At 43.0% G+C, this 72089-nt stretch overlaps 1 protein-coding gene across 4 annotated transcripts; it reads left to right on the top strand.

Annotated features, from left to right (window-relative positions):
- Window positions 1-19393: 19393 nt before the first annotated feature.
- tada2a (transcriptional adaptor 2A) lies at window positions 19394-60507 on the top strand. 4 transcript variants are annotated; one of them, XR_005944297.1, is made up of 16 exons: window positions 19395-19624; window positions 22983-23089; window positions 25027-25086; window positions 25725-25816; window positions 34663-34820; window positions 35600-35688; window positions 37105-37177; window positions 37746-37809; window positions 40212-40255; window positions 43904-44014; window positions 44382-44453; window positions 53036-53168; window positions 54017-54165; window positions 56492-56535; window positions 59538-59611; window positions 60038-60059. XR_005944297.1 is itself a non-coding variant. In XM_041198417.1 (15 exons), the coding sequence occupies exons 1-15, from the start codon at window positions 19600-19602 to the stop codon at window positions 60221-60223; spliced, it is 1341 nt and encodes a 446-aa protein (XP_041054351.1). In that variant the 5' UTR covers window positions 19394-19599; the 3' UTR covers window positions 60224-60507. The 4 variants fall into 4 exon arrangements, 3 of the variants coding, with proteins under 3 accessions (XP_041054351.1, XP_041054353.1, XP_041054352.1); XM_041198417.1 differs by lacking the exon at window positions 54017-54165 and having other exon boundaries at window positions 19394-19624; window positions 59529-59611; window positions 60038-60507; XM_041198418.1 differs by lacking the exon at window positions 54017-54165 and having other exon boundaries at window positions 19396-19624; window positions 60038-60507.
- The last annotated feature ends 11582 nt before the right edge of the window (window positions 60508-72089 follow it).

Genomic DNA, 72089 nt, shown 5'->3' with positions numbered 1-72089 from the left:
AAAAAGGGCCACTTCCAATTGTTGCAAACAACATAATGTAACATGGTACTTTTTAAGCTTAACATATTGCAGTTTGTTACTGATAGCGCCATCAAAATAGCAACTGTTACATTGTGATCACTCTTGACATTTACATCAATGCCCTGCACAAAATTCTTTCATAGTTTGGAAAAGTACTTTCAGAAGAACCTCAATTGCTAAACGGCCCCAGATGACAGATGTGCACTGCTACATTATAAAATTACAAAATTTTCTTCATTGCATTGTGTTAATTAGTATTACAAAGAACTTGCTTCATTTGAAAGATTCCGAGTAATGGCTGCAACTATCAAATGTAGTGTGAAGTAGATGGATAGCAAAGATCTCCCTATTTTACTTCCAATCCCTAATCTCAGAAAGGCTTCCCCCAAGATGCCAGTGTCAAATTTTTTCACTTACCTTATCACCCATCCTTATGACCTCTTTGGTTGAGATTACTGATGTGAGGTGGTATTATGTTGTGGTCCTCTCCCACTGAGAACTTGATTGGCCTAGGCCAAAATTGCATTTCATTGGATCCTTCTAGCTGGCAAAAGTATTCACCCTATCAATCTGACCTGAATTTATACACAGGGGCAGAGTTTTGCCCTTGGCGGGCGTGGTCAGAAATCTGACTGCGTCTTCACGCTGGCTGACCAATTAAGGCCCAGTGAAACGCGTCCCGTCACTGGCCAGGAAGGGCTGTGCGGGAGTGGGGACATGTCAGCCGCCAGGTCCAATGGTGGCCCGGTGGCCTGTTTAAAAACGGCCCCAGAAATGCTGCCAGGGAGGGAAGTCTGTCTACCGCTGCAAGGAATGGAGCCCAGTGTGTCAACAAATGCCAGACTGGAGGGCAGGTCGGGAGGGGCACTCGGCTCCCTGTTTTTCTGATGAGTGCCTCACTGCCCTCCTAGAGGAGGTGGCTGCCAGAAGGGACATCCTTTTCCCCAGAGATGGGAGGAGGAGGCCACCGCACCTCACCAAGAGCGTATAGGAGGAGGTGGCAGCCCAGGTGAGCAGCCACAATGTGGTTCAGCGCACCTGGGTGCAGTGCCAGAAGTGCTTCAATGACCTGCTGCGCTCAGGAAGGGTGAGTACCATGTTGGCATGGGTCAGTGTGTTCAATTGTTCTGGGCTGGCCATCCCCCACCGTGGAGCTCAGGGGTGTTAAAGAGTGAGTACCAACCGTCAATCTCTCCGGAGCTGGCCAAGGGGATGAGCCCTGGCTGCTTTGACTCAGTGCCTTGCCTTGGCCACAACCCAGATGTGCCCCACAAGATGCTCCTCAGCTGGGTTTGGCCAGGCTGCAATGGCGCTGCAGGTACAGAGTGGACGAATCAGTGCTCCTCTGCCCTTTCAGGAGAAGATATCCTATAACAATATTGAGAGGTCGTGGACTGGCGGAGGATCCCCACACCTACGCATCGTCTCCCGCTATGAGCAGGAGGCCTTGGAGCACAAGAGGCATCATGTATCTCGATCAAGTGGGTGAGGCTGGGTTGTCATACGAAGGTAAGAGTGCAGTGCACTGAGGTGAGAATTTCGGCTTGTACAACCATACTAGTGCAATCTCTTCATTGATGTGAGCCTCGAACCTGGAGTCCCCATTTATCATTAAATGGTGAGGGCACCATGATGCAGATCTCCATGATCTCGCCAGAGCGGCTGGCATGCACAGTAACAGTGTGATGACTTTAACTAATGACGTGTCCTCCTTCTCCCTTTTAGGTTCACCAGGAGGCGTTTCCTCTCCGGACCCTGAAGGGCCACTTCCGACACCGAAGGAGCGCCATGCCCCCCAAGCACCTTCATCACACCCGCTCTCTGAAGCAGGCACCGGCGCAGATACCAACACCTCGGTGGGCATTAGTCCGGCGGAAAGTATCTTGGTGCACATTGGTGAGGGCACTTCACACTCGTTTGAGGTGCAGGCGGAGGCAGAGAGTGCCATGGGCGCCAGCAGTCGGAGGACTGCTGGGGACCAGGGCGATGCTCAGTTGACGGCTAATGATGGGACACTGGAGTTGTCCATTAGGCAGCAGATGCTGGACATTCAGCGGGGTTTGCAAGAGGGTATGCGTGCCATGTTCTCCATTGTGGAGGTGCCCCTGCAGAGCATGAGCACTGCATTGACCCTTATGGCTGAGCGCAATGCCTCCTCTATGGAGAGAGTGGCAACTCACATGGAGAGGCTGCTCCAGGAACAGAATCAGGGTTTCCTGGTGTTGCGCTCAGACCTGCAAGTCCTCACACAGGCACTGACCTCAGCTGATCGGTGTCCATGTGTGAGATGGATGGGGCACCTTGTATTCCAGCTAGCTGCCCATCCATCAGTGGTAAGCAGGGAGGTCCAGAGTGACCTCACATTGGCACACAAGCTGCTTGTCGTCTCTGCGGGCTCCTCTCAGGGCGCTCTGGATGTCGGCAGCAGCTCCTCCCCCCCTCTGCCAGGGACCGTGGCATCTGATGAGGCTGCGGTGACTGGGGAGATGCCAGCCGTGGCACTGTCAGCTCCCTCCCAGGCGGAGCCAGCACAGGCTCAACTGGCCAGAGGACGACCGCCAAGGGGGACTGGTCATGGGTGATCTTTCGTTCTCCCATTTTGTTTTTTTTTAAATGGTGTGACTACCAACACCGGTTTTTTTCTGTTCAAGACTACGTGACTTCCAACATAAAATTAAATTTGCTTTGTGCTATTGCCCTGAGTATGCTTCATTTATTTTGTAGGTGCAGGGTAGGCCAGTATGTAACGCCGGACGTGGGTGGCTCGAACCTTTATTGCACCGTCACTGAGTGTACCTTGGGGGCCAAGGAAAGGGTAATTTCTGCGATCCATGATGGAGGAAGCAGCCCTGGCATAAGCTGGTAGTTCTTATTCAGCAGCCTAACTGAAGGAGCGTTGGATCAAGGTGTCCCTGCCCTGTGAAGGTTACCGAGGTCTGACTGCATGCCTTCAGCTTTCTCCTCACCGTGCTCCTTTTCTGACTCACTACTGGATTCATCCTCTGTGACCTGTGAGGTTGCATCAACATCCTCTTCCTCCAGTGGGTCCCTCCCTTGCCAGTGCCGGATTGTGGAGAGCGCAGCACGCAATCATTATCAGTGACATTCGCTCTGGGGGGGTATTGCAGTGCACCCACTGAATGGTCCAGGCATTGGAAGTGCATCTTGAGAAGACCTATGGTTCTCTCTACCACTGCCTTTGTGGAGCCATGGCTCCTGTTGTATCCCTACTCTGCCGGTGTTCTTGGGTGGCGGAGAGGTGTCATTAGCCATCTTTTCAAGAGATAGCCCTTGTCACCCAGAAGCCATCCATCCAGTCGGGTTGGAGCACTGAAGAGCCTCGGCACCTGGGAGTGTGAGGATGTAAGCGTCATGGGAGCTGCCAGGGTACCTTGCACAGACATGCAGAATCTGCATCCTGTGGTCACACACTATCTGCACGTTCATAGAATAGAATCCCTTCCTGTTGACGAAGGCACTGGGCTCACCCACTGGCACCTTGATGGCCACGTGTGCAATCGATTTCACCCTGGATGCGGGGGAAGCCAGCAATTGTTGCAAAGCCTCTGGCTCACTCAGCCTGACTGGCCTCATCCATACGGAAATGGAGGAAACTTAATACCCACCTGAACAGAGCTTTTGTCACCAGCTTGATGCAACTGTGGACAGCTGATTGGGAGACTCCACACAAATCCACCACTGACCCCTGGAAAGAGCTGGAGGCATAGAAGTTGAGGGCCACTGTGACATTCAGAGCCACTGGCATGGGGTGTCCACCCACAGAGTCGGAGCTGATCTCAGGCCCGACCATCTGGCAATGGAGGTCACGGTCTCCTTTGAGAGGTGGAGCCTTCTTCAGCATTGTGCCTCGGACATATTGAGGTAGCTCCATTGCCACCTGTAACCTTGGCAGCAGGATAGTGGCGGATACTGCAGCCCTTTCTGCCTTGGACTTCCTGCTGGCCCTGTGCCCCTTGTGCCTTCGCCTCTCCTCCCACAGATCCCTCCCCTGGAAGCTCCCCTGGAGCTGGTCTCCGCTCCCTTCAGCCCCTCTCTTCCTCAGAGCAGGAGCTGCCTCCAGCAGAGACCATAATCCCAGGGTAAGGGAAGGCTGTCTGATAATTGGAAGGGTCCACAAGGTCCGAATCCTCAAGGGTCCTGGAGGACACCAATGAAACCAGAAATGAAGCTTGGAAATGGTAAGAATGAAGCACCAATTAGAGAATAAGCTGCCAAGTCTCAATAAGCCACCAGCAGCAAGTTACCTCCACAACTCCTCACTACTCACATTGACAATGCTGCTGACCCTTCTTATCCCACCTGTGGATGAAGTTTTGCAAATTGTGGCCTACCCATGTGACGAGTGAAAACTCACGCAGGCATCGTTAAATCACCATCAATTGCGTTAATTAATGGCGTGCGTGACTCCAACTCCTGCATGTGACCACCGCGCGTGAGTGTGCAAAGACAGCGGGACGCTCGCCTGACGTCATTTTACACTCGAGTGGGTCGGGCACGTGCCCGTCCGCTCAGCGAAAAATTCTGCCCCAGGTGTCAGGAATAAAAAGTCAATAGACCATCAAATCCAATTGCTGCAACTTTTGTGCTGAACAGTAAGAAAGAGCCAAGAGTGATTTGTATAAACTCATATTTTCATTTTCTGATCCTCTCTTTAGGGATAGGACATGAGTGTAGCCTAGTATAAATAATGTATGTATTAATGCACATTGTTAACCCCCCTGAAGTATTAAAATTAGCTGCACTCCCCACTGTGCCTCTCATTGCTATTTTTGCTGTCGTAGGATTGATATACTGCAGTGAATGTCAACTCTCATGATTGTTTCATGAGATCAGAAATTCCAGTCACAAAAAACAATGGCAAGAACTCTTGCTGATAGTAGTCTTTCATTCCAGGAGTAGCACTGTGGTTAGAGTGGAAGGAGTACTGTTGCAGTGACGGGGAGGAGTATAAACTGAGGTCTGTTGGGGGGTGAATGGTCCCAGCATGAACTGAGGAAAGTGAGGAGTGAAAGTTTGCCATGCGAACTTTGAGGGCCATTGAAAGATGCCAACATAGCTGAAGAAAAATGAAAAGTGTCATCACAAACTGAAGGGGAAGCATGTCAAACTGAGATGACAGGGAGGAGAATTCCTAGTCCAAACTGAACAAGGAGAGTGCCAAATTGGACTGGGGGCGAGCTTAGGGAGATAGCTCCTCTAATTTAGAGGAAGTTAGAAAGAGGCATACATATCTCGGCTGACTCATACATACTTGATGAATGAATCAAGAGCAGCATTACCAAGTGCCAGGGAGCAGGTTAAATATATGTCCTGTCATTGGTGCGTTATGCATGGATAACAATGTATAATATAGGAAGGCTTAAAATGAGAAATGAAGCAATAATTCAATGCTCTAGATACTGGATTGTCTGAGCAGCCAACTAGTAAGCTTCTAGAAATGCCTTAACCATCCAAAACCCACACCTACGTGGGATTATATAATTCTTGTAGAACCTCTTAAATTCCATGTGTTGATATTGGGAACTGCAAACAATTAGTTATACTGTATTATTATGGGTTTCAATGATTTTGTTCCAAAGATATAGAATTTTTAATAAAGTTCTTCAATGCTGGAATACAAAGAATTAAGATGATGATAATAAGAAGAAATTAATAGACTGTAGTTGTGAAAAAGGAGTGATGACTACAACTTATTTTTGTCTTGTAGCTTATAATGCCTTCTTGACGAGGATACAGACTATTCCTGTAATTTATGTTTCTACATCATCACAGGCAGGTAAGTGTAGAAAGTTTCAGCAATAGCTATAGTGATTCTATTTATTGCTGAGACTTTGGTCACACTGATCAAATATTCATTCTGGAGTTTGTCAAACAAGAGAGTAGATTTTAACTTGTGCTTGTGCCATGTGTAGTGTACAACTGCAGTTTTATTTTTGGTTTGGTTGAGATGCACTGTAGAGCAGTACCAAGACCATCTGCAAATAGTGTGAAGGTACGATTAGCGCTCATCTACTCCACAATTCCCGCTGTGTTATACCCCATTTACTTTACAGGATTACATTCAACAATGGCCCACTTGTACTGACCATTCCCATCATTGTTCGTGTAGAACTTGCCCTGACATCGGAGAAAGACCCTGATACTAAATGCACCAAATGATTTCACTGTAATGGATGTTATCTATGCAAACAATTTTTGTGTCATACTTGTTTTAAAAAAATAGATTGAAGCATTGAAATCAACTGTGTTTTAAAGAAGGGGCAATATTTTACCATGCAATACAATTCATTAAACCAGATTATTCTCTTATATGTACCATAATATTGTTCTGATTGAGGTTTTATTGCTGAATTGTCATCAATAGCTGCAATCTGTAAACTGCGCATATGCCTACATGAAATGGATAGGACAGGAAAAATTGATTTGTTCCACTTTGAGTATTCATTTCTGCCTTGCTATGTTGATACTTCAGAATCATATTGTTCACTAAGCTCACTAACAGCAGGTCTGACCAGGTATTCAATACTCAATCTTTGATTATCTTTCCACCTCCTCTAGATACAGCTTTTGTTTCTTTATTTGTCCCATTAGCATTCCCTTTGGCCTTGCACCACCAACTCTTTTGTCACTTAGGGCAGAATTTTCCCCATGGGCTTCAAGACCCCACTGTCAGCCTCGGATGGGGATCAGAAATCTGCACTGTATGAAGAACAGCCACTCATCAGTGATTTTCCATGAATTAGCTAATTTGGAGTTAGAGGGCAGGATTGTTGTCCAATTAAGAAATACAAACGAGCTGTTGAAGCCAGAGGGTCAACAGAAAGCCATCCAGCAATGAAGAAAAGCTGGCCTTTCAAGGTAAGAGAGAGGGAGAGGGTGCCCTTAGCAGGTGCTTTCTCCAGCTGCTTTTTTTTTAAAAAGCCAGGCTATCATTGAGGATGGAAATCCCTTCCACAGTGAGGCTGCAGCTGAAGCCAGGCAGACAAGAAGGGCCTGTAAGTCTGGCCCCCATACTGCCACCAGGAGTGCACCTCCAGGCAGCTGGGCGGTTTACCGATACCAGCAGGGCCCTGGAGGCTGACTGGAAAATTCCAGTCAGCCTCCGGCAATAGAACATAATCTTGCCCGCCCTATCCTCCCCATTACGCCTCTGGAAAGTGGCCCAACGGCAGGATGGGACCGAGGAACCAGCACACCATTCTGCATATGTCCACCTCCATGCCTGCCCACACTGGGACCTAAACATTCAGTCCTCAAATTTTCCTTTCTTCCATCTTATTACAGATTTTTTTTAATCCTCCTCTCTTTCACTTTCTTAAAACCAATTACAGTTCAACATTTCCCAGTTCTGATCAAAGATCACTGGCTTGAAGTGTTGGCTGGGATTTTGTCAGTGCACTGGAAACAGGTTGGGAGGTAGTTGGGATGGAAAAATGGCACTGAATGACAGTGGGTGGGAAGCCTATTCACGCTACTAGGGGATATTCCCAGAGGCGACCGGGATGGCAGAAGGAGGCCATGCTTGAAAACAGCGGAGAGGTAATAAAGCCTATTAAACAGGCAATTAACGGAGAGTTTAGCATTGTTTTTCAATTTTGTGAAAGGTGCCAAAAAAAACGGAACTTAAGAGCCTCACAGGTTAAATGGAAGCAGGTCAGTCTTGGCTGCAGTCAGCAATCATTGAGAGAAGTAGTATGGCCTGCTAGGGAGGATGATACTGAATAGACAGCAGCAGCAGTAGTAATCTAGAGGCAAGTTGAACTTGGCTAACCCAGAGGGCATTGTGGATGAGTGTCCTCTCTGACTTGATACTTGTATGTATGGAACAAGGGGACAGATTACTTGAAAAGTGTGCAACAATTTGTTGTGGACCTCATTCAGACAGCCTATGAGACCTCCAGTAAGGAGGAGCATCAGAGAGGGAGAGAGCCGCAGCTACTGGGAGCAGGGATGCAGCACCCAGAAACACCAGGATCATGATGGGGGTGCATGGACAAGGAGGGTATAGACGGGCAGGCAGCCAGCCTCTCATGCTCAAAAGATGTTACCCACTAGAGAAGGTCTATCATCAGAGGCTCTACTTCCTGTAAACTTTGGAGTAGCAGTGTCACTGAGGATTTCACTGAGCTATGATGGAGCACCTGAGCCCAATGGGAAGTGGTTATAACACATTTCCATGGCCCTGAATTTCTATGTCTCAGGATCACTCCACATATCTTCTAGGAACGTCTGTTGGATCTCCCAGTCCACAGCTCATTGCTACATCAAGATTACTGAGAGGGCTATAGGATTTGAGGCCATCAATGGACTCCACCAGATGCAGCATATCATTGACTGAATGCATGTTGGCCATCAAGGCTCCCACAGATCAGGCAATGGTTCTCATCAACAGGAAGGGCTTCCGTTCACTCAATGTACAACTGATCTACAACCAGAGAAGATGAATGTGTACCCGAGAGGTTGTCACAGCATTTACATACTAAGGCAGTCGCACATAATGGACCTTTTTGGGCCTCTTAGCACCTTCAAGGATGAATTCTGTGCCTGATGCAGTCAAGAACACAACTGATTGTTCATATCATTTTCTGTTTGTGATACATTGCAATGTGCAAATTTGGTGTCATATTTGGTTATAATAACTTAAATATTTTATTGGCTGTGAAGAAATTTAGCATGTGTTGAAGATGAGGCAAGGTACAAATTGCTGCACACTTCTCAAGGACTCTGCACCCTTACTCTACACATACAAGTTACAAGTCAGAGAGGACATTCATCCAGAATGCCTGCTGTGCATTAAACAAAATTCATGTTCTCTCTCCGCTGTCCATTAACTATCCATTAATGGAACTATCTTCCATTAGCATCTTTTTGAGTTGGAATTTGGTCCCTGTATTTAAGAAAGGATATACTGGCATTGGAGGTGGTTCAAAAGAGATTCACTAGGCTGATTCCTGGGTTGAAGGGGTTGACTTATCAAGAATGTCTAAACAGGTTAGGCCTTTATTCATTAGAGTTTAGAAGAATGAGGAGTGATCTTATTGAAATGTACAAGATTCTGAGGGGGTTTGACAGGGTAGATGTTGAGATGTTTCCACTAGTGGGGCAATCTCAAACTACGGAACATAGTTACAGAATAAGGGGACACTCATTTAAAACTGAAATGCAAAGGAATTTCTTCTCCCAGAGGGCAGTGAATGTCTGGATTTCTCTACCTCAGAGAGCTGTGGAGGCTAGATCACTGAAAGTATTTAAATATGAAGTAGATAGATTTTTGAAATATCGGGGATATGAGGGCAATGAGGAGTTGGCACGAAAGAGGAGTTGAGGCCTGGGGCAGATCAGCCATGATCTTACTGAATAGTGGGGCAGGCTTGAGGGGCCACATGGCCTACTCCTGCTCCTATTTCTTATGTTCCCAGAGCTGCATTAAATACAGATGTGGAGTCAGTGCTTTCTATCACTCCACTGGTTATGTTGCTAATTTTTTTTTGTTGCTAAAATTAACAAACAATGTAAAGTATCAGCCATTGTGATCTTTATAAAAATATATGCAGATGAATTAGATGCTGAAATGTAAAATGGCGAAGTGGAAAAAAGGCAGCAATATCACTTTAACTCTGTAACATTGATATCTTCACCTAAATTACAATAAGTCTAGTAATAAAAGAATGAAAAATGGATGGTTTTGTTCAAATATTTTAGAGCGATCAATTGATAGCTGAGTGATTTCAATGTGACAATTAAAGGGATCAGATAATGTCGCGAACAATAAACATGTACCATTTCATTTTTATGTAGGGGTTACATTTAGTTTTGGACAGATTTGTTTTCTGTCAGAAGTGGGATCAAATGAGAATTCAATCAAACAAGGCACTCCTATGTTCTTTATACATCATCTTCACAAGGTGATTAACAGCTTGGGATATCCTTACAGCAGATTTATTGAGAAGTATGTCAGCTAATTGCCAAGAAATTCTATATCCTGTATAAAAAAATAAAAAACTTACATTTTGATAGTGTCTTATCACATTATTGGGATGTCCCAATGTTTCACTGCCAGTAATTTACTTTGAAGTATAGTCTCTGTTATGTGGACAAATGCAACAGACAATTTTTGCACAAGATCAATACAAAATAGATGTATGTCCAGTTCCTGTAGAGGTTTAGTTGAAGGAGAAATGTTGGTGAGGTCACCAGGAGAACTCTGCTATTCATGGGATCTGATTAGATGGAATGGACCTTGGCTTAATGTTTTTTGTTGGAAAAAAAAAGCATTGAAATATCAACTTAAAGAACTTGAACCTATAATCTTCTGAGACAGAAAAGAGACTGTTTCTAACTAAGTTTAACTGACCCTTAATATAAAAAGTAGATATACATCTAGTTGATTTCCATAGAATTGTACACAGAGAGCCAAAACCAAATGTCGTCTTCAGGTGAAGTGGGTTTAAAGTGCTTGCTGCGTTCGACTTCCTCAGACCAAAAACAGCCAAACCTTTAAAGTAGCACTGAAGGCTGCATATGGAGTTTGGAGGAGCACATTGAAACTATGGACCACTGCTTGCCTTTCTCCCAATCACATTCACTGCCCCTCTCTTTGATTCACCATGGTATTAACAGCATCCCACCGGTTAACTTTTATCCTCTTGATGCACTGCCTCCTGAGGCGTGACTGGCTTCCTGAAGACCTGAGAGGAATGCTTTAGCATGTTCCTCGTGCATATCAGTTTTGGTGTGGTAGTCTTTACTGCCGCTGGACTTGGGAAATCAATTTCTACCTCAGTGTAATTACAGCATCATGTGTTCACATAAGCAGTTTACAATATAGAAATGAGCACAGAAGTTTATAATAGAAAAGTTAACAGGATTGAAAGTAGATATAAGGTTTTTAATATTTTTAAATGGATATGGAAATAGATTAGGTAAAGAAAGAAGTTCAGTAGACAGGAAGAATATAAAGATAAATGCAAAACATGAATGAGCTGATCAAAATGAAATTTGAATAGTATTGTAACCTTGATAACTCAGTTATAAATTAAAATCTATCCTGTCCAAAGAAAATAAGACGCAGTTGTATAGAATATACACTAAAACAGGAAGCTGATTCTTAATTAATCTTTTCTCTTTGTTCTATAGGTTACAGCTCAACACCTCAGTGTAGTAATCCCCGAAGGCGATATCTACAGTCCTGGCTGTGGAGTGTACGTTAGCAAACACTCATGGGAAGGCAGTGCAGTCAGTATTTAGCAGTAAGAATTGCTTATGAAAATGTGCCTGCATTTTTGTTAGTTGTGTTTAAGATTCTAGCAAAATGGAACAACAAATTCAATCTTGTCCTCATTAAATAGTTCATTTTTTAGTAGCAGACATTTGAATTATGACACTTGACTGCAGTTAAGATAGTTATGTTAAAGATTTTAACTTCAGGGTATGTTGGGACATACCATCAGTTTTTTTCTTGTAACCCATGGGAATTATCCTAGCAATATGGTCTTCATCACCAGTTACAATTTGAATTATAATCTGCCTTGTGAAGGAAAATGTACTTTGTCAATATTTAGTGGCATAAATTAGCATGATTCCTGTGGATTTTAAGACAGTAATTGGCGTGTGCTGTGGAGAATGTAATTCACATTTAAAATAAATCAGCAAAACAAAAAATACACAGCACTGGCCTTTTTTTTTTAAGTCAAACTTTTAGGTGGTCACACTACATGAGTGGCTAATGAACAATCAGCTTGCCCTGCAGAGAAACAGAATAATATCCACATACTGCAAGTTGTGGTTCACTGCTGTATTTTGTAATTTGAAAGTATACATTTCGGCAAAAAAAATTGGTTTAGTTTGGTTCTCTTTGTACTTTGGGTCTTTTTTTAGGTTAGTGAATGGAAATTGCATGATACAGTTTTCTGTCATGCTAAACTTTTTTCATATATTAACATTATAAAATTTGGCCCCGTAGAACAGAGAGCATTGAATTCTGATTGTTCTCAAACTCATGCATTTTTTTATTTCTGTACATAGGTTAACATTGCATTTATATGTTTTAAGTGTAATAAAAGTTAGAAGGAAGCTTGATATGTGTGTCTTCACATTAAAATTTGTATTATGGTACTTAAATTTTTGATTTCTGAATTCAGTGCATCTGATTTCTATCATGCAAAAGCTATAAATAGTTAATTTTCATTTCAAATGCTAATTGTTCTAACCAACAATACATGAGATCATAGGCCAAATAACACTTATTTCCATATCCTTCACATATCCCTAAGAATAGACCCAGCTCATCCAAAGGGAAATTTGCAAAGGTGATACTCCTTTAAAATATTTTGACATTGGAAAGATTGCTCATGTGATCTCCCCTCATTTTCTTGTATATCTATTTAAAAGGCTACTTCTCCTGGGTATTGTCATTTGTTTACCCTACTGGCTCAGCCGCAGCAGTCAGAAATGTGAAAGCCTTGATTTTGTTTTCATATCGAAACACTATGTTAGCCCGCAGGAGAATTAAACACCTGCATTGTTTATACTGATTTGTATATGGTTGTGTTGAATATGTTTCAACAACAAAAAACTCAAAAGTTACAGTAGCTATAGAATTTTCTTTCCTCTTTTCTACCAATTTTCTCTCCTTTTCACAAATCATTCATTTCTGGTTGGATAGAATTCTGTAAGCCACCATTCAATAGCTCATCCAACAGGCTGCTTAGGTGCAGCAATGGCTCAGTCAGTAGCACTGATCTTCTCTCTATGTCAGAGGTTGTGGGTTCAGACTTTAGCACAATAGTCTAGGCTGACATTCAAGTGCAAAATGGAGAGAGTGCTGCTAGGTTGATTGAGCTGTGTTTTGGATGAGTTATTAAAATTCTTTTGATTGGTCTTTCCAAGATGTTCGTTGTTGGCATTGCTGTCTAGTAGGATGAGTTTCAGCCATGATGGGTGGAATCATCCTAGAATTGCACCAGGTGCGGTAGCAGGCGTGTAAAATGACGTTTTATCTACCAGCCACAGTGGCGGCTTTTCGCGATATTTAGTCGCCTTCTCACCTCATTACTAATGGAGACACGGGAAACGCACCATTTTCGCTGGCGGGCTTGCTCAAATTTGCCCACCACACCATCCCCTCACCGCTTCCTCACACCAGTCGCTATATTTGAACTGCAACTGCACACAGCTCTCAATGCTTGCAGCCCAGGACTGCTGCACAGAAAATATGGCCCCAAAAGGCAAGAAGACTGCAGCCCCCTGATTTTCTGACACATCCCTGAAACTCCTTTCAGATGCCATGTTGGGCCACCACGATATCATCTTGTAATTCGAAAGTATACATGCTCTGGCTGCAGGAGGCCCATCAGCGTCACCACTCCAGCTTGGGAGGTGGTGGCAGCGGTGGTCAGAGGTTTGCCTTGCAGTGCAGAAAGAGGATGAATGACCTCATCCATGCCACTAGGGTAAGGCAATCATCTCATTACTCTAAACTCACAAGCCCCTTAGACATTCACTGGCATCTCACTCACTGCCAGCTCAAGGGACATCACCACTCACTCTCTCTCACACACCCTCACATCTCCATCTGGCCTCATCTCCTCTGGAGACTGCCTCCTCAGCCCTCACCATCTTGGGGACACTTGCACAGATCAACATACCCCCACACACACTGGGATACTCTCCCTCCCCAGTACTGCCCTAGCTCTGCAGCCTCTTCCCTTGCCTGAGGCCACTTCTTCCCTTTCCCCAAGCAAGCCCTAGCCCTGCAACCGTTGAAACACCAGCCCCACTTGATGTCTGGTCTGGTAAGTAGAGACCTGCACGTGAGCCCCCCTAAAAGTGATGTGCCGCCTGCGAAGCCTGGTGCTGATGACGGAGAGTGCTGCCTGAAGCAAGATAGGCAAACAAACCTCAAAAGTCCCGAACAATGTGCAGCTCGCCAGGTGCACATCGCTTACGTTCGCTTGTGAAAGCACGCCGACGTGCCCAGATGATCCAGTGTGGGGATGATACTGATAAGCGGGGCTTAAAATTAGATGCTAAAATATTGAAATTAGGTTCCCGACATCCGGCGGGAAATGCGGCCTGTCATTGACAGTTGGAGTGGATGATCACAAACTGGTTTCACACTGTTGTGAAACCGATTTTTAGTCTTCTCACCATGTTGCTCCCACTGCCCGCCATGACGCCCAACGCCAACAAGGCTGGAAAATTCCGGCAAATGTCTCAGATGCAAAGCAAGAAAATTTAGATCCTACTAGCCCTCCACAGCTGTCTAGTGGTTAGTGCAGTGCCCCAGATTTCACTCTTATGGACTTCAAATGCACTATTCTCTCATGTGGTGGCTTCTGAAAATCAGTCCAATGGTTTGCCCACAATCCTCATTCTTCATGGCTGGATGGTCCAAGGCATATAAAGGAATATTTCCTGAGTCACTACTAACTTCAGCAGGTCAATGGCATGTTGCTGCTGAGTTATGGATTAGACTGACAACAAAGCTTACATTGTCTGTCACAGTCCTCTCCAGTTTATAGTTCTGTACAGAGATATCCAGGTGTTTGTCACAGCTACCATTTTCGGGAGTGTTGCACAGGTCTGCTTCAGTCAACTTGGCGACTGCTTTGTATAGATTTGTTAGATTAAATCAGAACAAGCCGGCATCTAAAAATAGAGAGGAAAAAAATAAAATGACCAAAGCATAACACACAAACCCTCAAACAGCTCAAAACTACGATACTATTTAAAATTTAATGTTAATTTACAATAGTATGATAAAAAAAAATGTGGCACTGCCAGGGCTGTTCCTAGGGGGGGATGTGGGGCCTGAGGCAAATCATGCTGTAGGCCCCCCATAACATTTTTAGACAAGTTTCCTCTGATGGCTGGGCCCCTGAGCGTGTGTGTAAAAAGGAGCACCAGCAGCGTCCAAGCTACTGAGCACTTGGTTACAAGCACGTACTGCATTATTGACTGTAATAACTGTTGCACGTAAAACAACACCTTGCTTCCAAGACTGAACATCATTTTTTGCTCTCCTTTTAAGGAGAAATCCATGATCTCTATAGGATCCTAACACACCCCAACTGGAGAAAACTTTTAAGGCTGGAATTTTCCAGCCCCTCACCGGCGAGATCTTCCGGTCCCACCAACGTGAATGGAGATTTCAATGGCTCACCGGGCCAGCCATGGGGGAACTCACCGCGGTGGGGGGGGGCTGGAAAATTCCAGTCTAAATGTCGGAGTGAGGACATTTACTGTGTTCAACATTTTTTACATTACAAGCATGATGCAATAAATAGTTCAATTTTTTTTTAAAAATGACTGTCTGTCCACCTTCCAACATTAGGCAAATGTTAGTTGCAAGTGCATACTGGAAGAAAAATAAAATAAGGAGCAGAGGGTTTCAATTGCCCGGGACTGAAAATAAACACAGCAAGTGAGTGACTTACCCCGCAGGGCGGACGCTATTCGCTTGCTATATACTGGCCTTAAAGACATTAACTAGTTCGGAATAGTTCACCTTGCCGCTCTGCAGTGAATGAGAGTTGGAATAAAAGCTGCTCCGCCGCTGCCGTCAAGGTCAGCACTGCCATCTCCAAATTTGACGGACAGTTCTGAGCATGCACCGCCCTTCCGGTCGCCCGGCCCACTGCCTTAGCAGGGATTTATCCTAGTCCATGTGGCTTTAATCTGTTTTTTCTTCTACCCTTTAATGTGTTTTGGAGAGGGGATACCTGCTTCGTTTATTCGCTTATATCCACCAGTAAACACTCGTTTTGAGCGTTTTAAGAGTGCAAGAGACAGCGAACCAGCTGGTATGTACCACAGGCTGTATTACATCTGACACCGTGATGTCGAAGCCGTGATGTCAAAGTACGGAGCCCAGGGCAGTCACCCCAATACATAGTACCCTAGGGATGGCTCTGGGTATTGCAGGCTTGAAATTATTGGGGTAATTTCTGACTTTATCGTCCTCTGAGACCCTCACTGGAAACATGTTGTCAAGAAATCTGACATATGCTGCTCACAATTTATGGATCATTTAGATTGAAGATCTGAAAACCATATGCAGTGTGCAGCCAAATTTCTGATGGTGTACTCCTGGACAAAGTTGAACACTGGAATACAAAGTTGGAAAATTGTCTCAAGTTCAAAAGGAATCATGGTGAATCACTCACCAAATGTGATAGCCAGCAGATGGCAGCCAAGTCCCAGGTAAAGACAATAAACAGCAAAGAGCCTGACCTTTTGTATATTTCCAACGTTTCTGTTTCATTTTGGCTCATGCATGTTTGATGTTTTTAATCATCATTGTAATTAATATAGGTGTTGATATTCCATACGCTTGTTGAGGGGCTTAGAGATTTCACTCTAGGTGGCTCATTTTTAGCATGACTTACTAAAGAATGAAAACAAGCAGATCTCAGGAATGACCTCAGGTTCTATCTTTGGCTTCCTCTAATTCATCTCCCACGTTTCCCCTCAATGATATTATCTGCAGATTTTTTTTGTTTGTTTGGCATAGAGTTACAATCAGAAGGGGATTAACATTCAGGGTAATTCAGGCATTTGGAATGGGGTACTAGGTGGCATTTTCTGTGCAAAATTGGAAAGGGACGTGTTTGCCTCTTTGCCCTCTCTCCACCCACCAAATTCCTCGCCATGGCTGTACTTATATTGTGATATTGTAATTTCCATACACCAAATGACCAAACAAAAGTATGTTTAGCACATAATATAAATATTTAAGAAGAAATCGCATTATGCATTATTCCAGTACCGTATGTGTATCCTGGCTCATTGCTAGCGCCCCTGCCTCTTACTCCAAATTGAGAGAGTTGAGCACAATCTAGGCTGACACTTCAGTGCTGTCCTGTTGGAAGTATTGACTCCGAGTTTGAGGACAGGGGTGAAGCTTGCTATTGAGCGTGATGTAAGTCTCACTGAGTCATCTTGTATGGTCTCTGGTGGGAATTCCAGCTCCACCATCATCCAATGGTACCACAGCTGATGGCAGTTCTTTACTGGGAATTCACAACAGTGAGGTCATCAGGCTGTTCAAATAGCCAATCAGATTAAAGAACTTTCACAGACACCCCCCCCCCCCTCCACAAATAAAAAGCACTATAACTTTAAAGAAAAATTTTTACATAGAGCAAATTAAAGATTGGAGTGAAGGTAGAAGGTAAAATATTCTGAAAGAATATTTTTAAAATAAATTAAGCTTTAAAAAAAATCAACTATTTAATAATTTAACAGTACTGCACAAACATCAAATTATTTTTTGTGGAAATTCTGTTCATCTGATTTTATTAATCATAAAACAAAAACAGAATTACCTGGAAAAACTCAGCAGGTCTGGCAGCATCGGCGAAAAAGAAAAGAGTTGACGTTTCGAGTCCTCATGACCCTTCCACAACTGATTTTTCTTTACAAAGAGAGGGGTGAAATATAAGCTGGTTTAAGGTGTGGGGGGGGGGGGGGGGGGGGGGGGGGGGGGGGGGGGGGGGGGGGGGGGGGGGGGGGGGGGGGGGGGGTAGAAGTGGGGGTGGAGGGTGGTGTGGTTGTAGGGACAAGCAAGCAGTGATAGGAGCAGATAATCAAAGGATGTCACAGACAAAAGAATACAGAGGTGTTGAAGGTGTGATATTATCAAAACGAATGTGCTAATTAAGAATGGATGGTAGGGCACTCAAGGTACAGCTCTAGTGGGGGTGGGGTGGAAAGATTAGCAGGGCATAAAAGATTTAAGAATAATGGAAATAGGTGGGAAAAGAAAAATCAATATAAATTATTGAAAAAAACAAAAGGAAGGGGGAAGAAACAAAAAGGGGGTGGGGATGTAGGAGGGAGTTCAAGATCTAAAGTTGTTGAATTCAATATTCAGTCCGGAAGGCTGTAAAGTGCCTAGTCGGAAGATGAGGTGCTGTTCCTCCAGTTTGCGTTGGGCTTCACTGGAACAATGCAGCAAGCCAAGGACAGACATGAGGGCAAGAGAGCAGGGTGGAGTGTTAAAATGGCAAGCGACAGGGAGGTTTGGGTCATTCTTGCGGACAGACCGCAGGTGTTCTGCAAAGCGGTCGCCCAGTTTACGTTTGGTGTCTCCAACGTAGAGGAGACCGCATTGGGAGCAACGAATGCAGTAGACTAAGTTGGGGGAAATGCAAGTGAAATGCTGCTTCACTTGAAAGGAGTGTTTGGGCCCTTGGACGGTGAGGAGAGAGTAAGTGAAGGGGCAGGTGTTACATCTTTTGCGTGGGCATGGGGTGGTGCCATAGGTGGGGGTTGAGTAGGGGGTGATGGAGGAGTGGACCAGGGTGTCCCGGAGGGAACGATCCCTACGGAATGCTGACAGGGGGGGTGAAGGGAAGATGTGTTTGGTGGTGGCATCATGCTGGAATTGGCGGAAATGGCGGAGGGTGATCCTTTGAATGCGGAGGCTGGTGGGGTGATAAGTGAGGACAAGGGGGACCCTATCATGTTTCTGGGAGGGAGAAGGCGTGAGGGCGGATGCACGGGAGATGGGCCGGACACGGTTGAGGGCCCTGTCAACGACCATGGGTGGAAAACCTCGGTTAAGGAAGAAGAAGGACGTGTCAGAGGAACAGTTTTTGAAGGTAGCATCCTCGGAACAGCTGCAACGGAGGTGAAGGAATGTTATGTTTAAAGTTATGTTTGTTGGGTTTGGAGGTGTATACTTGTGATGTGTAACTCTGTAAATAAATATAAAAGTGTTTAAAGATTGGGTCCGTATCCGCACCAACTGGCTTTCTGTAGGTGGAAAGTTATTCTTGCCCATCATTTATACCTCCACCAACATGAAAAACAGATCCATCAAGTCATTTATTTCACTTTCAATTGTGGGTCCTTGCTGTTCGAACTGGCGCTTGAAGAGTACTTAATTGGCTGAGAGAAGTACTTCAGGAAATCCTGAGGCCATAAAAGATGCCATAAAAATGTAAAATCTATCCAGAATCCACTGATAGTGCCAGTTGCCATTTACTTTGCAGTTCACACGCATTTAAGTATAAATCAGTACTGCTTGCAGTGAAAGGAGCTCAAATCACCAGTAAACATGAATTAATCTTTAACTTTCGATTATATGTACATCTTTAAAACTGACAGAATTAGCACTGGGACTTAATTTCAAACATTCGCATGGGTTTCAATTGTCGGAGTTGAGTGTGTGTGTGTGTGTGGGGGGGGGGGGGGGCCATTAAAGCGGGAGGGCGGGGTTACGTGTGGAGTCCTGACATTTGATTGGCTGAAGCGGCCGCCGATCATCTTGAGTGACGTTGGACGCCATCTTGCGGGCGGGCCATGAAGCGTGCGTGCGTGCGTGCGTGTAGTTGGGAGGCGGGGGGAGGGGAATAAAATGGCGGTAACCGGGCAGCGGCGGCGAGCCGGGCAATGAGGAGGAGCAGCGTCCGGCGCCGCAAATAAATCAAGAAAAGGGGGAGAGAAGCAGTGTCGGTGATTTCGGGGCCGGATCGTCACTACCGTCTGGTTTAATTTTCTGCTTCCCCCCCCCCCCCCTCTCTCTCTACTGTTGGCGCCGCTTTGTGAAGCATGGACCGGCTGGCGCCTTTTGGCAGTGAGTAGCCGCCCCCCCTCCCACGGCCTGGCCCGGCGCCTCGTCGTCCCGGGGGGGGGGGTGGTGGTGGTAACTGGAGTATCGGAGCCCTCCTTGGGCCTATCGCTGCTGCGTTTACAATGAGCCGGGAATTGAATCGGGCCCACATTTAGCTTGGCTGAGGGTCGATTCTGTTTCCTAATAAAAGTTTTCTCCTTCCCACCTCCCTCCACCCTCCGCGCTCCCTCCCTCCGCACACCCCACCCCTCCCTCTCCTCCCTCTGCGCTCCCCCACCACCCACCCCTCCCTCTCCTCCCTCTGCGCTCCCCCACCACCCACCCCTCCCTCTGCGCTCCCCCACCACCCACCCCTCCCTCTCCTCCCTCTGCGCTCCCCCACCACCCACCCCTCCCTCTCCTCCCTCTGCGCTCCCCCACCACCCACCCCTCCCTCTGCGCTCCCCCACCACCCACCCCTCCCTCTCCTCCCTCTGCGCTCCCCCACCACCCACCCCTCCCTCTCCTCCCTCTGCGCTCCCCCACCACCCACCCCTCCCTCTGCGCTCCCCCACCACCCACCCCTCCCTCTCCTCCCTCTGCGCTCCCCCACCACCCACCCCTCCCTCTCCTCCCTCTGCGCTCCCCCACCACCCACCCCTCTCTCTCCTCCCTCTGCGCTCCCCCACCACCCACCCCTCCCTCTCCTCCCTCTGCGCTCCCCCACCACCCACCCCTCCCTCTCCTCCCTCTGCGCTCCCCCACCACCCACTCCTCCCTCTGCGCTCCCCCACCACCCACCTCTCCCTCTCCTCCCTCTGCGCTCCCCCACCACCCACCCCTCCCTCTCCTCCCTCTGCGCTCCCCCACCACCCACCCCTCCCTCTCCTCCCTCTGCGCTCCCCCACCACCCACTCCTCCCTCTGCGCTCCCCCACCACCCACCCCTCCCTCTCCTCCCTCTGCGCTCCCCCACCACCCACCCCTCCCTCCCTCTGCGCTCCCCCACCACCCACCCCTCCCTCTCCTCCCTCTGCGCTCCCCCACCACCCACCCCTCCCTCTCCTCCCTCTGCGCTCCCCCCCATCACCCACCCACCCCTCTCCTCCCTCCACGCTCCCCCCAACCACCCACCCACCCCTCCCTCAGCACACCCCCCCACCATCCACCCACCCCTCTCCTCCCTCCACGCTCCCCCATCACGCACCCCTCTCCTCCCTCCGCTCGCCCCCCCCAACCACCACCTGCCCCTCTCCTCCCTCCGTTCCCCCAATCACCCACCCCCCCCCCCTCTCTCTTCCCACCACCACCCCTCTCCTCCCTCCGCACCCCCTAAAAAGGGATGGGAGAATGTAAGTAGTTAAGGAACACATTCTAATCAGATTCACAATGCTGCAAGGGGTACAAGTTACTACAGAGCAGCATCCTTCAGATGCCACAGGATGAAGTGTGGGGTTAGAGAATTTAAGCACTGTCATTTTATGTTTAGCTTTGCAAACTGATCAGATTTTTCTCCCTGTAAATTTACTTTGTTTTTACATGGAATTACTTAGAATTTACATGGAAAAAAGGCTATGCAGATATTTATGCCTGCAAGACTCCGCCTGCTCTACTACTACCCACCCTTTTTCTTTCCTTCTCTCTGTAATAAACTTTATCCCATTTTCGCAAATGTTATTATGAAATAAATTTAATGAAATACAAAAGCAGAAAAAAAACTGCAAATCCAGTGGGCCGTTCAGCGGGTGGGGGGTTGGGGGGGGGCGGGGTGGTGGTGGTTGGGGGGAATATTTATGGTTTCCAAAATGTTTGCTTTTTTTATTTCCAGCAGCTGTAGTACTTTGCCTCCATGAGATAATTGAAGGAAGGCAGGCCATTCCTTAACACCCTCCTCATCCCACCAAAAGGAAATTTGGATGTTAAAGGATGATGGTGATTTGTAGTGTCCCATCATGTAGTCAGAGCACCATTCAGTCTTTACAGCTGGGAAAACATTTATTACACTAGGAGGGGTTACTGAGGCAGTGAAAAGATAGTATAAAAAGTGAAAAGTAATTAAAAACCCCTCACTGCAAAATGGTACCATGTCCTTTTGTATTTCTTCTTCCCTGCCATATTTTTAAATGTACCTTTTATTATCCAGGCACAAAACCATATGTTTTAAACAGATAAGTGGCCTATAACTTTTTGCCTTCAAATTTTCTTCATCGCCAGCTATATGAAAATTTTTTTGAAAGTGAACATTCTGAAAGCTAATGCTTGCAAGTGTTCAAAGAACCTTTTTATTGTCCTGTAGTTTTCCTCCCAAGTTTTTAAACAGCACCCAATTTTCCATTATACCACATAGTCTCAAGTAATCAAATTAGAACAGGGAAGTTGTGCTGTGTACAAAGGCAAAATACTGCAGATGCTAGACATCTGAAATAAAAAACTAGTGCTGGAAATACTCAACAGGTCAGGCAATGTTTGTGGAAAGAAAAACAGCGTTTCATGCTGATGATGTTTCGTCAGAACTGGAAAAAGTATCAGAAGTAACAGGTTTTAAGAAAGTACAGGGGCAGGGAATGAAGGGTGAAATAAAAGGAGGTAATTCTTATAGGATGGAATAAAGGATCAATTAAATGACAAAACAGATGACGTTTTGTCACTTAATAATTTCTGCCTTCCGCCCTTTAACAGACCATCCTGTTCTTTTCCCTTCCTGCCCCCATTTCCCTGCCTCTATACTTGCCAACCTATTGCATCTGTATCTTTTTCCATTTCTGATGACAGATAATCAAACTGAAAAGTTAATTTTGTTTCTCTCTCTCTGATGGTCTGACCAGCTGAGTATTTTTAGCATTTTCTGTCCATAAACTGTGTATTTTTCCTGTAATGTCTCATTTCCAGATCAGAAACTTAAGAATGTAGGTAACAAGAATTTGTGTGTTAATAGTGTGTACATATTAATGTTAATCTGATTGTCATATTAATACTAATGTTTTATAGTTTAAAAAAAATAGTTTGGATCTTTATGTTGTAACGTAAGGCCTATGAAATCGTCTCATTCAAACTGCTGCTATTATCACTGACAGGCTTGTAACCACCGGACTCCAGCCTCGTATTATACAGCTCAGAGTGCTCTTTCCAGACACAAAACCAAATGTAGAAAGCCAAGCTTACAGTCGGGCTGCTGGGTTTTTTTTTCTAAAAGCAAAAATACTGCGGATGCTGGAGATCTGAAAGACAAACAGAAAGCGTTAGAAAAACTCAGGCCTGGCAGCATCTGTGGAGAGAACAGAGTTAACATTTCAAATCAATATGACTCTTGTGACGAGTCATATTGATGTTACAGTATTCAGAAATGACAATTGCTGAATCATCTTGATCCGATTTTATTCTAGGTGACCCCTTTGATCAACCACCATGTCGTGGATGCTCTTCTTACCTGATGGAACCCTACATAAAGTGTGCAGACTGTGGACCTCCTCCACTACTTATATGTTTACAGGTACACTGCTACAAACTTGAGTTTGTATGTAGACTGCAGGAAACGTGTTTCCCTTTCTTGCTTACATTTCACATCCTTCAGTTGCAATGTTTGATGATAAGTATTAGCAATAGACTTATGCATGAACATTGTTGTGCAAAATCATAAGTAGTTATGATGTTGAGAAATATAGAAAAATTAATTGAATGATACTAGGAAAAAAAGACATCCCACAATATGAAAAGTGTCTGGGCTGTGTTCGTGCAACTTGTCTTTTTGTCCCATTCCCCATTTTTCTCATATTGGCAATTAACTCTGTTCATGTATATTTTTGTGGTGCAGTAATAAAAGTGGTGGGGTGGGGGAGGGAGAGAGAGAGAGAGAGTGGTGGTTTGATCTTGATCACCCAATCCTTTTGAAGTAGGCCAGCGTGCCTTTGGAAGGCCTCTTTCCTCTTCTGTTCCCCTTTTCAACAGGTTCGGCCTGATTCTCAGCTGAGTGTTCAGACTAAGAAAGTCAGCATTTTCCAATCCCTAACTCAGCCGCCTTCAAGCCAAGTCAGCCAAATCTCAAGTTTGATATCCCAAATCCTCACCACCTCCCCTGTAGCTCCACACTGAGTAAAAGTAGTAATTTTGCAATAATAAATGATGGTAGAAAAGACTTAAGGAGCTAAAAACAAAAAAACTGCGGATGCTGGAAATCCAAAACAAAAACAGAATTACCTGGAAAAACTCAGCAGGTCTGGCAGCATCGGCGGAGAAGAAAAGAGTTGACGTTTCGAGTCCTCATGACCCTTCGACAGAACTGTTCTGTCGAAGGGTCATGAGGACTCGAAACGTCAAGACTTAAGGAGCGCTTCCTTCAAGTTGAACATAATCCAAAAGTGATTGTCACATAGTAAAAAAGGAAAAAAATTAAAAATCAGAAAAATCATTGTTGCTAAAGCTTATAAATAGTCATTTCTGAGCTTGTTTCTGTTTTGTGATTCTGCTGTAGTTTGATGTCTAAACTTGAAAACTAAGCTTTGCCTCCTTTTAATGTCAGATTTTATGTTTGAATTTTACTGAAGTACTTGCTGGCAATCTCAAGATTGTGTTTTTTTTTCCTTTCATGGGATGTGAGCTTTGCTGTCAAGGCCAGCATTTGTTGCCCGTCCCTAATTACCCTAATTTCAAGATGGTAAGCAACTGCCTTGAACCGCTGCAATCCATCTGGTGTGGATACAGTAAACAACCACAGTGCTGTTAGGGAGGGAGTTGCAGGATTTTGACCTACCAACAGTGAAGGAGTAGTGATGTAGTACCAGGTCAAGATGAGGTGTGTCTTTAAGGGGAACTTGGAGGTGATGGTGTTCCGGTGTGTCTGTTGGCCTTTGTTGTAGAGTTTGTGGTTTAGAAAGTGCCATTGAAGAAGCCTTGGCGAGTTGCTGCAGCACATCTTGTAAACCTTCCACACTGTTATCACTACCTTCATGTGGTGGAGAGAGTGAATGCTTAAAGTGCTGATCTAGTGGGCTGCTTTGTCCTGGGTAGTGAGCTGCACTCATCCAGGCAAGTGGAGAGTTTCTCTTCATACTTCTGACTTATGTCTTGTAGATGATGGAGAGGCTTTGGGGAGTCAGGAGGTTAGTAACTTACTGTAGAATTCCCAGCCTCTGACCAGCCCTTGTGGCCACAGTATTTATATGACTGGTCAAGTTAAGTGACATGGTGACACAGCATTACGTGTTAGAATTCACAACTGCTTTGTATTGAAAAATATTGTAAAGGATGGGGAATTAGGCATTAATTTGGAAGATTAGCTGTTTGGAGATAAGAAAAAAAGGGTCTTTTTTTAAAGAAATATTCATAAAATAAACTTTGGTATAACTGGTTGATAAAAATCACTAGAGAACAATATTTTAGGAAACTTAAGGGGAAGAAGAGTATTTTAAAATTTTGTTGTTCTGCTTGTAGTGCTTTACTAGAGGGTTTGAGTACAAGAAGCATCAAAGTGACCATAGTTATGAAATAATGGTGAGTACAGAGATTTTTAAAATTCTTCTTTATTCAGCTCCCAATACCTAAGTACAGAATTTCTTTTGTAAGTTAAGTTCTGATCACTCCTTAATATTTCTTGTAGATAAATAATTCTACTTATACAATTATGAATATGGTTTATAATTTATCTAATATTAAAGCCAAGCATAATATTGGATATGGATTAAGGGTTAGAGAGATATCATTTAGCTGTCGTACCTAACGAACAGGTAACAAATACATCATGCAGCTGCAGCAGCTGAGTTGACGAGTAGAAGAGAAGATAAGAAATAATAAGGATACACCAATCTTGGGTTTTAAGTTATAATAGGAAGTGAATACCAAGTAATCTATACGCTTCAGAATGTTTCTATATTTTCCCCATACACTCAAAATATGTTATGCCAAGTTTATTGAACAATGTACAATTTGTGGTAGAAATTTTCATTCAGAGAATGAAAATGATTATATTACCTGCCCCTTCAGTTCTCCCAGTTCGGTCAACTGTGACATGCTAGAGTTTCACAAGTTTAAAAAGAAATTCAGTTCCTCTACTTAAAAGCATTGGAATTAATTAGACAAATGGTGATGGTTGTAAATAGAATTTTCTTTTTCTTTCCATAACCTGTATGCAGACATCTGATTTTCCCATTTTGGATCCAAACTGGACAGCTCAGGAGGAAATGGCGTTGCTTGAGGCTGTGATGGACTGTGGTTTTGGAAATTGGTAATATAACCAATTTTTTGCTTGTAATGCAAATATTTATTTTCTCTTTCCAGCAAGCTTTAAAGATATATTCTCTGCTAAAATTTGTGTTCACTTCACAGTAGTCCTTATACAGAGCACATGGCCTTTTTTGTTACTGAGTTAGAAGCATTCAGCTATCTTTGCTGTTCTCTGCTGCCATTTCCTTGATAAAGTCCCAATACCAATACCTACTTGAAATAAAGACTAAGACTGTCTTCTTCCAACAGAGCTTTATTTTGGTCCACAAAATTCTACAGAGAACTTGTCTTCTCTTTATGTATTATATATTCAAAAAAATGGATTTTCTTTTCCATAACACAATCATCAATACATTTTTCCATTCAATAATTGCACATTATTTCCTCCTTCTGTACATTTTTTAAAGAAATGCCCACACAAAAATATTCCTCTTTTTGTCCCTCTTAGAGGATCTCCAATAGCATTTTGGAGTTCACTCCTCTTTTCATGAAGCAGTTGGACAATTGGTAATTGCTATCAATCCATTTGATCTTGGCAATCTCCTTATTCTCCAACGTCTGTTTTAAGCTTGCGATGTCAATTCGCAATCTCACTTCATAGCGCAGTTTGTAGAGTGAATATTTTCCCCAAAGTGTCTTATTGTCTATAAGCCATTTGATAGGTACCGTTCCTGAATATCCTTCTCCATTTAAAATTTCTGCCAGCATCTTTAATATGAAGAGGGCCATATCTACCACCTCAACAAGAGTGAGAGTCTCTGCTGCCAAATGTACTTTTTACAACTGTTTCCTTTCACTTCCCATGCCAAAGGGCAACATTTTTCTTTAGTCATCCCACCAGAAATATTATAAATCCTCCCACACTCAAATTGATCATAGATTTGCATAAGACACGCTACTAAACACAGTTTCATTTTTCTAAGAGCACTCAAAACACATTGATCCATTTTTAATTTTGCCAATGTTTTGTTTGCTGGAATGATTCCTTCAGCCTCGATCATTCATTTTAGTGCTCAATTCCAAAACTGCAAAACTGATGTCCAGCCTTGATTGTTTGCCTTGCCAATTGAGTTGCCCAATTAGACTTCTGGCTTCCTCTTTTTCCGTTTCAGAAGCCGCTGTATCTTTCTGGGAGGCCCTACCTACTAATTGCAATGGGATTGACATGCTCTAAGTAGGATTGCTGATGTAAAATGATGAGATCTGCTCTGCCTGATCTCCAATCCAATGTATTTAAACGCACCAGAAGCCTGACTTCTAATTTTAAACTCCGTCCTGAGTCCATCAATGACAACCGTTTCAAATTAGCTGCTGCTACTACCACCCCACAAAAAAATCATCTACATGCAAAGATGCCAGCAAGTTTCCCTCCAAGGTGCCAATAAAACATTACCAGGCCTGTTTCCAACTGAGGGCAGCCCAACTTTAACAAAACTGACCTCATTGAGAAATATCAAACTCTGGAGGCATAATTTAAACAGTGTACACATTTATTTAGAAGAACACTGCAGAGTGTTCTTCTGCATTTGCGCCTCTTTCGGTGAGCAGAGAAAAACTTGCCTTTGAAGTTGGTGGTCCCTGCAAAAAGGCAGCTTTAATATCAATTTACTTGCATTCCCAAGCATTTGTAGCTAACAGCCAAGATGATCTTCAGAGTAACTTTTCCTGCTGTAGGTGAATCTGCTCTTATATCCCAGTCACCCAATTTTTCTTCAAAACCTTGTGCCACTAGTCTGGCTTTAATTTTATAAATCCCATCAGGAAGCACCTTTTCCGTGCATATCCATCTATGAGATGGAACTGGTTGTCCCCTATCCAGCACCTGTGCATACCCCAAATTCTTTCCAACCATGTAATTCTTGCTGTTTCGCCTAATTTGTTTGAAGCTACTAAGACTTTTCGATCACAAGGGCTCCTGCTCCTTGTAGCATTACTAGTCTGTGCCATATTCCTTGACCTTAAACTATGTCCTCTATCTTGCCTTCTGTCACCTTCCAGACTGTTACTGCTTGATCTGCCTCTATTTATAGATGTTCTTTCAACTGTTCATGACTTCTTCCTAGAGGCACATTCACTCCCAGACCCACTGTCTGAACTGACACTACATTTCCATGCCTTCCATATTTGTACTTCATGTTCCCAATCCATAGGCCTAACCTCCTACACTTTCTCTTATATGTTAAACTAGTTTTTATATTTTCCTGTGGCCTTCCCTGCTCTGCCTAAAATCGTTGTATCCCTCCAATGATTAGCCCTTTCTGGCAAGTATTTAACTTTAGTGCCAGCTTTTGGCAGTTGTCCCCTGGGACAAATAGCCTCATCTTGTTCATCCAAATTACTGTGTCCATCTTCAGATATCCTCAATCTCAGCAACTGGTCCTCACAATCATGCAACATATGGGTACGAGAAGTACATGGTTCCTCATCCCTTCTCTCAACCCTTCCCAGACTTGCAAATTTGTAATCCTCTGAGTGTACCCGAAAAATCTGGTTCCCATGCTGTAAAATGACGGTTTTACCATCTTTATCTATAACCTTTCCTGGGCCATTCCACTCGTTAAGTCCTTCTCTTTTGTAGTATACCACGTCTCCCTGATTAAAAATAGTTTCTGATGGTCATTCATTGTGTCTTAGAGCTCACTGAATTCTTTAAGAAACTCTCTTCTACCCACATGTAGTGCATTTAAGTGCTCAGAAAAAGATAGAGATAATTGAAGTTCCCTCAGGACTGAAGGAATTTTTGGGTTTCTACCAAAAACCAACTGATATGGACTATAGCCCCCAATTATCTGCAGTAAACTCTTGGCATGGACAGCCTATGCTAGAGCTGATGTTAATTTACACTTGGTCTGACAGTATTTCACAAAGCACCTCATCTATCACTGGGTGATTTCTTTCTCACACTGTTACTAAAATGGCTTTCTGCTGCTGTATTCATAATTATATTCATGTTTTAGCACATATCCCGAAACTCATAGTTAGCAAGTTCCCTGCATTATCAGTGAGGAATTTTGCCAGTGGTCACAATCTAGTCCCTAACCACTTTTCCATTACCAGATCCACAATTATTTTCTTTTCATTGCTGTGTATGATTGTTGCCTGGCTAAACCTTGTGGCCAAATCTATGGATTGTAAAATAAAAAATGTTTTTTTTCTTCATCCCACACCTTTAAATCCATCACCACAACGTCATTGAAATCCCTCACTAGGGGTAGACTCACTATGGGCTGCAACAGTGTCCTTCTGTATTTCTTACATATCACATCTATCGCTTATCTCCTCCATAAAGTTTAATGTACTCTCCACCCCTTAGCAAAATTTTTAATTTTTGCAAAGAAGGGTGGGCAAATTGCTGATGCAATTTTAACACAATTAGCTTTTTGTCTTCTAAATTCCTATCCCCTGAGGCTAATAACACTTCTTTAATCTCCTTAGTAGAAAAGTTAGGTTTCATTAATAATGTCCAGATTGTGTAAATCGCAAACCCACAAGTTTTCCAAATACAATAGCCTTGTCGTTCTCCATGTCCAGCTTCATTTGTGCTTTTATCATTGATGGCCTGCTCAACAGGGTAATGGTATTTTGCTAGACACTGTCTGTACTAATGGAATGATTGACTCCAGCTATCTTACAGGGAATCACTACCCTTTTTAAAGATTTTAGGGTATTATCATCTCCAAATCCAGGGGTGGAACTCTCAAATTCCTTAACCTTATTCCAACTTTGTCATTTAAGGACTCCAGGTAGCATTTTAACCAGTCTATTCCACAGACTGTGGACATGCTTCCAGAATCTAGCACCGCACAGTTGAAGGACTCTGCAGCCAAGACATTCATCACTGGGCTGAAACTTCTTGTAACTAATACCTGCCTTTAGTCAATATCTCCATCTTCTTCTAAGTCTTCTCTCTCATGTTTAATTTCAAACACATTATATCATTTAGGACAGTTCATTGCTTATAGTATTTGGAATCGCATCTAAAACACAGATTGACCATACCCTGGGCATTTCTGGGGTTCATCCTTTTGTTGTAATTTCCCCATTTCTTTTCTCCTGCCATAACTGTCAAAGATGGTTCTGTCCTCATAGTTTCTAGTTACAAATCTTCTTTCATACTGATACCTGTGCCCTGTTTTTAGATGATCTCACCATCCCATTAACATTGTATCCTCCATTTTCTGCCTTACCGCCAAATGACCCATCTGCGCCGTGAGCGCTGCCAAAAAGGAGTGTTTTCCAAGGAATTTTTTTGCGATTCTGACATCAGTTCTGACAGTGTTTTTTCTGCCAATTTAACTCCCGTCAAAACTAGAAGTCTGTCCATATTCAATTCCTTGGCACAGTCAAGTAACTTAAATGCCAGCACTAGTTGAGGAATTTCTAGATGGAACTTTTGCAATCTTGCATATAGTTTACTGAATTCTATTATGTAATCTTCGATGGAACTATCCTCCAACTTTCTAAATTTGTCAAAATCTGACCACACTTCAAAAGTTATTCTTCTGATAGATCTTATCCATAAAATCTAATAACGCTTCCAAGCCTTCATCTGTGTTCAAATGCTCAGGCCCCCAATTCCAAAAATACTTTGCACTTTATTTTGCTTTGTATGGTAACAAAAGTGCCAAGGCCATTTCTTGTTTTTTCTTCAGCAAGGATGTAACCAGTATCCATATATTTACTTAATTCTTCCATTGCTTATAGGGCTTACTCTCAAAATAATCACACCCCAAAACTCTACATTTTGATTCAGCCATTCTCCAAAGTTAATCCAAACCACTCTTCTCAAAGTTAACTCCAAATACAGTCTTTTGGCTGAAGAAAGCTTAGTTTCCTATCTTTTACTTAAAAGCAGGAACCATCCTCTGCCACCACAGATATAGTCAACATACTTGCTTGAAATAAAGATAAAGACTAAGACTGGTTTCTTCCGACAGAGTTTTATTTTTGGTCTATAAAACTCTACAGAGAACTCGCCTCACCTGTTTTCTTTTTCATACATTCAAATGGGTACTAAGCTAGTTAATTGATAATTGCCAATTGAACTCCTCCTTTTGAGTTAACTGTTTCCTTCCCCAACATTCCTAGCCCAACAAATGAAACATCCTCCCCACTAAGCCCTGTTCCTCTTTTATTCTTCCTCCATCTTCCCCCAAACCCACCCACGATGCTCTCTCTAAGTTCAGCCCAGTCCATGCAATCCACCTCCTGCTCCCTTGACTCCCACTCAACTTCTGACCTCCAGGCTAGCTGGTTTTATAGTTTTCAGATCACCTTCCTAGCAAAGCTGCATTTAGCACTTCTTTCTGAAAAAAGAAATACCCTTGCCTCCTCTGTCCTTGCAATCCACGGCCTCACTTCGACTCCTCCATTCCTCTCCAGAGAACTATGTTGCTACCTCCCAAATGCATGCTGATCCCTCCCACAGTTTAGTTGAACCCTTCAATCAGGATTCCGTTTTCCCCCCTATTGCAAGGAAACAAAGTCATAGCCACAGTCTTTGTGCTAAGGACTCGATGCATTAACTTTTCTCAATCTCCGAGACTATCAACCATAACTTCTCTATTGCCTTAATCAATGCCTTAGGTTGGTGAACTCCTGGGTTCAATCCCTATCTTGCCTGTTCTTCACACACTGACCCTTTAAGACAATGGACTTCTGAATTCTCTGCCAAGATGGTTTGGAGAAGATTACTGGCAAATTGCCTGACAGGAACAATACATTCCTATAGCACTAAAATAACCATTTTAGCAGGTCCATCAAACAGTTAGCAGACTTCTGGTGTCTAAAGTTCAAATTTGCTATGAACTATAATAATAAAGCAAAGGTATTTGAGACTTTAATACGATTGTCATATTTATTGAGGCCTTTAAGAACTTATTGCAACATATATGAGGAAGAGGCCATGTTTGGTATATTATAATCATCAAGTGAAGTATTTTATTGAAAAACTTTAGAAATATTTAGTAGTGGTTCTGGAGTACTATGTCCGTAAAATGTACAACACAGCATTTGCCACAACTGGTTCATGCCCCAGATGAGCCTCTTCCTACCTTATTTCATCTCATCCTGTCAACATATCCTATTCCTTCTCCATCTTGTACTCATCTAGTTTTCCCTTAAATGCATCTATTCTATTTACCTCAACTTTTTTTGTGGAAGTGTGTTCCACATTCTGATCATTATTCAAGTGAAGAGTGTTTGTTTGTTTCCAATACTAAAACAGCGATTACCAACTTAATGTGGACTTAACTGTAGGATATTTCACAGAAATTCTCATTCTGGGAATGGGTTACTGTGAATTTATCACAATGTCCTTTCACCTCTTACTGATTATGTGAATGTCTTCAATGTTTGCTGTTGTAAAATAAAGTTTGGGTGGGCTCAACCTAGTTTCCTCCTGGATGAGTCACAACTCAAAATGGCCCAAAATTTAGTACCAATCAGCAGTTATGCTCTGAGGGGCCATAATGTTAAATGGCAGATGAGATGAATAATTCATGCTGATAAAGGCTCTTCTAAGGTTATGATTAATATTAATTGCTGTGGCAGAGTAGATAATATTTTATTCCATGTCTGGCGTGCTTTATTTGAACTCTCTGTACCTAAAAGATCGCATATTCTTTTCCACATCATGACATCTTGCATTGACCACAAAAAAAAACAAAAAGGAAAAGACTAACATAACTAAATGTACAATTTTCAGTTTGGATCTTCACTTCCTTGCTAGTCTAATTCCATTCTGAAATTTAGGTATGATCTGTTTACTGAAGCTAGTACATTGTAAAGCAATAGTGACAGCATAAATACAGAGTAACAGTATTTTAAAGGAAAGTTATTAAAGATTGAAATAAATTTGCTTTATTGACTTTATCCAGATGCTGTGATATTAAAATTCCATCTTGGGTTGACAGATTTTTTATAACTAGTCTACATTAAATAGAAAATAAACAAGTTTTTTGTGTCAAGTACCTGCCATATGTGGTTTTGGTGAGGGGAAGGGGGTGTGCGGGGACGGGAAGAGAAGAAAGACACCAATTTGATTGCTATCGGTCAATATAAAAGATATGTTTTGAAAAGGTCACTATAAAAATGAAAAGTCTTGCTTTTATGCACACACTAATTTTTCTCCTGAAGTTACCTCTTCCCACACCCCCTTCTCCCCGCCCCCCTACCCGCCAAAAGTACCCCATTACACATTTTTAATCATTCAATACGTAGTAATGCAGTAAATAGAATGTGTTGTTTGTAATAGTAAGGTGTAAATATCTCCACACAAACTGCCCATAATTCATTCTATTCATTTTATTCATCAGCCATTCTTGTTGAGACATCTGTTAAAGCTTATTCTTGCCTGCGATGTAGTTTGCTGGAAAGAAAACTCCAAACTCCTGGAGGATATATTTAAGTTTATTGTGCACGCATACAGAATTTTTGGTCATGTAGATACTGTGACTAAGATGTTGTACATAGCACATTTTATTTAAAGCATCCATAACATATACTATTTGAGCAGTTGCAGGATTCAGCAATTCTCAGCCCTCCACTTTAATAGGTCCCATAGCTGGATAATATGTGACCTGTAACTGATTACTATTGCTCTGTAGGACCTGCACTCTGCCCAGTCTTCAAACAGCTAAATTTACAAAGAATTTCGCATTCAGATAAAACATTTGAAAATATATAAAATAATAACCACAAGAAGTTCAGTATACTAAATGGGACTGAAGAATACAATTAACAATTAATGCCAAATCCGTGCTTATAACTGATTAAAATGGCAATAGTGTCTAGTGTAAATAATAGATTTACTGTTGAACACACTGGAATTGATTGGATTCAAGGCTTTTGTTCATTAAGTTTATATGCATGTCTGGTAGTTACTGGGCAGTTATCTTTGTTATGAAATGGCTGAGTTATAATGTTTTTGTCCAGAAGTTGAAACTTTTGTGTGATGGGAAAGAGTTGACCTTCACCTAAACGCATGCCTCCTGCACTCTCACCCCCAATAACAAGTGCATGGAGCTCATGAACTTTTTTGTCGCAAAAGTCAACACTATTTGTTCACCTGCCTCTGTCACATCCTCCCATTCGCCCAATTCACTGGAACAAATATCTCCTAGGGCAGCATTTTACCCTTGGTGGGGGTGCTCGGTGGGGGCAGTCGGGAAGACAACAGCAGCCCACGATTGGCACCGCACCATGATTTTATGCAATTAAGGCCCACACAGTGTGGAACGTGAGTGGCAGCGCTCAGTACTGCCTGTGTGGACAGGGGGAGGAGTGCGAGCAGGCTGAGCATGAATTTCACACATGCGCACAAAACAGCACTTGAGTCTCCCTGAGGCATGGAGCTGCCTCAGGGAGATGAAGCGCTGTTTTAAGAAAAATAAAAATGTCATAAAACTTGTCATGTGACACTGTCACATGAGCAGGGACATGTTTTTAATTCAAGTATGAAATTTTTATTATTTGCTTTAGGAAACCTCAACCCACCCACGGACGAGAGTTCCTAAAAAGTGCAAAAGCCGCTTGGTATTTTGGCATGCTCTCCAACCGTTAGGTCAGATGGGCAGTGTAAATTTGAAATTAATTACCTTTTTAATGGCTTTAATAAGCCTTTTAATTGTCTGCGGGGGCACAGGAGCAGCACACCTACCGAGCAAAATATTGCAAGACTACGCGATGACATTGGGGCCCTCGACTGAAGTCATCGCACGTCTATTTATGCCTGGCTAGGTCGGGAGTGTGCATTTGGCCAGTAACTCAGTTTATTATTTAGTTATGTACTGGAGAAATGAACAATACATCTGTTAACCACCATTTTAAAAAAACTCTCTTTTGAAGGCAAGATGTAGCCAACCAGATGCGTACAAAATCCAAGGAAGATTGTGAGAAACACTATATGAAACATTTCGTTAACAATCCACTGTTTTCTTCCACTTTACTGAGTTTGAAGCGGTCTGAAGAAACCAAAGACCTTGATACAGCAATCACGTTTAGATGTGAGTATTCATTAACGTTGAAATTCTAAAAGTATTGGGTAAAAACCTAACTGGAAGACGATGTCCCAAGTGACGGAATTGCAGTTGGCCTTTGAAAAGGCTAATGGATCTCCTCTGATGGCTCATTAAGCTTATCCCATGAGTAATTGAGCTACGTAGACCAGGAAGATCTCAGGCTTGACCCTCAGTATCTGTTGAGCTGTTGTCCTCTTCCTGGAGCCAATAGGAATACTGCAGTCAGCTTTGATGTTCTGGGTTATTGAAAGGGGCAAGTTTATCGAGCTTCTTGTTCTTGGGGTAATGTCAGCTGCTGACTTGATCAGGTTTGACTGTGATGCCCACCAACTTGAATAGCCTGTTGCTACTGACTGTTAATCTGTGAATATAATGCATTGAAGCATTTGTCTTCAAAGAAGTAATAGCCACTAGAGGCTAGTACATATTTCTTATAACTATCAAAAATCTCTTAATCTTGTACCAAAATATGTCTTAGCCAAACTACTTCTGATGCAGCTTTTGTTAAAATAAAAAGTATGCAAATCTGAAATAAAAGACAAAATGCTAGGAGTGTGCAGAAGGTCAATCAACATTTGAAAGGGAAAACGGGGTTAATGTTTCAGGTGTAAACCTTCCATCAAAAAGCCTTGCTTGAATTTCTGGGGGTGGGAAGAGAATCTTATGGCCCATTTTCTTGCATTGAGAATTTTTGGTTTTCTATTTAAAATGAAACTCCACTACCATAAAATAAATCTTTCACTTGTTTCCCCAATCGATCACAGCTTGTGATGATCCACCCAGACCAGCATTTGATTCTGCAGTATCGAGGGATATGGCCGGATACATGCCAGCACGAGCAGACTTTGTTGAAGTAAGTTGTCTATCTTACTTGGATCGTAGAATAAATTCACAAATCAATGTTAAAAGAGTAGAACAAATGTAACCATTTATAAATAATAAGAAACAAGAACTAAACGCAGGGACTGTTTGGAATGTGGAACTTGTTACCACATGGAGTAGTTGAGGCAAATAGAATAGATGCATTTAATGGGAAACTATGTAAGTACTTGAGGGAAATAGGAATAGAAGGGTATACTGATAGGATTCGAGTAGCTCGGGAGGTGATATGTATGAAGCACGAAGCACCAAGTTGGGTTAGTTACTGGTTATGTTATTGGGCTAGTAGTCCAGAGACCTGGATTAATAATTGAGAGGTGAATTCAGATCCCACTGACAGTTGGGGGATTTAAATTCAGTTAATTAAATACATTTGGGATAAAAAAAAAACTAGTATCAGCAATGTTGATTTGTGAAACTACTGGATTGTCATAAGAATCTTAACTGATTTACTAATGTTCCTTAGGTTCTTTCCTGGTCTGGTTGATATGACTCCAGATCCACTGCCTTCTGAAATGGCTTAGGGAGGTACTCAGTTGCCTCCGTCCCACCTTCTCACGCTCAGTTCGGGATAAGAAATAAATGCTGGTCTTACCAATGACGCCCGCACCCTGAATGAATAAATAAAAAAGCATAAACACCAACATAGAAAAGTTGGGCCAAATGGTCTGTTTGTGCTGTAAACTCCACATAATGTGTAACTTTCTGTAAGATCATTGTACAAATGGCTTATTCTGCACAATCACTAAATATTTACTTTAGTCCTGCAAGTAAAAAAGCTTTCAGTGGTGTTGACAATTGGTATCCATGGTACTCATGCAGTCCAAATAATCATTTTAGAATAGCTGAAAGTTAATTAGAGAGGGCTTGTTCAATTGAAAATAGCTAGTTGGCTAATTGACTTGTCTATTATATGCATCTTTTATTTGGATTATGTCTTGCCCAAGTTGGTCATGTTTTGTGTTCTCCGTCTCTCTTCGCCCCCCCCCCCCCCCCCCCCCCCCCCCCCCCCCCCCCCCTTGCATTTGGATGCAATGTGGCATATTGTCATATGGTGGTGCCTGGTTATAATGTTTAATGTTTGCACCGTGGTGGTAAAGTGTGCCAATATCTTTGGTTTTGGAATAGTAATTAGGGTAAATTAGTCATTCCCTCATGTTGTTACTGGGGCGGTTTTGAAAAGTCAAGGTGACAGCATTGAGCACAGGTCCCTGTGGATCACGGAATTAGTGGGTTTACCTTGTCGAATGTTTACTCGTCAGCTGACCAGCTACCTGCCAATGAATATTGCAGCAATTGCTCCTCTATTTTTCACATTGCATTTTTGTTTGCAAAAATCTAAGAAAAAGTATGTGAGCTATATTGAAATTGATGCATATTTCTTATATAGGAATTTGACAATTACGCAGAATGGGACTTGAGGGATATTGATTTTGTAGAAGATGACTCTGATATTTTGCATGGTAAGTTTTTTGATTGCCAAAAGCACCTTTTTGTTACCTTTTGACAGGGTTTACAAAGCTAACTGTATGCTTGATGTTTCTTCCTTCATGCAATTAAAATTTTCTAATTCTCCTGTTTGTTGTGGTAATATGCTATTGTAAATTGGCCATTTTTGTGTAAATTATTCCAGAAATCTTTCATGTTAGTATTGGATTTAACTCAGCAAACAGCCTGTATTGCAAACAAAATGTTTCTGGTTACTGAGGAATTATAAGAAGGGCAGCATTTCTTTGCGTCAGAGCCATTTACCCATCAGTCAGTGTCATATTTTCCTCTCATTGTAATGCACTCCAAATACTATCAATGTAACGCACCTGCTTGTGACTCCCTCATTGCTGGAACATATTGAAATGGATTTACCCAAATATGTCTCACAAGAAACTGCTTAAAAAGAGCCTTTCACTCTTTTTTTTCTTCGATTTTATTTTGAAGTTCAGTGCTTTATTTTTTAATCCAGTGATTAGATGTTGTTGTGTGCTTAAGTTAACCCATGCATCATTTTTATATTTTTGCAATTTGTTTGAACAGCTTTGAAACTCGCAGTGGTTGACATCTATCATTCCAGATTAAAAGAGAGACAGCGAAGAAAAAAGTGAGTTCCTACTGACTTCATTTGACCTTTCATACAGAGTTTTTTTCAGTTTTTATTTTTCCAAAATCGTTTTCAAATACCCCCAAAATTCGAAATGAATCTGTTTTCCTGTTTGTTTTTACCTTGTTGCTATTTCATCTTCCTCCATTTATCAGTGATATTGAGCTTGAAATTGTTTGTGTTGCATTACAAGGTTTATTGTGCTGTGTACTGGCCCATGAGACTACACACGTCTGTAGTGCTAACGTAATGATAACATTGCATTTTAAAAGTGGAAATATATACATTATAAAATACACAGAGAAGTCTTGCTGGGTGTGATTTTCCAGAACTGTATCCATGACTAACCATGTATTGATAGTTTGCCAGAACTGTGGTGATATGGCCATGATCTTTATTGGCCCAAATCTTCCATTCCCTAGGGGGTCATACCCAGGAGATAGCCTGTAAGATGTACTAGAGGACCCCTCAGAAGTGCACGGGAATTGCCCAGGAAGTTTCGATTTCCATTGGGCCCTATGTCTGAAACCCTCCGTACCTCCAATTTAAAGTCGGAGACCAGATCACCCGACTACACCCCCTGACCATCCGACTACCCTCCTGACCCAACCACCACCACCATTCCCTCCCTCCCTCCCCCCCTCCCCCCTCCCATCCTCACCCGCTTACCTTACACACTTGCCTTCTCACCTTTCAGTGGCTGGGACATTTAAACTTACCAGCTTAGTCAGCTAGTGCCATGAAAAGGGGGTGCAGCTTCACTTCTCCCGACGATCCTGCACTGCACTGAAGGCCTCCAGGAGCAACTGTGCTGAACATTTCTCAGTAGGCCCGGAAGTCCAGGTGACAAATGTGCAGCTCCAGGCTAAGGTAGGCAAAAAGGAGCAGAATGGAAATCCAACGGTGATTGCCCCTCCACAGCAGTTTTGGCCCATTATACACCAACGCCACTGGACATCTTTAATGGAAACTAAAAGATAGCTCCTTGGACTTAGAATTAAACAGTCTAGACAGAAAAATAACAAGCTGTAAAACTGATTTTTTGTCCGTGACAGCTAGAGTAGACTTTACAGTGCTGACAACCTGAAATTGATGTCACAGCATCTCCTTTTGTTGTCTGCATTTAAATCTCAGTTGACATTTTTAAAAACTTGAATTGTTGCGCAACTGGTGTCAATCTATTTACCAAACTGGACAAAACAGGTTGTGCTGCAGCTAACTTTTATATTTCTACCCCCTACCCCATAAATTCCAGTTCCATAATTTGTGCTTTTTCTCAACCAAGAGAGTAACCTCCTGATTATTTTTTGTCTTTCTGCTTTGTGAGGAGCAATCCAGCCTCACATCTGCATTTTGCCATCCACCCATCAATTACCGAGATCAAGGGTTCAGCTTTTGCAACCACCTGGGATCTTTGACCACTGTCCAACATCCTTTTCTAAAGCATCTTACCATACTTACAATGCTGAAGATGTCACATAAATGCAAGTTGTTGCTTAAGAGTGGACCAGTTAGAAAGGGAGAATGAACTTACATTGTGCCTTTCTGACCTCCGGATATTACAAACTGCTTCACAGCAAATGAAGTATTTCTGACATGTAATGTAGGGAGCTATTTGAAGGAATGCCTCAGCACTGTCCAACTGTGATGTACCAATGTATTGTTCTATCTATGACTGTACCATGCTTTTTACTGCTATTCATTCATTGAGAAACCAGTGCACTATAATTCCTGAACTCTTCCTCCGTTGTGCTCAGAAAAGGACATTTCCAGAGCTTCTAGGTTAACACACAGTTACATGGAGTCATTGATTTTAATAATAATGTAATGCTCCAAAACATTTAAAAGTAATATAAATCGATTTCCAGAGACTATTGTGCAAAATTATATTTCTCAAGCAGCATATCATATTGTGCATGAAATTCATGGGATTCAGTTTGGAGTATTGCATGATATTACTTTCGGTAGTAACTATGAAATAGGTTATCCGTTTTATGTTCAAACTCCCCTCCCCCACAAGCACCACAGTAAAGTAAATGACCTCTACACAGCTCCTATGGTACAGCTGGGAGAATCTGTGTACTTCCACCCTATGGCTCACCACGACAGCTGGAGAATATTTTATCTCTATAAAGGCCAATTTTCTGAAAGTTATTAGTGTAGTTGTGTGTGTTTGAATACCAGTGCACACCATGAAGTGGCAAGCCATGTGTTCACATCTATAATTTCCCACATTTCTGAGGCCTTGTATATGCCATTCTTACTGTTATTTCTCATAATTATAAATGTAAAAAGCAGGGCACTTCTATTGTTAAAACCGATGACACTCTTAATCTAGAAGTGATTTGATTCTACCAGTAACTTAGAAAATAAGTGACAAGAGAATTTCACTCTCTCCACAGAATTTTGAGAGACCATGGCCTGATTAACCTCAGAAAATTTCAGAGTAAGTATTAACAATGTCTAGATTGCCAAAGAAAGGCAAGTTTATATTGTTATAGGTCTCATGGGGAGTTGTGCGTCGTGCAGAGCTGTACCTTTTCAAAGGTTTCCTCCTCGCAGAAAAGTATAAATATTAATTACAGATGTCTACATTGTTAGTGCAGAAGCACATCAAATATCAGTGATTCACTTGCTGCTGGTAAGTGTTTGCCTCTAGCAGGTTGTGATGTACTTAGGCTTTAGGTTTTTGAGCCCAAATTGTGAATGCAGTTCCTACAGAATGTTCTTGTATTGTGTTGCTTCATTAATTCTACTTAAAGGAATGATTCAAGCATATTGTGCAGGAAATTAGTGTGCAAACTGGGTCTGTAATAAAGTTGTCAACTTTATTGCAGCCTAATCCTTTTATGCTGATAATTCCCTTAGTCATTGTGCTGGCAAGAAGACTTTTAGCTATAGACAGTTGTTGTCAAAGACCCTTCACGTGATGTTGAAATAATCTAGGTATGTGAAATGTTAGCTTTATAATCAAAATAAACGAAGGGATAAAGCAATTTAAATTCTCTAAAATTACATTATTCTTATCAGGTTTTTGCCTCTAGTTGCCCCTTTTACACACTTCATTTTACATCAATCTAAAAAATTGATAGCAGAATTACTGGAAATTTAAATCTTTAGGACATCAACAAATATCAGTTGCTAATCTGTATCTGTCCCTCAGTAACTTAGCTATAAGCACCAGCTATATCATATTCTCACTTATCCAGAACTGCTTCATCCAATTCAGGGCCGTGGAAGTTGGAGCCTGCCCCAACAGGCAATGGGCACTAGGCGAACACCCAGGACAGGACGCCAGTCCATTACAGGATACACACTCACATGCGCACACACTGGGGGACAATTTACCGGAGCACACGGCAGAAACCCATGCAGACACGGGGGAACATACAAACCCCACACAGACAGATACCCGAGGTCAAGATCGAACCCATGTCCCTGGAGCTGTGAAGCAGCAGTGCTAACCACTGTTCCCTGAAATTAAACTTTTCTAAAGTATTCCTTTTAGAAGCATTGGACTGTAACTTTATATGTGACCACCCAATGAACGTTCAAAAGGTCTCTCTAAGTCAAACTTCCGTATACAAAGCAGTGGGTTCATATTTGGAAATTGTTTGTGCTTGTTTTTGCAGTGGTAGTTTGGAAGAGCACCTGCTTGTACTTCTATAACCTATGTTTCCTCTCCTGCCCTTATGGCAGGCGATGGCATAACTCTCACCCATGACTTGTCACATCCAGACTCAATTATTCCAGTATTCTTTCTGGCCAACTTGTCATCCTCCACACTCTGAACTGCAGTTCATCCAAATTACTACTGCCCGTATCCTATCCTGCACCAAGACCCATTCACCCATCACTCCTGCTCTTGCTGATCCATATTGGCCCCCAGGCTCCAAAATTTTCAATTAAAATGACTTGTCTATCCCTATTTCTTGTAACCTCCTTCAGCCCTAAAACCGCCCACTCACCATTGTCAGCTGTACCTTCAGTCATGTAGACCCTACTCTCTGGATTTCCTAGTTCTCTCTGCCCCTTCGCCTTCCTCTTCCTTAAAACCCACCTCTTTGACCAAGCTTTTGGTCACCCCTCCTAATATCTGCTTCTTAGGCTTAGCATTATTTTGGTCTGATTATGCCTCTGAAATGCCTTGGGGCATTTTTCTGTGTTAAAGGTGCTATATAAATGTAACTTGTTGAACATGTGTCGCTCAGTAGACCCACTTTTATCTAAATTCAATTGTATTCTGGTTCCCTCTTTAATATTAACCCTGCCACAGAATTAGGGGAGCTGAATTTTACAGATTAGACAGATTTTGATGGTACTGATGTCACTAGTGTTGGGGGAAGAGTATCAGTATTTGATAATCTGAAATGAGAATTTATTTTTTCAAAGCCAGTAATAATGAATGGGCTTCATGCAAGTCAATCTGTTATTATGAAAGTGAGTTGCTGAGCTAAAAATGGTTTAGAAGCTATGGTCAACGCACAAGTAATAGACTAAAAATTGGATACCAATTTTCCTTGCACATTCCATTCCCATGACTTTAATGTGTTTGGCCATTTGTATACTAAAAGATGTATTTTTAAAAGCAGAAAATGCTAGAAATACACGAGTCAGCAACTGACAGAGTGTACAGCCTTCATCAGAATGTCATAACCTATCTTTCTCTTTACAGATGCTGACTGAACAATTAATAATTAATGTAATTTATACCTTACTAAGGTTCCTATTTGGCTTTAGCTTATTCAGTAACAGCGGTAACAGAAATCAGATTAAATTAAAAACAACAAACGGATATATTACGGTTTCTCATTGCCATAAACTGAACATTGAAGTACGGCTCCATGTAAAACACAGATCACTTTCAGCATTCTGTATAACCCTGCAGCACTGAACATGAGTTGCAGGTTCCTGTCTACATTATAACAAAGTACCAGCAAAATATCCTAAAGCAATCAGAAAAAATAACAAGTTTTTTTTAAAAACCTTCCCTAAAAGCATTAGAAAATTATATATAATATAGGTATTCAGTGAACAAGCCTTGTCAATTAAATTTCTTCATCTGCCAATTTTAAAAAGTTCTAATTACTTTCAATGTGTTTATTTTCTGAGGAAAACTGGCGAAAATAAGGATGATTTATTCACTTAAGTAACTTAATGCTTTTAATAAATTTCAGTATATTCTAATAGATTCAACATTTACAGTTTTAATGAAGCTTAATGCAAATTGAGTATATTCAGATCTTGTATGAAGAAACATCTTTTAATGTTATTGTTGGATGGAGTGAGAGAGATCCAGTTGAGAAGAGGGAGGATGAGATCTAGTTGGAAGTCGGTAAAAGGAAGGAGAGATGCTATTGATGGGCATGAAGATAAAAATGCATTAGTGGGGAAGAATGGTGGTATTGAAGGGGTGAAGAGAGAGAGATCCTTTGTGGGTGGATTGCAACTGCTCCCGAATGAGCTTTGTCAGCCTGTGCTTGACATGTATACCTACCTTTGTCAATTAATTGCTAACAGTCATCTTTCTGCTTGACCTGGCCTTTTGGTAAAAGATGAATTTGAATAAATCAGTAAAAGGACAACATCTGTGACAAGAGTATTGAGAGTGTAAGATATTTGATGTGGTAGAAAGAAAAATTTAAAAGAGTTTAAGACTCAGATGTACCAATAGCTAAGTCTCTGAATTGTACAGCGAAAGATAGAAAGGAAAGAAAAACAAATGTTGAGATAAATATTGAGAGAAAAGCACTGGAAAAAGTTGCATCAGGAGAAATGCCATTTTTTCTTTATTGCCCTTGGCCAGTGCCACAAGTCATGAGCTGGTATTGGGGGAAGAAAACTATTTCCCTTGGCAATGATTCACTCACCAGCAATTGATTTGCCATGATCTCGTTGAAACATATTGATTGCTCATGAATGCCATGGTCTGTACCTAGGGAAGGCACCATTGGACTGTCTTGAAATAGTTAGTGCATGGCAGCTTGCAAAAGCATTGGGCATTGTAATGACGTTTAACCTGAGATTAATTACAGTTGCACCCTAAAACAGTTGGGGAAAATATATTGAAAAATGCCCTCTTTTATAATTGCAGTTCTTGAAAGACGGTATCCTAAAGAAGTTCAGGATCTCTATGAAGCTATGAGACACTTTGCAAGACTACTGGGACCTACAGAGCATGACAAATTTATTGAAAGCCATACCTGTATGCAACATTCATATTTTTTTCCTTTTTTGCAATATTTGCAGCCTTTTGAAGTTGAGATGAAAGTCGTATCACAGGCTAAAATATAAATTATTTAGTTACTTAAAATTATTAATTTTTATTTTAAATTAATATTTTTGACTTTCTTGAATATCTTCTAAAAATGAAATAGTGATCTCTGTGGCTTTTAAATACCTTAACATGCACATCAATAACTTTGTTTTTTGAAGATCAGAATTGGAGAATTTCACATTTTCAGAATTATGTTTAGTTCCTGAATCCCCAAATATTAAGCATTGGGGGTAGGAGGTACAGTTGCACAAATTCAATTAAAAATGACCTTTCTGACCATGTCTGTTTCTCATAGTGGATTTTGAACTTCGGAAGGAGATCAAACGGTTGCAGGAATACAGAAGGGCAGGAATCTTCACTTTCCGTGGTGAGTTGTTTGCTAAAGCTGTTTAATAAGTCTGGTTTTTCATAAGCTTGTAAATGTCAGTGTGACAGGTCAGACAAGTGTAATGATAGGGAGAGAGAGAGAGAGATACCGTATTATAACAATGAATGCTGAAGCATCTGATTCAATTAAATAATCTTAGTGTGCTCTTGTGTACGTAATATGTGCACATTAAAGTTTTGCAATGAATTTTAGTTCTGGATAACAGCATTTTCAAAATAACTTTAAATTAGAAAAGAAGAATGAAGCCATATAAATGTAAATCTGACTCAGACTTTTATCAAGGCCTCAGCACTTTCTGATTGTTACTGATGTAGCTGTTCCTCTAGTGACCAAGGGCAGAATTTTCAGGGTGACATGCAGGGGGTGGGCCCCACATGTCAGTGTGTAAAATGATGCACGGTGACATTGGCGAGCGTCCCGATGTCACCGCGTGCCATCACGATATTTCGTTGGGCGGGGGCGCGATGAACTGTGACGCGCGCCTGACATTAATTCACAGGCTAGTTAAGGCCCTTGACTCGTCAGTCGATGCCGATTTTCAGGCACCCATGCGCTCTTCGGCTCGGCGCAACAGGCAGGCGGGTAAGCAGCTTTTTAATAAAACTCATCCACGGGCGGGATAAGTGGGGTTGTCAATCTGGTCTGTGAAGTATTTATTGCTGAAAGTTTTTTAAACTTGCATGTGTGATCTGTAGCAGTTCAGAACGAATTCCAGCAGCTTTCTGTGTACTTGTAACCTTCAGTTCAGCCCTCTTCAGTCAGGAATCTTTACCAGGCCTGCAGCTTTCTGGAGGCCTCCCTTTAGCCTGGGTATGGGTTCAGACGTATCAACTGGAGGCAGCTCCTCTGAGGAGGAGGGGAGGGCTAGAATGAGGAAGAGGCCAGGAGTGCACAATCAGCCTCCAGGGGAGCCACCTTTGGGAGGCCAGGCACAAGAGGCACAGGGCCAAGAGGTAGTCCAAGGTGGAAGGGGCCGCAGAAGACGCCACTATCCTGCTGCAAGGGTATACAGGCAGAGAAGCAGCTACCTCAATGTGACTGAGATGCAGTGCCGAAGGAGGCTCCAACTGTCAAGGGAGACAGTACACTACATCTATCAGATGATTGGCCCTGAAGATCTCTCCTAACTGTGTGGGTGGACACCCCATGCCAGTGGCTCTGAAGGTCACAGTTGCCCTCCATTTCTATGCTTCCAGGGCTCAGTGGATGATCTTTGTGGTGTCTCCCAATCAGCTGTCCACACTTGTGTCAAGCAGGTCACTGATGCTCTGTTCATACGGGCATTGACCTTCATCCACTTCCGCTGCGACCAGGCAAGTCAGGCACAGTGAGCCAGAGGCTTCGCAGCCATTGCTGGCTTCCCCCGTGTCCAGGGTGCTGTAGACTGTACACATGTGGCCATCAAGGCGCCAGCAGGTGAGCCCGGTGCCTTCGTCAACAGGAAGGGCTTCCACTTGGTGCAGATAGTGTGTGACCACAGGATGCTGATTCTACAAGTCTGTGCAAGGTACCCAGGCAGTTCCCATGACTCCTACATCTTCAGACACTCCCAGGTGCCGGGGCTCCTCAGTATTCCTGCTCAGCTTGATGGATGGCTGCTGGGTGACAAGGGCTACCCCCTCAGAAGGTGGCTCATGACGCCTCTCTGGCATCCAAGAACAGAAGCTCAACAGTGCTACAATAGGAGTCACACCTCCACAAGGGCTGTGGTGGAGAGAGCCATCGGTCTTCTCAAGATGCACTTCCAATACCTGAACTGCTCAGGGGACACACTCCAGTACCCCACAGATCATGCCTCAGTGATGGTGGTTGCATGCTGCGCTCTCCACAATCTTGCGCTGGAAAGGGGGATGCAGTGGACGATGAAGATGTTGACACAGTGGATGAGGCTGCACATGATGAGTCCAGCACTGATTCTGAGGATGAGGAAGCACAGGGCAATGATGAGGGTCTGAATGCTGATCTAGCACCACACCAAGGAGGCAGGGACACCCAGGAGACTTTAATCCTACGAACCTTTAGCTAGCTCCACACAAATGGATCAGGAGGATCAATCTTGCCTGGTGCTTCCATACGTGGCACTTAAGTGCTACATCTGCCACTTCTTCAACTGTGACTAAGGGCTTTGGACATAAACCTCAATTTCCACTCAAACACTCAGGACATGTCTGTAAAACATACAAATGCAACCCAAAGGAGCCACCCTCAGCCATGGTAACACATCTAAATTTAATTTCATCCATGATATGGTGCAACAAAATGAAAGCAAAACGTTTTTACAACAGCGATGAAATAATAATTCCCTAATCTAGGGCCAACACAGAAGCACCAGTGAGAAGCCCGCAGTGTACCTAAGGTGCCTTATGCATATGTTTATGGGTGCCACCCTGTTGCTTGAAGTGGCTTCTGAGACAGCCTGCTGACTCTGCTGTCCTGGTGGCCTTGATGACCTTGGCGGACGTCCTCTGGCCCATGGAGCCTGTGCTGGCCCCGCCTGAGAGTGAGTGGCCAGTGCCACAGCTGGCATCTCCCCAGTCGTCGCAGCCTCAACGGATGCAACGGTCACTGGCAGAGGAGCTGCTGCCCTCATCTGCAATGCTCTAAGGGGAGCCCGCAGAGATGACAGGCAGGCGCTACGCCGATGTGAGGTTGCTTCGGGCTTCCCTGCTCACCATAGATGGATGGGCACAGAGCTGGGAAACATGGTGCCCAGACCATCTCCCACATTGCCAATGACCAGCTGGGCCACTGGTGCTGTGAGGACTTGCAGGTCCGAGCGTAACCCCAGGAGAAGCTGCTTGTTCTCCTGGAAGCCCCTCTCCAGGAGAGTTGCCACTCTCTCCATGGTGGAAGCATGACGCTCTGACATGAGGCTCATTGCATCAGTGATGCTTCGTATGGACGACTCCACCACGGACACCAAGCGAAGCATGGTCTCATGCAACACTCCCAGATGCTCCCGCACACCCGGCTGCATTTCCTTTAGCTGCTGCGTCGCAGATGACTCCAGAGGCACATTGTCACGCCCCGACTCAGTATGTGCCTGGTCCCCCTACAGCCCTCTGGCTGCTGGCACCATTGACATTCTGTGTCTGCCATCTCCTCCAGCGATTGTGAAGTGCCCTCTCCACTGTGCCCTGGGACACTAGCCGATGTTGCAATTCCCACCAATGTGCTAGTATCTGCGCTGGTGCCTGCCTGGCAGAAATGGTGTGACTCAGGTGACAGTTCACAGCCCTCAGGTGTGAGGGGGGGCATCTGTAATGGAGCCTGGTCACCAGCCTCTGATGCTGAAAATAACAACAAGGACAGTGGATCAGTTAGCGTCCATACAATGACACACTTTATCCCTTTCCCCCAGGCTCATTATACATTCACCCTTCCAGAACCTAAAGAGACGCACATAGGTGGCAAATAGGAGGAGGCCCAAACATTACAGGCGGGCTGGTCAGATGGCCTAAGGAATGCCAAATGGAATGTTATGTGGATAAGTATGAGGTGATGCACTTGGGCAGGACAAACAAGGTACAGGAATACACGAGGAATGGTAGGACCGTGGAAAGTAAGGAGGATTGGGGGACCTTGCTGGGCATGTCGACATGTCCATTAAGGTAGTGGGACAGGTACATAAGGCGTTTAAGAAGGTAAATGCCTTACTTGCCTTTATTAGCCGAGGAATAGAATGTAGGAACAGGGAGGTCATGTTGCAAGTGCAGAAAACGCTGCCAAGGCCACAGCTACACTTCTGCGTGCAGTTGTGATCACTTCATGGGAAAGATGTGATTGGAGCAGAGAGAGTGCAGAGGTCGTTGACCAGGATGCATGCTGGGCAGGACAGTTGGAGTTATGAGGACACATAGCATAGACTGGAGATATTTGCCATGGAGCACAGGAGATTGAGGGGTGACGTTATTGAGCTTCATAACATTATGAGGGGCATAGATAGGGTGGACAGAAAGCAACTTTTCCCCTTGGCGGAGGGATGACTAACCTGGTGGCATTTATTTAAGATAAGAGGCATGAGGTTGACAGGTGAAGTGATGAGGAACTCTTGCACCCAGTAATGTGGGATGCAGAAACCCTCCTAACATGTAATAAGTATTTGGATGTGCAGTTGCAATGCCATGGCATACAAGGCCATGGGGATAGTGGTCAGAAATGGGATAAGGCGACTTTGGAAGGTGCTAGACACGTGCATCTTCGAAGGTCCGAGGGACCTTTGTCTAATACCCACATCTCTGACTCTATCAGTCTGTGAATGAGCAGTGTTGCTACGTTAACAATTCCAACAATCATCAGTGGTTTGGATGGTGGGAAGACAAAGCGGATGTGACTGTGGACCTCCAAATACCTGGCTGCTGCACCCCAGCCTCACCGACACCTCGTATGGTGCATTTCAAGCTTCAGGGCCTCCTCCCCACGCTACTGCTGATTGGTCACAAAAATATAGTACAGCAGCTCCCAATATTGCCGCCCCCCCACCCCACCACCCCCTCCAAAGGCTACCTTGGACACATTCTGCATCCATCGCTTTCAGAAACACATAGCCTTAGCTCCTATGGCAAGCAGGCGCAACTAGGTGCGGCATCGAGGGCACCAGATGGCTCTTGGCCATAAGACCTTGAGGCTCCCCTTCCACAATCTCTTCACCGTGAATAGGACATATGTTGGAGTTCTGAGTATGCACCTAGCTGCATTTCCTGCAAGTTGTCCCCAGACTAATCATGTGTGACTTAAGACCAACACATGGGGCAGAATTTTGCCGTTGGCGAGCAGGGGGTGGGGCCCGCTCGTCAACGCGTAAAATGACACGGGATGATGTTGGGTGGAACCCCTGACATCATCCCGCCCCGTTTAAATTTTCAAGAAGGCAGGAGCACAGCAAAATCAGCTGTGTGCCCGACAACCTGTCAATTGAGGCCATTGACAGGATCATTAAAACAATTAAAGGACCTACCCGTCCAACCTTAAGGTTGGCAGGTCGGCCCCGGCGGGAACTAGAGAAAACATGAAACCTCATCCCCCGGTGGGATGAGGTTTCATGCAGGGTTTTAAACAGTTTAATAAAGTTTTACTGTAATTTATGAACATGTCCCATCTCCTGAGACATTGTCACATGAGGGGGACATGTTAAGGATTTTTTTATTATTTCTATTTTTAATCTTTAAGTGTCAGCAATCTCCCTGAGGCAGCACTTAGCCCCAGGAAGATGTGCGCTTTTTCGTGCGCATGCATGAAAGAGTGCACTCAAGCTTTTGGGGGAAATCCCCCCCCCAGCACAAGAAGTGTATAATTGGCCCGCCCACGTAAAATGATGGCGGGGATCGGCTCCCCGCTCAATGGAGATTGGGTCGGGCCCCACAGGCATCTGCCCATGTTGTGGGGAGAACCCATCTTCTCATGAACCACTGAGGCTGTTGTAAGCATGGTCACTATCTGCTTGACCACCCGGCGTGCGAAGATGCCCAACATTAGTCAGTGCAGTCAGACTTGGGGTGGGTTGGCGCCTCAAAAGCTAAGGCTACCTGCTAAGTTAAATGTCCAACACCAACATGGTATTCACCCTTCCAGAGCACAACAAATCATCTGAAGCGCTTACAGCACTGGATCCAGGTGTGCCGCGCCATGTCTTGGGAGCTCACCACTTTCGCCACCTCCTCCCAGGCACACTTCGCCATGTTGGGGTGGGGGGGGGGGGCCTCCTCCTCCTCCCATCCTGGGGAAACAGCACCTCCCTCCGTGCTGCCTCCTCAACAAGGGCAGCAAGGCAATCATCAGAAAAGCGAGGCGTTCTTTGTGCCCCCCCTCGATCTTTGCTGGCCTACCCTGCAGCCTGCTCTGCTCCTGGGCCACAATCTGCAGCTTACTCTCCTCCTCTGGCCTTCCCTCAACATTGGCCTGCTGTCCACGCCGTCTGTGGTACCACCTGCAGCTAGTCAAAGCAAACAGCCTAAAGGAGGCTGCCAGGCCTTTTTTTTAAATAGACTGCCGGGTCGCCATTGGACCCGGCAGTCTGTAGACGCCCGCCACAAACTTCAGACTCCCGTTCTCCACAGGAGTCAGAAATGCGCTGGGCGGGCCTTAATTGGCCTGCCCACGCAAAATGGTGGCACAGCCTGCGTCAGCACCTGCTCCGCTTGCCTGCCAAACGGAAAATTTTGGCCCAAAGTAACATTTTTGTTCCCATATCGACTTCTATCTAGTTCCAACAGGACTACAGTATCTTGCCCACTTTATTTGGAGAGATATGTGGAAGAAAATCCTAAGATTTATTCTGTGTAACCTTTAGCTTATCTTCCCACCAGTATAACCTCCTCCTTGACCTATTTACTCATATCGTTGCTTCTGTTAAACATTTTGTGTGGCATTAGAAGCCCTCCTAAACCCTAAAAGATTTCCTCTCGTGATGTTTCTTGTGATCTGAGCAGAGGTAATATGCATTCCATTCATGCATCTAAGTCAATGGGTTACATCACTTGTAACAGATTTTCATTTCACAAATTTATATCTTCTAATCGATTTTGTACAATCATTAATTAGCTGGTAACAAAGTAAAATATACTTTTAGTTCTAGTTTTGGTAATTTACTAGTGCAACTTAATTCAAGCAACTGTGCTCAATAGCCAATTGGCACATTTATTGTTAATTAGCCCTGGCATGTGGTTTAATGATAAAACAATTAGATAAGTTGTTTACTAGCTTGATTTTATTGCATTTTTAGTATGGTGCGTTTTAACTAACTATATTTTCTCTTGTGGTCTCCTATAAATTACATCTTGGCCACCAGCTAAAAGAGTAAACTGCAAATATCATCCTCACTACATTGTCAATTATTGACACTGGTGTACTAGAATAGGGTTAAGTAGAACTCATGGGAAATTTCTTTTGTCCCTGCCCTTTCTTTCAATTTCCTTCTCCCTTCTTATTGCCTTTTTAGATAATTGATTATCATTGACATTTTCTGTCTTATTGGCAAAGACTCAGGGCTGGGTATTAGCACATAAAATCACGTGGTATGGGGTCAGATCTGAAGTTAAAAGTTTTGAAGGTCTCACCCCGACTCCAACCCGCCCATTTCTAGATTTATGAGAGGCAGGTTGTGGGTTGGCAATTTAAATATTTTAAGAGGTCAAGCATCAGACCCATCTAGTCCTATAGGCTGCTTCAGGATGTTCCCCTCCCAACTGAAAGTCAAGCCTGTCAATCAGGCTGACGCCAGACGGGAAACTTGTTGAGGACAAATGATCCATGCTGCGGGGTTAGGACCTCAGTGTGGAGATTTAAGGCTTTCCCATCTGCGACTCCACACCCAGACACCTTCCCAGCCTACGGGCAGGTGGGAATCCCGATGTCATCGCACAGTCCTGCGATATTTTGTTCAGTGCATGCATGCCAGAGTCAGCAGTGCGCCCAATTACGATTAAAAGGCCTGTTAAGGTCACTAAAAGGGTAATTAAATTCAAATTTACACTGCCCATCCAACCTAACCGTAGGCAGGCAAGCGAAAACGCCAAGCAGCTTTTGTACTTTTTAGGAAACCATATCCATGGGCGGGATGAGGCTTCCTAAAGCAAATTAAAAATCAAATAACAATTTTATACACTTGAATTAAAAACATCCCTGCTCATGTGACATGAGGGGACATGTTTTATGACATTTTTATTTTCTTGTTTTTTTAAACAGCGCATCATCTCCCTGAGGCAGCTCTGTGCCTCGGATACTATGAAGCGGTCACTTGCGCGCTCTGCCTACTCGCACTCTTTCTCCCCCCCCCCGGCACAGGCAGTGCGCTGCCGCTCATGTTTTGCACTGGGCGGGCTTTAATTGGCCTGCCAGTGTTAAATCGCGGTGCAGTGCCAATCGCGAGCAGCGGTTAGCTTCCCGACTGAGCCCACATGCCAAGGGCAAAATTCTGCCCTATGTAACCCCACCCTGTTAATATCCAGGCCCAAGTGTCAGCCTGTAGGGAATGCCTGAGGAAGTGCACAAGTTTTTAAAATTGCAGAATGCAGATGAATGATTTCATAAGAGAACTGGATGAGCAATTGAGGGAAATAAACTTCTGAGGGTTACGGGGTGGGTGGAAAGAAATGGAACTGACTGGATTGCTTTACTGAGAGCTGACTTGGACTTAAATGGGCTGAATGGCTTCCTTCTGTGCCATAATGACGTGCCAGTTTGTCTTGCTGTTTAATAATTTTGTGTCCTCTAGCTATATAATCTGAAAACGACTCCATGAAAATTACTATTAAATTGCTACAATATATATGAGGAGCAACTTTCATGATTTGAATTTGATATATAGGGATTAGATTTATAAGTAGGTATAATGTGTTGTAAAGAAATAGTTTGTACTTTCTAAAACTACTTATTTAGATAGTTCTTCAAATTGGATTTATTAACAGTTGTCTCTAACTTTATCTACTACATCATATTAGAGCCACTTAAAAAGAAGTACCACTGAGGAGTTGCTGGAATATTTTTGTTTCTAGAATGTTCCCATTTGTCTGCGTAAGTTTTAATTTTCACATGCTGCCCTTTGATCACATCCTTGTGTATAGGTGCCAAAGTGTATGACTGCTTGAAGGTGCATCATGAGGAGGAACGTCTAAAACGCAACATGCTCACAGATGTTCTCCAGTGTCTCCAGGACTCTAACGCCTGCCAGCAGTGGTTACACAAGCAAGCAGCAATGTGAGTTCTCTTGGCCTGAAAGAGACCAGAATCTTTTTAACCCATGTGATTAAATTATTTATTACAGTTTCACAATTTGATCCTTTCTCTCTTGGTGGGAGAGTTGAAGATGAAAATTATTGAGACCTAATGAATCCAACAAATATCTCTGAGGATGGTTACAAGATTCTGACTTCCAATGCATCCATCGTGTGACAGAAGAGAATCTGAGATGGTTCCTGTTGCACAGCCCTGTAGTATGGGATCCTCTTGTGCATGAAAATCTTAATAGGAAATAGGATGCAGTCACTAAGTTATTCTCATTTATTTTATAATCATCTGATGTACCACAAGATTGTTACATTGATCCCAATCCTTTTAGACCAAATTCAGCATTTAAGTTGCAATTCACAAGCTAGACTACTTCAAATTACACTTTTTTAATTTAATATGATGATTATTGATCAGCTGAAGACTGATGCTTGTGAATCAGACAATTCCTACCCACCACTTTGCATTTACTGAATTATCACCAAATGCATAAAGCTTCAAACCTGAATGCATCTCCATTGAAAATATGTACTTGTCATTGGACCTGGCACTGCATTGATTTTCTGCACTTTCCAAGTCATTTAACTTGCATCTTATGCAGTTTATACCCTGAAAAAAATCAGCCTTGACACAGATGCTACACTTTGAATGGAATCAGGCCAGGGCAACATATGGAACACAGATGTAACTTGTAATTAAAACACCCATACCTGAACTAATAAACACAAAAAAATGAATATCATTTTCTGATGTATGAAATTTCTTCCCACTGTAATGTCTTTGACCTCTTATGACTCTATAACCTCATAACATTTTAGCTGCATTGAGGATCAAGAATGTATTCGTGCAACATTGCCAAGAAGGCTCTGACTATTTGAAGAATATAAACAGAACTTCAGCGATGAGTTACATATGAGGACACAGAATCCGTTCTGCAAATGTTACAAAGAAAAAGATTTTCACTGAGGTACTACAGAGATTCTGTAGTGCAAGTATACAAACTATCTTGGTGGACATTGAGGGATGGGAACCATCCAGAATTCAGTGAACCTGCGAGCAACCCATGGCACATACGAGCTAATTTCTTTAGCTAAGACAGTCAAAGGTCGTTACATGTATTTATCTTTGTAAAGAGTCTATTATTTACTCTCTGTCTAAGTTGAAATGGATAGTAGATCATCTACGGGTGAGGAAAAGAGGGAGAGATTCATCGAATCATCACAGTACAGGAGGAAGGGATTTGGTCCATTAATTCTGTGCTGGCTCTCCGTAGAGAAAGCCAGTCGGTCCAGTTCCCCCTGCTCTATCCCTGGAAGTTTACTTCGCTCAAGTGCTTATTCAATTTCCTTTTGAAATCACTCCTCGTCTCCACTTCCACCACCCTTGTAGACAGTGGACACTAGGTCATTATCATTCACAGCGGTAAAAAATTATTTCTCTCATCTCTTCCCCCTCGCCCTGTATCTCTTGCTCAAAACCTTACATCTGTGTTTCCTAGTCCTTGTACCATTAGCTAATGTGAACAGCTTTTCTTTGTCAACCTAATCTAAGCCTGTAATAATTCTGTGCACATCCCTCAGATTTCCCCTCAGTCTCTTTTGCTGTTAGGACAGTAACCCCAGCTTCTCCAGCCTAACCTTGTAGCTAAATTCCTTCATCCCAAGAACCATTCTAATAAATCTCCTCTGCACCCTCTCGAGAGTCTTCACATCTTTTCTAGTAGTGATCAGAACTGGACACTATACTCTATTTGGGGCCTAACTAGAGCTTTATATAGGTCCAGCGTAACTTCCTTGTACTCAATGTCTCTAATTATGAAGCCCAAGATCCCATTATGCTTTGCTAATCAGTCTCTCAATAGAGCTATGGAGGTCTACAGCACAGAAAAAGGCCCTTTAGCCCATTAAGTCTGTGCCAGTCAAACAAGTACCTAACTATTCTAATCCCATTTTCTAGCACTAGGCCCATAACCTTGTATGCCATGGCATTGCAAGTGCACATCCAAATACTTAAATGTTTTGAGGGTTTCTGCCTCTACCACCCTTTCAGGCAGTGAGTTCCAGGTTCCCACCACCCTCTGAGTGAAAAAATACTTCCTCACATCCCCTCTAAACCTCCTGCCCCTTACCTTAAATCTATGCCCCCTGGTTATTGATCCCTCCACCAAGGGGAAAAGTTCCTTCCTGTCTACCTTATCTATGCCCCTCATAATTTTATACACCTCAAACATGTCACCCCTCAATCTCATCTGCTCCAAGGAGAATAATCCCAGTCTATCCAATCTCTCTTCATAACTAAAACTCTCCAGCCCAGGCAACATCCTAGTAAATCTCCTCTGCACACTCTCTAGTGCAATCACATCCTTCCTATAATGCAGATTCCAGAACTGCATGCAATACTCTAGCTGTGGCCTAACCAGTGTTTTATACAGTTCCAGCATAACCTCCCTGCTCTTATGTTCTTTGCCTTGGCTAATAAAGGCAAGTATCCCCTATGCCTTCTAAATCACCTTATCTTCCTGTCCCGCCACCTTAAGGGACCGATAGACATGCACACCGAGGTCCCTCTGATCCTTGGTACTTCCCAGGATCCTACCATTCATCGTGTATTCCTGTGCCTTGTTTGTTCTAAACGTCGATCTGTCTCAATTTATCGATCAAAGATTGATGCACATATGCCCCCCAGGTCCCTCTGTTGCTGGAGACTCTTTAGGATTGTGCTGTTAAGTATATATCACCTTTCCCCATCCCTTCTGCCAAAATGCATCTCTTTCAGTTTATTGCAGGTTCAAAACCTCACATCCTACGTATTGTCTGTATTTATTTAATTTCTTTATAGAGATTTTGGGGGGAATTTCTATACAAAATGTTATCAAATGCTAGAAGGTATGTAGCTATATTTGAAGTTTCTCTTCATACAATACATCACAGTTTTAGTTACAAATACTTCACATATTAAGAATTGAACAAAATCAAAATTTCCCTAAGTCATTGGTCAAGTTGTACTTGTCTATTGCTCATGCACTACCCAACTCTCACCTGCATGTGCTCACTCACCTTTGCACACACAGTTGGTGCTTTCTGAATAATGCTTCCTGCTGAGAGAGTATCTTTCGATTTTGATGGCAGGGAATAATCCAAACAAAAAGCATAGGTTTCTTCTGCACGGTCCTAATTTTTTAATTTAGCAGTATATCATCCATACTAAAGACACCTTCCTGATTTTCTAGGACTGTTTCCAAGTTTTAAAAATACACTAATTTCATTAATTTGTATTTCATTTTTACATTTCAGTGATTCAGGATTAAACCCAGTGGCACTCGTCATTCCTACAGCAGGTGAGTAGCTGCTAATCATGGGGGAGAAGTGCAAAAGGTTCTCCTTAAATTGATCACATATTAGAGTCATAGAGACATTTATGGCACAGAAGGAGGCCATTCAGCCCATCATCCATGCTAGCTCCCCACAGAGCAATCCTGTCAGTCCTACTCCCCCATCCAAACCCCATAGCACTGCAAGTTTATTTCCTTCCAATCATCAATCCAATTTCCTTTTGAAATCATTTATTGTAGCCTCCTCCACCACCCTCGTGGGCAGCAACTTCCAAGTCATTACCAATTGTTGCGAAAAAGTTCTTCTTCACATTCTTCCTGCATCTCTTGCCCAGAATCTTAAATCGGTGTCCCCTAGTCCTTGTACCATCAGCTAAAGGAAGGATTTTTCCTTGCCTACCTTATCTAAGCCTGTCATAATCTTGTGTACCTCCATCAAATCTCCCTTCAATCACCTTTGCTCCAAGGAGAACAACTCCAGCCTTTCCAACCTAACTTTGTAACTATAATGCACAGTTCCAGCAGTGTATACCATATACAACATGCACTGCAGCAACTCACCAAGGCTCCTTCGACACAAGCGCACAGCCTCTTACCATCTAGAAGTACAAGGACAACAGACACATGGGAGCACCACCGCCTGCAAGTTCCCCTCCACTATTTAAAAAGGAAGGTAGAGAGAAAGCAGTGAATTATATACCAGTCAGCCTGACGTCGGTAGTGGGGAAAATTCTAGAGTCCATTATAAAAGATTTAATAGCTGAGCACTTGGAAAACAGTGGTAGAATTGGACAGAGTCAGCATGAATTTATGAAAGGGAAATCATGTTTGACAAATCTACTGGAATTTTTAGAGGATGTAATTAGTAGAGTTGATGAGGGGAGCCAGTGGATGTGGTTTATTTGGGCTTTCAGAAGGCTTTCAACAAAGTCCCATATAAGAGGTTAGCGTGTAAAATAAAAGTGCATGGGATTGAGGGCAGTGTATTGAGATGGATAGAAAACTGGTTGGCAGACAGGAAACAGAGTAGGAATAAATGGGTATTTTTCTGAATGGCAGGCAGTTACTAGTGCGGTACCGCAGGGATTGGTGCTGGGACCCCAGCTATTCACAATATATATTAATGATTTAGATGAGGGAACTAAATGTAATATCTCTAAATTTGCAGGTGACACAAAGCTGGGTGGGAGGGTGAGCTGTGAGGAGGATGCAGAGATGCTTCAGTGTGATTTGGACAAGCCGAGTGAGTGGGCAAATGCATGGCAGATGCAGTATAATGTGGATAACTATGTTATCCACTTTGGTAGCAAAAACAGGAAGGCAGATTATTATCTGAATGGCTATAAATTGAGAGAGGGGAATGTGCAACGAGACCTGGGTGGCCTTGTACACCAGTCAGTGAAGGTAAGCATGCAGATGCAGCAGGCGGTAAAGAAGGCAAACGGTATGTTGGACTTCATAGCGAGAGGATTGAGTACAGAAGCAGGGATGTCTTGCTGCAATTATACAGGGCCTTGGTGAGACCACACCTGGAATATTGTGTGCAGTATTGGTCTCATCTGAGGAAGGATGTTCTTGCTATAGAGGGAGTGCAGCAAAGGTTTACCAGACTGATTCCTGGGATGGCGGGACTGACACATTAGGAGAGATTGAATCGGTTAGGATTATATTTGCTAGAGTTCAGAAGAATGAGGGGGGATCTCATAGAAACCTATAAAATTCTAACAGGACCAAACAGGGTAGATGCAGGAAGGATGTTCCTGATGGTGGGGGAGTCCAGAACCAGGGGTCACAGTCTGCGAGGATATGGGGTAGACCATTTAGGACTGAGATGAGGAGAAAGTTCTTCACCCAGAGAGTGGTGAGCCTGTGGAATTGGCTACCACAGAAAGTAGTTGGGGCCAAAACATTGTATGTTTTCAAGGAGAAGTCAGATATAGCTCTTGGGGTGAAAGGGATCAAAGGATATGGGGAGAAAGCGGGAGCAGGCTATTGAGTTGGATGATCAGCCATGATAATGAATGGTGGAGCAGGCTCCAAGGGCCGAATGGCCTACTCCTGCTCCTAGTTTCTATGTTTCAAGCCACACACCATCCTGACTTGGAAATATATCACCGTTCCTTTACTGTCGCTGGGTCAAAATCCTGGAACTCCCTCCCTAACAGCACTGTGGGTGTACCTGCACCACAGGGACTGCAGCAGTTCCAGAAGGCAGTTCACCACCATCTTTCTCATTTAGGGATGGGCAATAATGCTGGCCTAGCCAGTGATGCCCACATCCTGTAAATGAATAAAAAAAATTCCCAATGATGCATCCCTGTTTTGACTAATATGTAATGTTTCACATTTGAGTGATGACCTTCATTTACCAATTGTCTGACTAATTACATTTGCTATCTGAACTATAATTATACTGCATCATTCTTTCCCTCCTGTCTCCACAACTTCAATGTCAGCAAATTTGCAATGTGTTTGTCAGTCATTTAGAGTAGGAACAACAGAGTCACATGTGCCTATCATCCCACTCGGCACTCACCTAATTTCCCCACCACAGCCCATTCTGAATTCACTTCTCACAAGAACTTCCTGCTTATTAGCAAACTCCTGATCTAATCACAATTGCTGTGGATTCCTGTGGTTTTAAATTTACATGGATATATTTGAGGAACAAGGGAGATTAAAGTATTAGGAGTGTAAGTCATACTATTGCTTTGAAAGTTCATTAAAATAGGTGAATTCACCAATATTGCACAAGGCTTATTTTTTAATGTTCTGCTATAACATTGCTTACATAACAACAGTGGTTAGCTCAGAGTAATTCATTGTCTATGAAGCACTTTGGAACATTTGAGATATACATTATTTTACAAGTAATAGAAACATGTACATGGCACACGCAGCAATTCCAGTATGCTTTTTCAGCAACAGAAGTGAAAAGTAGGAAATTGTCCTTTTGTTGCACTGATATTTAATGGCTTTGTTTTCCTTTCTCATTATGGATGGAGCAGGTCGAAGAAATGCACCCCCACTGAATCTCACCGGCCTTCCTGGAACAGAAAAGCTCAACGATAAGGAAAAAGAGGTACATTTGATGGTCTCCAAACTGCTAACTTTCTTGAAATTCTGAAATCCTGATTATAGGTTCATCCTTGATTTCATAGGTCAGAGGAGGGGGAAGTTATTTGGTCAAATTAGGCTTCAATCACGTCTGATTTCTGCAGGCTCCCTCTAGTTCCAATCAAAATGTTACCACTTAACCTTAAATTTTTCAGTACCTTTTGCAATATCCTTTCCATTTTGGCAGCAGCAAAAGCAAACCTCAACATTTATATTAAAAAACAAACAGCAAATGCTGGTAATACAGCATTTTAAAGAAAGATGGGATGTTTCATCATAATAGCATGGAATGACCTTCCTGTAATCACAGGATGCACGTGCAAAACTTTTCATATACTATAAATATGTTTGAATAATGCTCTTTGTGGATTTCTACCCACCTACCTCATAGCTGTGCCAGATGGTACGATTGGTCCCCGGAGCATATTTGGAATACAAGTCGGCTTTAATGAACGAAAGCAGCAGGTTAGGTGGCCTGAAGCTAGCCCAGGCAAGGACACTCATTAAAATAGATGTGAACAAAACAAGAAAGATCTACGATTTCCTGATACAAGAAGGATATATTACTAAAGCTTAAATGGGCAACCCAAAGCTGACGTTCAGGAGTGCTGTCACTAAGCAACCTTGGAAGATAACAGACTGTCACCTGGCAACCCCTGATTCCTTTTGTCAGTGATGTACAGATTGAAAAAAATAAATCATGTATTTTTATTTATTCTCTTTGTAAAAGATTGGAATTGGTCTTGTCTGATTCTGAATTGTTTGTTTTGGTGACTAGCGTGAATTCAGTTTAATACAGTTATGTAAAGATGTATATTTAAACTTTTTATTCTAAAATCTGATTAAATTTTCTCAACCGTGTTTACAACTTTTTTTAGATCAATTCTTGTATTGATGAAGCTATTTCACAAACACCTGACTCGAAGTAAAATAAATTTGATATAAAATAAATGCACTCGAGTTAACTAGTGACTGAAAATGAATTTATAAAGTGGAAATGGAAGTTTAGTGATTCAAAACACTGATTAGAGTATGCATCTTTGACCAAAGTTTATATTTGGCAAGAAATTAAAGATAAATTGGGCAGTACTGTTTGAATACATGAACTTAAAGCCATACAGTAGCCAGTTGTTGCTTTGATTGCAGTGACTATTTGGCACATTGGGTTTGGGGGTCGGGTTCACGTCTCTCCCCGACATCATCGTAAAGACCAGGCAACCATGAAGAGCATAATTAAGTAAATAATTTTAATACTTTGGATTTCAGTGCTGACTGAGGAAATCTAATGTCATTAGTTATTAATCCCCAATCCTGCGGGAAACAGATTCTGCGATGATTTGTCTGACCATGAACACCAGTTTCCCACCTGCTACTCCAGTTTTAATTCTTTTCCTCAACTATCTCTGCCCCCCCCAACTTCCCCTCCCCATTCAACCCTACTTGAGGCTTTAGAAATCTTCAATGTCACATACTGCATATCAGCCTTACTTGCGATTTGTTTCACTTTCCAGCAAATCAATCCTAGCTATCTCTTTAATGCTGCCTACACTGATAAAAATAGAGTATGTTACTATAACCTTAGCAGGGAATAGTGTGCAACATAAACCTATTATGGCACAAGGAAACTGAGAAATGTTATTTTGTAAATGTTGAATGTAGCCTGGACCAAAGGACAATTTTTTCCTCCACGGTAGATACTTAGAAACAGATACCTAGACAAAGAAGTAATTGATTTGGATTCAATTGACATTATAAAGCATCAATATAGAGTCATAGAGGTCAACACAGAAAAAAGCCCTTTGGCCCTTCGAGTTTGTGCTGGTCAAACAAGGACCTAACTTCTATATATAGCTCTGATGAAGAGTCAAATGGACTCGAAATGTTAACTCTGTCTTCCTTTCCACAGATGCTGTCAGACCTACTGAGTTGTTCCAGCAATTGTTGTTTTTGTTCCCAACTATTCTAATCCCATTTTCCAGCACTAGGCCCATAGTCTTGTATGCCATGGCATTACAAGTGCACATCCAAATGCTTCTTATATGTTATGAGGGTATCTGCCTCTACCACCTTTTCAGGTGGTGAGTTCCAGATTCCCACCACCCTCGGTGAAAAAATTCTTCCTCACATCCCCACTAAACCTGCTCCTCACCTGAAATCTATGCCCCCTGGTTACTGATCCTTCCATCAAAGGGGAAAGTTCCTTCCTCTCTACCCTATCTATGCCCCTCATAATTTTATACACCTCAATCATGTCCTCCCCTCTGCTCCAGGGAAAATAACCCCAGTCTATCCAATCCCTCCTCTTAACTAAAGCTCTCCAGCCCAGGCAACATCCTGGTCAAACTCCTCTGCACTCTCTAGTGCAATCACATCCTTGCTATAATGCAGATTCCAGAACTGCGTGCAATATTCTAGCTGTGGTCTAACCAGCATTTTACACAGTTCCAGCATAACCTCCCTGCTCTTATATTCTATGCCTTGGCTAATAAAGGCAAGTATCCCATATGCCTCAACCACCTTATCTACCTGTCCTGCAACCTTAAGGGACTGGTGGGCTTGTACACCAAGGTCCTACCATTCAACGTGTATTCCCCTGCCTTGTTTGTCCTGCCCAAGTGCATCACCTCACACTTATCCAGATTAAATTCCATTTACCACCGATCAGCCCATCTGGCCAGCCCGCCTACATCCTCCTGTAATCTAAGGCTATTGTCCTCACTGTTTACCACCCCACCAATTTTCATGTGATCCGCGAACTTACTGATCAACCTATCTACATTCAAGTCTAAATTATTTATATATATATATATATATATCACAAACAGCAAGGGACCCAACACCGATCCCTGTGGAACCCCACTGGACACAGGCATCCAGCCACAAAAACACCCCTCGACCATCACCCTCTGCTTCCTGCCACTCAGCCAATTCTGGATCCAATTTGCCTTGAATATCTTGAAAGAGGGATTGAAGCTTTGAAAGAGACCAGTAATAGTGCCTTTCTTTGTTTTGTCGTTCTGGATAAAGTAGGATGTGGTTTCCATGAGATAAGGTATTAACATAGGGGTGGGAAAGAACTCGACAGTTGTTGTGACCATAGATGGACTTTGGATGGGATGTTCTTGATTAATTGCGTGACCTTTCTCACTTCAAACTGTTCTTCTAGCCAGCTCTAAATGAATGGCAGGCTGAATAAATTGGCATTCCACCCATGGGATAAGGAACTCTCTTACCATTTGACTCCACTAATTCTGGAGAACTTTCCATATATTTTGAAATCACCTCTTAATGCTTGCACAACTGACTCACCTGTTATTACATAGAACAATATGTATTGCAGCAGTATATAATGCAGCTTCTTTGAGGCATAATAAGTGCATAAGTGCTCATGGTCAAAGCTGAGTTGCTTTTTCAGAAGCTTGTTCAAATTTTTTTTCAAACATCTGTCAAATATTCCCTCTATATATAGCCATGCATGAAGTAAGCAACATTTTGCCCTTTTATTTGCACAAATGATTCATGTACAACTTTGTCTGCAGAGACAGAACAAGGGCAAGCAATTGTTGGCTAGAAACATGTACATTTTCTATTTCCATTTCTTCCTCTGCCACATCAAGGTCCATGTGAGAAACCAATGCAGGTTAGGGCTCACAGGGAGACATTCTCCACAGCACCAACACATGAAAGAAATTGCAATAGTCAAAGAGTGCACAGATGTTCTTGCCAGCAGGAAGTAAAGCAGTTGGTGCCTTCGAGTTATTTTTGCCACACATCATTCCCGTACCGAGAAGTGAGGCAAGTGAATTAAGAGGTGCCATGGGCCATCTGGGAAAAACTTGCTCGTCTTACTTCTCTACGTGCTGATTAGGCCCCTTTGTCTCAAGACTTTCACAAAGAAGGCTGAAGGGTGTTATGGGGAGAATATTGAGGCACTGACAGCCGTGTGCTGGTCCACGCTGAGGACTTAATGGAAGGAACGTACAGTTAAATCCCCAGAGAAACATCACCAGCAATGCCTTCACAAAATGCTGCAAACTCAATGTGCGGGAAAGACATTCCAATATCAGGGTTCTCTCTCGGGCCAACATTCCCACTATAAAGGCACTAGTTATGGCTAATCGGCTACGTTGGGCAGACCACGTCATCCACATGCCTGACATAAAACCACCAAAAGCACCTCTCTACTCCAAACTTCGTCACGGCCAGCAGTTACCAGGAGGGCAGAGGAAACGTCCTCAAAGCTTCCCTGAAAAAACACAACATCCCCACTGAAATGTGGGAATCTCTCGCTCAAGGACCACCCAAACTGGAGAAGAGGCATCTATGAAGGTACCACCCATGTCGAATGTCTCCGACAGGCCCAGGTGGAGGCCAAGCGCAAACAGTGGATGGAACGTACCAAAATCCGAGCACCCCGTCCACCTGTCTCATCAAACACTACCTGTCCCACCTGTGGCAGAGTGTGCAGAACTAGCATTGGACTCTTTAGTTCCCACAGGACACACAAGCCCAGAGTAGAAGAAAGTTACCCTCAAGTCCGAGGGACTGCCTAGGAAGAAGAAGATATATATTGGAGGAAGGCAACTACATTGCTGTAGTTTTGCACCCACATTGTAGATTGTGGACAAGTGTGTATCCCCTAAAGAAGTTTAAAAAGCAAAGTGAAAACTGAAACATAGCTCCAATTAAAAGAAAAATAATTCTGCATAGAGGATGCGTTGAATTTTTTTCACAGCTTGAATGTCTCTGTAAGAATGCGTTCTCTTCTTCTTATTGTGTTTGGACTGTTGAGTCATTCCAAACATTTAATCAGTTTGCAGAGGGGTTTTTTTGTGTGTGAATGCAGTTAATTGTTCCAATCATCTGGATCCAACCCTGATCCTCTTGGTGCCAGAAACTGCACACAGATGGTGCGAAACTATTGATGACATTAGACAACTAGATCTATTGAGAAAGTATTTTCAATAGGTGGATCCTGTCCACAACTAAGCTTCAGAATAATTAGTAAATGGAATTCATATATTTTCAAATGAAACAAATATGAATTGATCTGAAGGTCACACAAATCAGAATCTGAAAAGAATGACAGTCTTGTAATAGACAAGGTTTACAAGCAGTAATTGCAGACTCTGCAGTTTTTATGGACACAAGTCCTTGATCAATACATTCATTTTCTATTTGTGCATTTTAGTAATTGGTGAGGAAGGTTTAAATTCTGCAAAACTCAGTGTGGACTAGCAGGTAGATCAGCACTATTATCAAGCACCCAAAAGGGCTGTGGTCAAGACCCAAGAAACAAATTACTTGCTCCATTGCCAAAGTAAGAATCAGAGTAGAGACGTAATGTGGAAGCCAACTTTTGGTTCAAATCAATATCACTACAAATCCTAAAGCAATCTGCTGCAGATGCTGGAAATTTGAAATAAAAGCAGAAAACGTAGAAATACGGAGCAGGTCTGTAACACCTGTGGGGAGAGGGACAGAGTTAACATTTCAGGTCAACGACCTTTCGTTTGCCCCAACCTGAAGTCAAATTTGTTTCTCTTTCCACAGATGCTGCCTGACCTGCTACATAGTTCCAGCATTTTATTTCGTAGCGATGTTTGTTCAAAATAAGCGAGATCCCATTCACGCATGTGCAGCCAGTTCATCCACCATGTTGCAAACCCTATCATGCCAAGCGCAAGGACTTAAGAGAATTTATTCAAATCTCTGAGGAAAACATTGCATTTTGCAAAATTTTTTGAGATGTTGCATTTTGAGAAACTTGAGGGATAATGAAAGAAGCACAAGAAGTGAAGCCTGAGGGTTCTAGCAATGTTTTTTACAACTCAGAGTCAGAGCAAGGCTGACCCTGTGGGGCCCGGTGATAAATGAATGGGCAGCGCGAAGAACAAGCCCCTGAGGAATAAGACTCTGCGGAGTCAAGCGGGAAAACTAATTGCAAAGTTGCCGGACCCAAGGAGTTTGTGAGACAGAAAGGGACTGTGGACTCTCGTGTGGAATGTTTGGAAGCAATGTTCCTGGAGCAATAAGAGGAAAGCAAGCAGCTGAAAACAATGGTTGAAGCTCTGAGTGCCAATGACAGTGCCAGTAGCAGCAGTTGTGGCAGTACCAGTGGGAATGCAAGTGGTGCTAATCGATCACATCAGTCGAGCACTCACCACTTAAATGCAGAACGGCATGAAGGCTTGATCAATATGAGCAGTACTCTGACTCAGTGTCCTATGATATCCACGCTGAATACCAATATGCGAGCGCTGATTTTGAGTATGTTTATACCATACCCTCAAGTGGACCAGCCACTGGAGCAGTGGTTCCAGATCCAGATTCTGATGAACCATCTGATCCTGACAGATCTAGGTCAAGTGCTCATCTGACCAAAGATGGCTGTTGGTTTCTACAAAACTACAAAACAGCATGAGAAACAACCGATTGGTTTTGCACTGGGGAAGAGGATCCACTGAGCGATGAAGGAACAGGAGGTGTGAATTTTCGTAAACAAGTCCCCTTGGGAAGTACATGTCAGAAATACGCCAGAAGTACCTGAAGCCAGGTAACTGAAATCTGATAAAAACAAGAAACTGCGGATGCTGGAAATCCAAAACAAAAGCAGAATTACCTGGAAAAACTCAGCAGGTCTGGCAGCATCGGCGGAGAAGAAAAGAGTTGACGTTTCGAGTCCTCATGACCTTTCAACAGAACTAGGTGAATCCAAGGAAGGGGTGAAATATAAGTTGGTTTAAGGTGTGTGTGTGTGTGTGTGTGTGTGTGGGGGGGGGGGGGTGGGGGGGCGGTGTTGGGTGGGGGGAGAGAGGTGGAGGGGGGGTGGTGTGGTTGTAAGGACAATCAAGCAGTGATAGAAGCAGATCATCAAAAGATGTCACAGACAACAGAACAAAAGAACACATAGGTGTTGAAGTTGGTGATATTATCTAAACGAATGTGCTAATTAAGAATGGATGGTAGGGCACTCAAGGTATAGCTCTAGTGGGGGTGGGGGGAGCATAAAAGATTTAAAAATATTTAAAAATAATGGAAATAGGTGGGAAAAGAAAAATCTATATAATTTATTGGAAAAAACAAAAGGAAGGGGGAAGAAACAGAAAGGGGCTGGGGATGGAGGAGGGAGTTCAAGACCTAAGTTGTTGAATTCAATATTCAGTCCGGAGGGCTGTAAAGTGCCTTGTCGGAAGATGAGGTGTTGTTCCTCCAGTTTGCGTTAGACAAAACGAAACAGGGAGCAATGGGGGCAGTCAGAGAAACTGCCCAACACTATTTGACCTTGGTTTCGTCATAAGCCCATACAAATGCGTCCTTGACCCAATACACAAAACGACCTTTCTCGGATTTATACTGAACTCCTCCACAATGTAAGTCAGTCTCACTGGAGAAAAATCAGAGAAAACATGTTGTCTCTGCAAATGTTTGTTGGCCTCACATTCACCACCAAGATTTGTTTCTTCTATGATTGGCAGTTAGTGGCTGCTTCCCATGGTCTACAATATGAGCCATTGCACTACAGCAGTCTTCATCATTGCAACGCCCTTGAGCCATTGGCGGCTCCCATCGACACTAAGTGCGGCTCCCTGACTCCATTCATCCATTTTCAGTAACTGCTTTATCCTCAGAGGGTCACGGTGAGCTGGAGCCCAACCCAGCAATTATGTCCCTGTTCATTTTATTTTTAACATTAAAAAATATGTACCGAGCCTATCAAAAATCTGCCTTCTTTACTTTTCACATTGAATGCATGTGCACCAATAAGTATACCCAAGTGTGTGTATTGTGCAGTTACAGCTATATTACCATAGCAACCACCATTGAATCAGCAGAATATTCAACCATTGGTGTCATGTATTTTTTTGGCCCAACTGAGTTGCTACATTACTTAAGCAATGACAATTTAGTGGTCAGAGTGGCTCTCACACTGCAGCTTGTTTGCTAAAGTGGCCTTTGCTTGAAAAATAGTGAAAACAACTGCACTACATGGAGTTTGAAAAGGAAAAAGAATGGGCTTTGAAAGAAAAGGGCCTTTTGACAGTAAAATTATTCTTTCAACTGCACCTTGTGATGAGTGAACTCAGTGGTTTGATAATGTGTCAACCGCAGTGTTTTTTTCTTTTGTTCATGGAATGGGGGGGGGCGTTGTTGGCTGGACCAGCGCTTATTGCTCATCCCTAAGTGTCCTTGAGGACTGAATGGCTTGCTAGGCCACTCCAGGGGATATCCAAGACTCAACCACATGGCTGTGGACCTGGAGTCACATGTAGGCCAGGCGAAGTAATGACGGGAGATCTTCCCTTCCCTTAAGGGCATTAGTGACCCAGATGGGTTTTTACAACAGTCAACAATGGCTTCATGGTCATCGTTAGGTTCTTAATTGCAGATTTTCTATTGAATTCAAGTTTCCCCATCTGCCATGGTGGGATTCAAACCCATGTCCCCAGAGCATTACCCTGGCTCCCTGAATTACCAGTCCAGTGACAATACCACTATGACACCGCCTCCCCCTATAATAATAAGTAATAATTAATAATATTGATAAGGGGACACCAATAATACGCAACGCACATGAAGCATCAGGATTCGGATGGGCTGCATCCAATGGTAGCACACACATTGGAGGAAGAGAAAGCACAAGCAGAAAGAAATGAAATTAATTACTTAGTATTGAAGGTTGCTTTCTTTGCCTTGCAAGATTTTCGTACACATAACAGTCATGCACATATTGCTATGCAACTAGACAACACAACTGCAGTGGCATACATGAACAATATGGAAGGAACAAAATCACAGCCATGTAATGAACTAGCCAAGATTTTCTGGAAGTGGTGCATATCTAGAGCTATTTGGGTCACTGCAAAACATTTTTCTGGTGTCTTGAATCAAATAGCTGATGATAAATCAAGGCAAGTCAATGCCCAGCTTGAATGGAAGCTACAAGGGATTGTTTTCTTACAGCTGTGTAATTGAAAAACCAGATGTTGATCTTTTTGCATCACATTTAAATGCAAAGGTAGAAAACTATGTTTCTTGGTGACCAGGCTCTGGTGCTATGGCAACAGATGCCTTTTCAATCACCTGGTAATGCTATTTTTTTCTATGTATTTCCCCCATTCTGCCTGATAACTAGAGGCTTCCAGAAAATTGAAAGGGTGGAAGCTAATGGTTTCATCATTGTTTCAAGTTTAAGGACAGCCGTGCTTCTCAGTGCCTTTGTTAGCGAGAGTCTTTATTGAACTGCATTAATATGTCTGCTTTTAGAGAGACTGCCTCATGCCATAGTCACATGATTGCAGAAAAACAAATGTGACATCAGACTGATTATATTTCAAAACCCAAACATCTCCCTTATTATATCAAACAAATGATACAAACATCCCCCTTTATCCAAGCGAGCAGAAGACACATTTGTACCCACTGTACTCCCACTGTTCTCATGCATTAGCACTGTCCTAATAGTCAGTCTCTGCACATGCTTTGCATACATAGTCTTTAAATCATGCAGTTCTCTTAATGGAATACGTACGCATTGACATTGGCTGTTCATCTAGGTGATGATCTTTGTCTGGAGAGTGTCGTTCCCATGGCCATGGTTACCTTGGTGACTGTTGTTGTTCCATTGCAGTTGTTGGACCTCTAGGACTGATGGCAGTTCTCTACTCAGTACTGCTGGTGAGATCCTTTCTCCCTGACTGGTCAATTGTAGCGAAAGTACAGCTTCACTAGTTGATCGTATATACCTATGGTTGCACTGATATATTTGGTCATTCATTTCCACCACGTACAATCGAGATGATAATTTCTCTACACATGTGCCAAGTTTACACATGGGCTGACTCCTATTGAAAGCTTTAAGAGTTTGTACCCTGACTGGCTCCTCAATGTTTTCCATGGCTACATATTGATTCTTCAAGGAGTCTTTCAAGGTTGCAACTTCTTTGTGTGCCTTTTCTGCCTGCTATTTTGCCTGGCTGTACATCTGGTTGTGTTTCTTCAACTCTCACTTTGCGTTGCCAACTGTGGAATTGAGGGTCATTATTTCCTCCTGGTACCCTAGTATTGTCTCCGAAATTTGATCAGATCTCGCACAGATTTGTTCAATGAAGACTTCAGTTTATCGTGCATTTTCAACAGCATATACTCAGCTGGAATCTTGCCCTTCAAATCTCCCAGTTCAGCTCTGATATGAACATTTTCCTGTTCAACTGCTTCATTTACCTTTGGCTCATGAGTTTCATTGCACCGACATGGTCGGCAGCCATCTTGTGGTTACTTAAATATTGTCTCCCTCGCACTGGAGTCTTTTGTTTCCCTCTCCCTGGGGTTTCCTGTCGCCTTCTCTCAGTGGCCTTTGCTGCCCTTTCTCCTTTGGCACATTTAGGATTACCAGCCTGAGCTTCCACTTGCTTCAGCTGAAATGAGTGGCCTGTGCGTCCCATCTGGAACTCTAGGTTTTTCCTTCTTGCCACTGCTTTGGGCTCTCAGGCTAATTTGACCTCTTGGTACGAATATTGCGCCATCATATAGCCCCAAACTTATTTCCGAGCGTTTCATTTTCGGATTGCCATGTTGAGCCGCCTCACACTGTTCTGTGAATGTTGTGTGGTGTCGCATTTCACATTCCAAGTTCACTTGACACTCTCCCTTTGCAGTCATCATTGTAACAGCCACAAACCACTCGTCTCCTACGGACTTGACTGGAACCAGCCTGTCATATTGTGTAAAGCTCTTTATCAGACTCTTCTGCTGATAGCTCTTCAATGGCCATCCTTGTAGGTTTGTCTTGCTTCTTTCCAGCCTAACACCTGTGTGCAAAATGATTCTGCTTCTTGCAGTTAAGACACTTCTTTCCCCACACTGGGCAATCCTTCTTTTCCTTTGTATGCTGCCCTCCACAGTATTTGCATCCTGCCCTTTGTCTGCAATTGCTCTGCTCATTTGGAATGGGCTGCGTCTCAGTGTAATGTATCTCCTGGTCTGCTCTGCCATACATATGCTCTAGCTGACATTTCACAACTTCTGCATTTCGACACATGTATTGCTTTCTGCAGGGTCAATTTCTCATCTTTCAACCTACTTGCTCTCACCAAGAGGTCTCGCACACCTAAGATTAATCTATCTTTAATCAGACCATATTTTAGCTGTCTGAATCAACATGATTCTGCAAGCTGTGTTTGTGCAGTCACATACTGATATATGGTTTCTGCCTCTCCTTGAGCTCTACTGTTGAATACATAGCATTCATATGTAACATTCACTCAGGGTTCAAAATGTGCATCCAAGGCTTGCAAAATTTCTGCCACCTGTTTTCTTTGCTCATCAGTTAGATTTAGGGTACTATACAATTTGTAGCAGTCCGTCCCCAGCAGTGTTAGGAGTAAGGCTACTTTTATTGGTTCCGACTTGTTAATTAAGTCTGTTGCAATCTCATAGCTTTGCCATTGCAAGTGGAAGAAGTGCCAATATTTCCACCTATCCCCTTTCATTTCTACTGGAGATGGGATTAGAAAGCTTACTGCAGACATGTTACTCACTCAATATTTTACTTGTGGCCTTCAGTATGTGTGTATGTGTTTTCCTTTTGTTCTTTTCAGCAGTTTTCTGCAAATTAGAACATTTCTGCATCCCTGGATTCTGAGTGTCTTCTCTGCAGCATTTGCAGGATTTTAAATTTCTATTTTTTTCTCCATTTCTGACACACATGTTTCAAATTTAAGGACAGCAATGCTTCATCAACGTCTTCTCAGAGAGAGGCTTTACTGAACTGAATTAAGATGTCTACTTGCAGACTCACATGACTACGGAAAGCCAGACATGACATCAGTTCAAAACCCACAGAATGATTGTACCGAGATTGCCAATGCAGCCATGGTTTGCAAGGCAGTTGAACTTACCAGTGCAAGAATCAGTGACACTCCAACAATGGAGCTTTTCATTTCTCAGCCCACTTCAATAGTATGCCATCCCCTTTATGAGCTTCTTAACCTTATGTCCTGCAGGTTGTCAGAAAAAAACCTACAAGACTGCCTTTCAGCCGACAGTGCTGACATCGCCCAATCTGCCTGCAGGCCATCAACTCAGAAGCAGTTCACTACTTACACCAAGCAACGGGTGGGTTTTTTGCCGTAGGCAATAAATTAATCCACTTCAAACATCTGTGGAAGGTGTTTTAGAATTTTTAACCTCACTGTTTCACGGACTGGGCTACAGCGCCATGAACACAGCAACAGTCAGACTTGTCTTCATTTGTTGTATTGCCAGACGGGCACACTTTGGTCTCACATCCACTGGTCACTCATTTTATGAGAGTTGTGTATAACCTCAAACCACCAGTGTCGAGATCTGATACAACATGGGATGTGAAGCCTGTGCTAGGCTGCCTCTGAGAGCTTTCACCTGTTTCGTCACTCACTCTTCAAGAATTGTCAGTGAAAACT

This window comes from Carcharodon carcharias, chromosome 10, assembly GCF_017639515.1.
Source record: "Carcharodon carcharias isolate sCarCar2 chromosome 10, sCarCar2.pri, whole genome shotgun sequence".
In the NCBI taxonomy this organism is placed as follows: Eukaryota; Metazoa; Chordata; class Chondrichthyes; order Lamniformes; family Lamnidae; genus Carcharodon; species Carcharodon carcharias.
Note: the sequence above shows the minus strand (reverse complement) of the source record. Positions and strands in the feature narration are given on the sequence as shown.

Coding starts and splice junctions, on each gene's coding strand:
- tada2a (XM_041198417.1), top strand. CDS start 19,600: ATGGACCGGCTGGCGCCTTTTGGCA. Junction 23,090..25,026: donor CACTACTTATATGTTTACAG/GTACACTGCTAC, acceptor TTCTGCTTGTAG/TGCTTTACTAGAGGGTTTGA. Junction 34,821..35,599: donor TACAGCAATCACGTTTAGAT/GTGAGTATTCAT, acceptor AATCGATCACAG/CTTGTGATGATCCACCCAGA.